Source organism: Dermochelys coriacea, chromosome 9, assembly GCF_009764565.3.
Source record: "Dermochelys coriacea isolate rDerCor1 chromosome 9, rDerCor1.pri.v4, whole genome shotgun sequence".
In the NCBI taxonomy this organism is placed as follows: Eukaryota; Metazoa; Chordata; order Testudines; family Dermochelyidae; genus Dermochelys; species Dermochelys coriacea.
The window spans coordinates 8,800,802-8,871,781 of NC_050076.1; the positions used below are offsets into that span (position 1 = coordinate 8,800,802).

Sequence of the window (70,980 nt, forward strand, 5' to 3'; positions counted from 1 at the left end):
CCAGGCCTCATTCTGGGACGCCGATAAGCAGGCGCCAGCCGGGAGGGGAGGCTGCACCCACACCAGGGACATCTTGCAGCTCCTTCTCTCCCCTGCAAGTGCAGGTGGAAGCCCCTCCTGCTGGTGGGGTGCAGGGCAGGAGGCTTTGGGGCCCCTCCCTCTGGTTTGTTTGGAGACATAGGCACTGCTCCCGCTCCTGCCTGAACTTTCCAGCAGCTCCAGGCTTTCTCCAGCCCCAGGAACAATTGGATCCTTTGTCTCCCCCTTAATCTCCTGGTTAGGAATTAAAAGGGGGAGAACAGCAGCAGCACAAAAGGCTCCTTTGCATGGGCTGTGAGGAGAGCAGGCCAGGAGCAGAACGGGGAGGGGGTGTTCTGCTGCCCAGGAGCCTGCATGTGGCCACCTCCCCAGGAGACATGAGACCAACACACATGACCAGCCCCCCCCCACATCTGTCCTTGTGTCCTCCTCTGCACAGCTGCCGCCATCCCATCCCTGACACGCCCACTGCATGGGGCGCCCTGGGCCTGGCCCCTCCGCCTTCCCTGGGGAGCAAGCGAAGGAATCTCCCTTCGGGCAGGAGCGGAGGGGCCAGGGATGAGTGAATTAACCAGGCTGAGACGGCAGAACATGGAACCAAGATTTGAAGCCGACGAGGGGGGGTGGGGGGTACGCATCAGCAAACCACTCTCCCATGCTGCCCTGCCCAGGCAGAGGGAGGGGCCAAGGGGTCCGTCTCAATGCAGCTACTTCTGGAGATGGGCCTAGCAGCCCTGGGCCGCCTCAAGAGGAACCAGCACCACACCAGCTCCTGGGCCTGTATATTAGCAACAGCCCCTAAGAAGCCTTTTCTTGGAGAGTTGGGGGAAGTGGCAGGGTAGGTTCTGGTGTCCCCTACCCCTTTATCTCATTGGAAGGTATCCAGGTGATGGAGCACTGGGGCAGATGGGGCCAGTGCTGGGGGACCTCCCAGCCTCTTGGGATGAGCTGGCGGTACAGTGCCAGCTAACACCACAGCCCCTGGGGGTGGCAAGCTGGAGAAGGGCTAGGGCTGAAAGCTCAGCTTTGCCGCTTTATACCTCGGTTTCCACCCCCCCCAGGTCACTCTGGGGGGTCCAGCTCATCGGTTACTATGGCAGCACAGCACAGCCTGGATTTTACTTCCCCAGTCTCCTGTTCTTACTGTCCCTCATTTACAAAGCATGCCCCTGCGAGGAGCAAGCCCCAGCAGGGGTTGTACTTAAATCGCTGCAGGTTACCGAATGCAACTGACGCAGCACCGTGGGGCTGGAGCTCAGGACTAAACCCCCTAGCAGCTCCTCTTAGCATCAGAACAAGGTGCTCTGGGAACCAAATCCTTGCAGTATCGAGAAATTGCTTCTCCGCAGCCCCTGCCAAGGGCATGCATAACACAAAGCTGGGGAGTGCACAGAAGGGGGACCTGGCACCCGGCTTATCAGCCAGACTCTGGGCCTGATCACCCCTGCACACAGGACTGGGAGCCACATCTAAGACTAGGGGACTTCCCAGCTTTAAAACTTTCCCTAATTAAACAGAGCTTCTCTGTTGCTATATGGATGCAGCTCCCAGCTATTGCTAAGGCATTTATGTGGAGCACCACAGGCCGCCCCTCGGCCTGCAGCAAGCCCCCTGCGTAGGTGATTAGGTTGTGCATGAGTAGAGAGGATTGGAGCTGGGAGATGGGACAGATGGTGTTCTGACAAGGGATGGCCCAGTGCGTAGAGAGCCATTGAGAGTACAGGGACACCTGCTAAAAAGTAGCAGGTCTCTCTCCTAGCACCTCCTTTTGCTGGGAAGTAAGAATCCAGCAGACACTGGCTGAAATGGGGGCAGCGCACCGGGGACAGTGAATAGCAAATAGCAAGCAAGGAAGGACGCTAGAGCAGGACCACAGCTCCCTGGGGAGCAGCCTTATGTGGAGCCCCCTCCACTAGCTGGTCTCCCCTAAGAGCAGCCATGCCAATAAACACACAGGAACCAAGGAGCTCCATAGATTTCTTAAATAATTTAATTGAAAAAAGTATTTCTTTAAAAAATATTTCTACAAATGCATGATTGCATCTTTTCTTTTTTTTTTTCCTCTCCTTTTTCACCATTAAATACATCTCAATATATAAAAACGGTGGCAGGTACAGTACAGGAGAACCAATTGGGGGGTGGGGGGACACACTGACTGGAGAGAGACCCTCCCCTCCCCCCGAGCGTCACCAGGTGCAAACCAAGCTGTGCTGAAACAGGACTGGCCGGGGGTGGGCTGGGATACGAAGCTCGGGTTCAGGAATGCTGCAGTTGTACAGGTGCGAGTCTGACTCCTCAAGGACTGCCGCCAATCAAACTTCAGGTAGGGAGTCACAGTTGTTGTCCCACTAGCTAGGGCTCCCACCCCATCAAAGCGTGAGAGCAGGAGTGATGCTAACAGCCGGGGTGCTCAGCAGAGGAACATGGGCAGCTCAAGACAGCAAAGAGGATTACGGCATTGGTCACTTTGTTTTAGAGCCAGTGGGAAGTAATTTCTCTCTAGTTTAACAGGAGCAAGCGTAGCTAGTGTGAAGCTCAGAATCGGAGAGGACCAAGAAGGGGTGGGCACCGGGGATGCACCGTGTTTGTTCTATAAATGGATCTGAGTGCCAGGTGAACCATGGCCCGGACCAAGCTGGCAGAACTCATTGCCAGAGGGAGGATGAGGCAGAGATGCAGATCTCAAAAGGTACAATGTGCAGTGGCAGAAGGAGAAGGGGCGACCAGAGTACGGGACTGGGGGCGGGGGTCTGGGCAGACTTGGTGCAAGAGGAGACTATTGTATAAGAGAAGGGGCTGATGGACAGAGCAGAGTGAGGAGTAGAGATAGTACCGAGTTCTGACGGATCACTGTAGCAGTCAGGGCTGCGGAGCGAGCATTTGCTCTGCAGGGAACAGGGCAGCCCACAGCCCCCCCAGAAAAGAAAGCTCAAGAGGTGAGGCAGGGTCTAGAGAAGACCAGAGGTGGCCAGAATGAGCCCACTACTCATGACAGGGAGCAGCTGACTGGGAAGAGCAGTGGGGCTGCCGAGAATTGGGCTAAAGTGCCAGGAGCTGCAGCTGGAGATTGAGCCAAGTGCACAGAGAACCACAGCAGCGGGCGCAGGGGAACAAGGTGGTGGGAGGATGCCGTGTGTGGGTCGGTGCCAGCGATGGCCTCTTTGTGGAAAGGGCCAGGCATTAGTCTTGTATTAGTTAGCTGGGGCACAAGGTGAAGACAGGACCCAGGGCAGCAAGCAGGCTGAGCACCAGGGAGACCGTGTAGGGCACCCACACGGGAAGGGAGAGCCATTCAAGGTGGAGTAAGAGACACCATGAAACAGAGGAAGATCTCTTCTGAGGCCCGTCTCCCTCCCCTCCCTACTACTGTGTCTCTGCTGACTTGAGGGCTCAGTGCTTGGGGAGGGACCAGGCCAGGGGGAGGCACAGCTGTGCAGCAGGCATTCACCCCCTCAAGTCTGCCCCGCTCTGCCCTTCAGGAGGGCTGCATGATCCCAGGCCCCCCACCTCCAGAAAGGCACAGCACGGTGTGCCTGGAGAACGGAGCTCGCTTTGTCACATCACGCTTGGAGTGCAGGCTCCGAGGCGGTTCGCCATTCGAGATACCAGGCTCCCGGCTGCTCAGATACCGTGTGTATCTGGGCTGTTAGCGTCTATCTCCGGGGGTGCGACTTCACGTGGATCAACGGTTTCCATCTCAATTCACCCTTGCCTGGAAGGGCGGCCCCAGGCAACGTGGTCCCCAAGCCACTGGCAGCTGTTTCTGGGAACTCCAAGGACAGGCACATTCGCAGGAGTGGGACACGGCAAACAGCCCCTGCTCTGAGGAAGGTGCAGGGAAAGAGACCAATCAACTGCTTAACGGCGGGAGGAGTCGGTGCCGAGCACCCAGAGGAAAGGGACAAAGAGGCAAGATGCCTTTGTCAGAAACAAACCAGGCCACAAAGGAGCCTGGTTCCTTCCCTGGGCAGGCGAAGACGCTGATTGGACAGACAGGGATGGTGCCGTGGGAGAGCCCAACACACATGGCGCATTTCACGCCATTTTGGAAAGGATCCACTTGCCCCGCTCCACACCATGTGCTGACAGCTGCTGCGGGGAAGCCTGTTGCTAGGCAACTCTGGGCCCCCCAGCGCTGGGCGGCATTAAGCCAGGGACGTATCTACTCGTCAGCAGACCCATCTCGCCCCGACAAGCCCTGCTCTGGGCCAGGCTGTGAAACGGGGAGGGATCGCGTTTCAAAGCTGGGCCCCAGCTTTGGTGCCTTCCCCCCGGCAATGGTGGTCGCAGTTGCAGAGCTCAGCTTCAGAGCACAAATGGGCTTTAGAAGGAGTTTTAAAAAAAAAAAAAAGCAAACCAAAATTAAATGGATGTTCGTTTCATGCCACACGGCATATCCGGACTCAAGTCAGCTGCCTGATGCAGAGCAAATGGCATTGGACCAGAGAAAGGAAGTGGAACCAGTACAAAAATGGAACAGAACTACCTTTCCCACCCCTCACGCCCTCCCAAGGAGCAATCCAGGACTCCCCCTGAGCTGAGACCTAAGCTATGCAATATTTCCATCAGTGAGCGGGAGGGTTAAGAGGCAAGGTCTCTAATGAAATTCAGCTGATGACGACGGGAAGGATCCCAAATACTCAGAAGGACTGAATTAAAATATAGCCTGAGCTTGATAGAGTGAAGGAACAGGATAAAAAACAAAACCCGGAACAAAATGCCATGCAACAGAAGTCAGATAAAGCAGAACAGGCCACGATCCTGGCATGAGAGCTGGTCCCGCCGTGGAAGAACTGCCAATATGGAACTGCCTAGTTGAGCTGTAGGACAGAATGTCACACACAAGAGAAGGGAGGGGATCATCCAGCCCAACGGGATGGACTGAGGGTGCTATTCAATCTCACATTTGGTTCTGGACAAACTGGGGAGAGTTCAGAGCACAGCGACACCTGATTAAGGTTTGAGGAGTGCTAGGGTGATTCCCTGGCATTATTTGGGCTGGACAAGATGATACTGGCCTGTTCCTCCAGGAAGCTAGGATCTGAGGAAGAGCTGAGAGAAAAGGCAGGAGATTCAGACTGGTAGGAGGAGAACCATCCACAGATGCATCAAGGGATGTCAGAGAGGAGCAAGCCCAGTTGTACTCACTAGGCTCCAGAGACCCACCAGGCAGAAATGGGCTTGAACTGCAGCAAGGAAAACCCAGGTTTCCATCAAACCATCGGCACGTGTTGATGCCATCCCCAGAGCTTTCGAAGGCTATGGGGGGGACATTCCTCTCCCAAGGATGGCCCAGGGATCGTCAAGTCAGTGGCGCCACAGTGCAGCGAGGCAGCTAATAGAGAGGCCAAGGTTACGATGCGACAGACATCCCCGCCCGAGAACAAATGGCCACCCAGGCAGTCCCAGTAAGAGGCATGGGCAAGCAGCCAGGAGCACCCGACGCAGGACAAAATGAGCTTTGGGTTCTCCAAGTTCTGGCTGCTAGGAGAGCAGAGTGGAGGGGTCTAGAGACGGGACTCCCCATGAAGGGCAGGGAAAACCCCTGAAGAGATACCCAACTCCAAGCCTTCTATGGTGTTTGGGCAGAGGTAGCTGGCTCCAGCTCAGCCTGCTGGGGAGCACTCAGGGAAGGGCGTTTGCCTTGAACGACTTCATCTCCCGCTGTTTGAAGTCACTGTGTTTCTCTAGAAGCCATCTTGGCAGCTGTCCCATGTGGGAGGTGGCCAGGCTGGGCAGATTTTGATTTGTATTTGGTTGTCACTTGGACCGATAATATCCAGGTTTCTTTTGAAGCTTTTTTTCTGACTTATCAATTTAAATTTTCACAGGTGGGTGAAATTATGGAGGGAGGAGGGGGTCACATCACATGTCAAAATACAGGCCATCAATACCCTTAAATCAAACTCCAATGAGTTCTCAAGCACCATTTATCTGTAAATTGCCATGATCACCTATGGACATATTTCTTCCACTAGTCTGCGTGTGTGCGGTGAAATCGACATTCACTGACATTTGCCGATAAACATCGAATCCTTCCAAGCCTAGAGGTGGTGGAGGATCAGGCATGAATTTTATAGCTGAGTCATGGGTGTGGCTAGTTGCTGCGCTCCACCCAAGTTGTCCCGTCCTTACACCGGGCTAAGCAGTCCCAAGGGAATGCTGGAGGACTGAAATTCTCCAGCGAAGAGCAAAGGTGGGCAGAAGAGGGAAGACGGTCTCTAACAGCTCTCTCCATTTCTGTCTGTCTAGAAGAGCTATCAGCAAGAGTGGCCAATAGACAGGATAGAACGGGTCCTAGCTCAGCAGCCAGGAAAGTCAGACAAGCCCAGCCAGCCTGGGCGGTTTCTCCAAATTTGGGGTTGGGCCCAGGCAGAGCTCCTGGCACCGGCAACAGAGGCTCTGCTCCCAGCCCACTGGCCTTACCCACTCGGCTGGTCATGCCTGGCTTTGACTCTAGGTTTGTTCTGCACAGTTCGGTTCAGGCTAAGAGGGTTAGAAACCAGCACCATATAGTGCCCTACATGTAGCTCTTCATGGCCAAGCCTGTGTGACCCCTAAACCCAAGCCCCACTTCCTGCTAGCCCTCAGGCAGGGTCACCCCACTCCCTATGTAGCCAGGGGACAGTACCCTTCTCCTTGCCCTTAGGGACTCCTACAGGGCAAGGCTCCCTAGTAAGCATTGCAGGGGGAAGGGCGGGGGAAGGGGGGGGGAGAAGCTGGTGGGTTTGTGGACACAGCTGAGGAAGTGGCTAAGACCCTGTATGACCATCATGGCATCAGGTGGCAGGACAGCTACGCCTGATTGGCAGGGAAGGGGGTTATACTAGTGAAGCCAGCTCTTCTGCCAGCTCCCTGTGATACGTACAGCCAGGGGCCAGAGCACAGGGCTGGGGGCACGGAAGGACCATGCCCTGTGCTCCAGAAGTGGGGAAGAGCACTACGCCTGTACAAAGGAAGGAATGGGTTTGTGCTCAGTGTCTCTTGGGTTCTGTACAGCGGCAGAGACTAAGCGAGCGAAGGAAACTCAAGTAAAATTCTTATTGCCTTTATTCTGCCCATGCCCTCACCCAGCCGGTCAGCACACACGCACACACACGCACGCATGCTCGCGCTGGGACTCTCTCCCCTTGCTCGGGACAAGCCGAGCGGCCAGGAAGAGTCGAAGAAGCAGAAGTGAGTCTTTTGGCAGCAATCACAGCATGTGTCAGGAGATAGCCGTGCTGTGACAAGACCCGCTCCTTCTGCATAAAACATGAGACCTGGGAGAAGCCGGGCTCCGCAGCCAGCTCAGCCTGGCCTCCCTGACGCCTCTTCGAACTCTGGCTGAGCAGGAGCAAGGCTGCCTTTGCTCCCCTGGTCCCTGTGCAAACTCGCGCTGATGGCCTTTCTCCGCAGTCCAGATTCGGCCATAAAACAAAGAGGGACGAGAGATCTGGAGTTGGTGTGTCCAACTCACTGCATAGTAATCTCACTGGGGTCAGGTTCTGGCGTCCAGAGGAAAACAGACCGATACCCTCCCTTCCGACACATTCCAGTGCAGATCCCTGTATGGGGGGCAGCAGGGGGACATGATTGTCTGGGGCTGCACAGGAGAAGGCCAGGCTGGACCCTGCTCCATGCCCTTCACGGTTGGGCAGCTGCTGTGTATGCTTGTATCCCCACAACTCCCTCGCTAGGCCACGAGCTCGGGCAAGTGCCCGCAAGCGCCCGCAGCGTCTCCAAAAGGCGTGTAGCGAGAGGAGAACGTTTGTGACTTTGGGGTTAAGGAAATCCAAGAAGCGGAACAACTCCAGAACCCACGGCGCTGTGTGCAGCGGAGATGGGGCAGGAAGAGGGGGTGAAGTCTTCATCCAATAATCTGTCTTCAATATGAAGACTGCATCGCCGGCTCTGTTCCAAACACAAACACAAGGCTGGTCTCCCTCTCGGCCCAAGTGCCTTGGATTCACAGAGGCGCGTCCCATCCCGTGTGACTGTCAGAGGCCGAGAAGCTCCACGCAAAGGGGAAAACAGGAAGCCGGGCCGCACTGCAAACTAGAATCTTATTGACGGATTCCCTCAGTCCATTCCAGCCCCAGAATTTCCTGTGGTCAAACCTGAACCGGGAGGGTCTGGTTCATTTGCAGCCTCATGTCCTGAATACTGCTCAGGATCTTCTTTTGATGTCCTGCGAGTGTCACTCCTATCCTGAGCAGGTCTCTGAAAGGACAAGAGGAAGCAAAGCTCGTAACAAGTCTACACACTCCTCGGAGAGCCCTGTGCAGGGGCATTTCCGCTGCAGCATTAACCACTGGCTGATGGAGCAGACAGATATTCCCCAGCTGTGTTTAGAGGGGCCCAGAACATGGCAGCAGAAATCCTTTAATGCCACTTGGCCTCCTGGCCAGACACAACAACAATCTAGTCAGGGTCTGCACTCGCCCTGGCCTCATATAAATCCCCTACAGCCCCAGCCATGCACTGATCTGCGTCTACTTCTCATGGCCACATCTACACTGCAACGAGTCTCAGAGCCTAGGTCGATTGATTCTGGCTCGTGGGCCTCAACCGAGCCACATACACATTTGGTCTAGGGCTGGAGCGTGGGCTCTGAGACCTGGCCTAAGAAGCTACTTAATTCTAAGAGCAGAGGTGCTGGACACTGATCACAGAGCTTTCCCAGCCCAAGAGGGAAAACTCGCGCACACTTCATTGTTCTTAGGCAGGAGGCATCTGCCCTCAGAGCTGCTGAGTGCTCTTCCTCCCAACAGTGCCCTATGACCAGACCCAGCTCCCAGCCCCTTCAGCCCCACTCACTCCGCTGTCATCTGCGCCACCAGGTCGAAGGATGCAAATCCAGCGTTGACAAAGCTCTCCTTGTACCGTCCCATTTTGATGGCGTCGAGCCAGTCGCCCACGGTGGTGAAGGTGGTGTAATCCGGCACGGTGCGGTCCAGGAGTGGCTGAGACACGCTGCGGGGATAAGAGCGAGCCCAGAGTGAATGCAGGGAGGACACAGGGTGCTGTTGGGCTGGGGTAGGTACAGACCTCTGCCTGGCACTGGTGGATCATGGGGTTCCCCCCGGCGCTGTCTCCACCTGGATCCCCACCTCCAGCCCCCTAGGTTCTAGCTCAGCCAATGCCTGGCTCCAGCCTATGCAAAGCAGATTCCCCAGCATTCCCTGCACTGCAAAGGGACGAGCGGCATGGCGGGGTCGCTACCGGAGTGGCGAGGGGAGGGCACTGACCCGGATTGGACACTGGCGATGACCTTCAGGCTGGCTGCGTTCCGGATGAGCTTGTCCAGCGTATTCACTATCTGTGCAAACTTGGGCCGTAGGTTGCGGTCACGCACCCAGCAGTCCAGCATGAGCTGGTGCAGTGCCGTGGGGCAGTCCATGGGCGGCGGCAAGCGGTAATCCTGCTCCACAGCGTTAATCACCTGCCAAGACACAAAGGCATGCACGCGCTCAGAGCGGCTGTGAGGCAGCCAGGCGGCCAGCCTCCCTGGTGCCACCACAGCCTGGCTCCCACCCATGGTCGCACTTACATCCTGGTTGGACATGTCCCAGTAGGGCCGCTCCCCATAGGACATCACCTCCCACATGACGATCCCGTAACTCCACACGTCGCTGGCCGAGGTGAACTTGCGGTAGGCGATGGCTTCTGGAGCTGTCCACCGGATCGGGATCTTACCACCCTGTGGGGAGAGACGCTTAATTCCATTATTTAGTGTCTACCTCAGGGCGTCCCCACAGCCCTGCCCTCTGCGGCCGGGCAGAGAGTGCCGACAAGAATCTCACATACCAGCGAGCTGGTGTAGGTGGGGTCGGCGGGGTCGTCCTCCAAGAAGCGCGAGAGCCCGAAGTCTGACACCTTGCACACCAGATTGCTGTTGACGAGGATGTTGCGAGCGGCCAGGTCGCGGTGCACGTAGTTCATCTCCGCCAGGTACTTCATTCCGGCCGCGATGCCGCGCAGCATCCCCACCAGCTGGATCACCGTGAACTGCCCGTCATTCAACTGCCGGCAGACATTGGGGAGAGGTCAGAGGGGTCCCAAAGGTGAGCCCTTTGTTCCCTGCTTCCATGGGGGGCTTGGGGAGGGGTTCTGATCTCCCCCTAGAATGGGCCAATGAACCTGCTTAGAGGTTCTGGCTGGCTGAGCCTCTAACACCCCCACCGCAGAGAAGGGAAGTGTATATATGGGGGGGACCCTAACACACTATTACTCTCTTCATAAGGTGGCACCTACCTCCCGCCCACCATGCTCCTCCAATAGGGCCCCTCCTCCCCATCCCAACGTTCGAACCCTGGGGGGCATCAGCGTGAAATGCAGGGAAGCAAAGGCATGTGAGAGCCGAACGTGATGGGAGCAGCGAGTGCAGAGCAGAGGGCTGCCCAGCCAGAGAGCGAGAGGAAGGGGAGCGATTCCATCCCAGCCTCCTGTCCTCCCACACCCCTGTGGCACAGCCTGCCCCGCTGCGCGGCAGGCCTCACCCGGAGGAAGGAGTCCAGGGCGCAGTTCTCCATGAACTCCGTGACGATCATGACTGGCCGGCTCTTGGTCACCACGCCCTCCAGGTGGATGATGTTGGGATGGTCAAATTGCCCCATGATGCTGGCCTCGCTCAGGAAGTCCCGCCGCTGCCGCTCTGTGTAACCCACTTTCAGGGTCTTGATAGCCACAAAGATCTCCCGCCGGCCCGGCAGCTTCAGGCGGCCCCGGCAGACCTCCCCGAACTCCCCTACGGGGGAAGAACAGCAGAACGGTTACAGACAGCGAGAACTCACTGGCAGCCCTGCCGCAGGAGCCGCGCCCGGTCAGGTGACTTGCCTGCTCCAATCACCTCCTCGATCTTGACGCAGGAGATGTCGATCTCTTTGGCAAACTCCCGGACCGCCTCGTTGGGGTCCTCGTAGGTGAAGGGGTCGATGTAAACCTTCATCCCGGGAGTGACTGCGAGAGCAGAGTAAGTCAGGCCTAGTGTGAGGGCATGGTACCAGCAACACCCCTCCCCCCGACCTACAGCGTCATAGGACATCCTGGGGTCTAGGCCAGGAACTCTAGCACCAGACACAAAGCCTCCACAACTAAGGAAATCATCCCAGTCTCACTGCCCTGCAGACGTGGGGGGTGCAAGGGCCAGGTCACACTCCTGTACTGTTGCAGCATGCAGGGCTCGGGGGCAGGAGCATGCATTAGGGCCTGGGGTCACACTCACTGTATTGCTGCAGCTTCTCCGTGTACTCGGAGTCCGTACCGCTCCGCTGCTTCCTGCCCAAAGGAGACAAGAGCCATTTCAGGACAGTTCATGCCTGCTGAGTGCTGAGGGGGCCACAGCTAAGTCCGCAAGCCAGCAGCAGAGCAGATGCACCGCTCCAGCACTACACAGTGTCAAGGTCAGCACCTTTCTTCCCCTTCTCCCTGTATCGTCACCCTCAGCCTAGAAGCAGGGACATGGGCATGAACTGCTGGAGGGGACATTTGCTCTGGGCTCGGCTGCCCTGATTCACACTGGGGCTCAGAGACCTTGCACGGTTTGCAGCGGGCAGGGCGAGGTCTCATAGGGGCACAGGGCGTGTCATGAAGCCGGCTCCACCTGAAGGCCCAATGAGGTAGAGGTAGGCTGAAGGCTGGCTCAGATTGGGGGCGGGTTGCTAGTTGCGTACAACCCAGTTTGCATCCGATGGCCTCAAACTGCTGAAGAACAAAGCCGTGGGGAGGAACACTCACTGCCACGCTCCATGGGCGCAGACCTGCTGCCCAGGGAGGCCAGGTGGGAGCAATGAGGTTTAGGAGGGGCACCTGCTCGGCTGACGTTCCTCGACAGAACATCCTCCCCTGCCAGCTTAACACCCATCTAGCACCACACGCAGAGGACAATGGAGTCTGACGGGCCTGGAGCGATGGTTATTCTAGTGCAGCGGGAAGGGTTCTGCTAGAAGCCCATGCGGACACTGCGCTCCGCGGTGGAGTGGCCCCAGGTCTGGAAGGCCCAGCCCCCTCACTCCAGAACCTGGCATGCAGATGGGTATTTGCCTTAAAACACAGACAGTCTGAGGGATACCCCAAAACACTGCAATGGGGACAAGGCCCTGTGGGACTCCTAGCCTGGGGCTCACACCCTTTCCCCCCCAGAGCTGGTACCTGAAGCAGACAATAGCAATCACCACCACAGCGATGACAAAGACCAGGCCTGCGGTGGCCGAACCCACAATCAGGGGCAACTCCTGGAAGCTCTTCCCGCTGGAGCCTGTGGGAGACACGGGAGGCCGATCAGAACAAGGGGCTGAGCCGGGGCGTGGGATGGGAGCGGGAAGGGGCCCCAGTCCCAGCACATACCGTCTTCTGCAGGTGTCTGGAACTCCACGGGGAGGCTGTATCGGCCATAGCCGGCCACAGTGCGGGCCCGAACCTGCACTACATACAGGGAATTGGCCATCAGCCCATCCAGACGCACAGTGTTCTGCTGGCTGGTGACGGTGTTCGCGATGCCGTCACTCTGGCCCTGCTGTGGGGCAGGAAGATCGGGGTCACTTACAGCAGTTGTCACAATCCCAAGTGCCACCCTACCCCCTGCCCCAGGGTTACCTCTATCACCGTTACCCGCCCCCTCACGTCCTGCGGGCAGCAGGGCTGGGGAGCGGGTGGCCAGGGCTCTGCTTTACCTTCTCATAGTACTTGATTTCATAGTCCAGGATGATCCCATTGGGTCTCTCTGGGGGCGTCCACGACAGCATCATGCTGCTGCCAGTACTGCCATGCAGCTGAATTCTGGGAACGGCCGAGGGGGCTGCAAAACAGAGGGAAGGGATGGGCCAGGTTAAGCCGCAGCATTCGCAGCCCGTGCCAGCAGAAACACGTCGCCAGTCACTGAATTCATCCCCTGGGACCTCCCACAACGTCCCCCAACCCACATTTATCTTCTATGGCTGAGACTAAACCTATGGGGCAAAGATCCCACCAACTGCTGATGAGACCAAGATCACACTCCTCCTGCTCTCCATGGTACCCTCCTCTGCCTCAGGGATGATGCCCATGAATTCTGCTCAGTGAGTGGCAGCAGTATGTTTCCAGTGCATTGGAGCGGAGCCCGATGCAGGGGAAGGTGGAGAGGGAAAGCAGAGAGCGCACCGCATGCTCTGAAGGTTTGGGAGGGTCCTGACCTTAGCCAGGCCCACAAGGGAGAAAGCCCATCTGCCCCTGCAAGCCGGGAGTCTCTGGAGCCAGGATTAGAGAGCTAGGAGCACCCACTAGCTCAGCCCCCCATCTTTGTTTGCAGGAGTTCTGATCTCATTCCTTCCAGGGACATTGATTTAAAAACAGAGAGAAATAGTCACCCAGGAGATTAGATGCAGGAGCTTAGAGCCAGCAACGCTGCACAAAGGGCATGAACAAAGGACAATGGCCTTAGAGAGACTTTCAGCAGGAAACCCTGCTCTGGTTACTGGGGATATTACAGGAGCAGAGCAGAGATGCACCCTCTCCCCGGGCAGCAGTGGCTCCAGCCTGCAGCTGTCTGTACTGACCTGCCTGGTTGGTGGTGATGTTGACGGAGGCGAACTGGGGGGAGTGGGGGCTCTTGTTGGACACGCCGTTCACAGCCTGGATCTCGAAGGTGTACTGGGTGTGCGCCATCAGATTGCTGATGTAGATGTGCCGGTCTGTCAGGCCGAGCTGGCGGGGCACGAACTCCACGTTGTCGTCACAGCGTGTGCACACCCGGCGCTCCACGCTGCACTTCTTGCAGATGATGTTGTACAGCAGATCGTCCCGGCCCCCCGAGTCCCGGGGCTCGCTCCACTCCAGCGCCAGCGACGTCTCGTTCACGTTGGAGATGACGTTGAGAGGAGACGATGGGACGCCTGTAGACGAGACACTCACATCAGAGCGGAGAGTGCCCAGAGGAGCCCCCAAACCCAGCCCACACCCAGATTTGTGGGGAGGTGGCCCAATGGGCCTGCAGCCCTCAGGACTGGATTCACTGCCTCTCAATTGGGCTGTTCATCCTTTACAGCGAGACAGTTATCCAGGACACCCCACTCCCCAAGCAGAGGGGAACTCAAACCACACTGCTGCAGACTGGGACCCCGATCCGGTCCCCCAAGGTCAGGGTCTGAGTGATCCAAAACATCCGCTACGCAGGGACAGACTTACTGGTGCAAGCACTGTCTGCGGAGTCTGCATCTGCCCGGAAGTAGCCGTTCCGACAGGTGCAAAGTGTCGCTGCCCCAGAGCTCGTCCGGCTATTGGGGGGGCAGGGTGAGCAGAGACCTTCCCCTTGCTTCGACTTGAAGGTCCCGGGACCACAAGCTGCACGGAGGGGAGAGAAGGGAAAAATGAACTTTGTAACTCTCCAGACAGAACCCCCGGCCTGGGTCATTAGCCCCGCACGGAGAGTGCAGGAAAAGCTGCGGAAACCCGGAAGCTCCCAGCCCACCTGCCCTGACAGGACAATACGAAGATGCCCCCTCAGCCTGGGAGGCTCCCTCGGAGCAGCAGTGGGATTCAGAGTTACAGCAATCGAGGCTGTAAATCTTTCCCAGTGATGTTCTCCAGACCCCAAAAGGCCAGGTGTCCGCCTCAGCAGGAGGCACTGGAGAAAGAGCAATTCACCCCAGATTCCTTCTGAACAGAGCGCTGACCCAAGGGACCGGACTGACTGCTGTGAAGGAGACCAGAACTTTCCTCCTCAGCCCTCCAGCCCCTGACGTTCACTGCAGAAACCAATCCAAGCCCTAATACGGAGCTACCAACAGATCCCGCCCCAACATCGCCCTCCCTCTTGGCGACTCCAGCCCAAACCTGGTGACTCTGCCCGTCGCTGCGCTCTGGGCCCGGGGATTCAAAGCAGAGTCTTCTAATCCAGCGCTCAGCACGGCCAGCTCTCTAGGAACAGGTTTGTGATGGGAAACATGCCAAGCGCACCTGAGCTGGACGCAAGGGGCTTGCTGGTTGGCGCAGACGAGTGATTGTCACTAGCCCAGCTCAGCTGAACTCTTCTGGGCTTAGAGTAGCACCCTGGGCTGAAGATGCCTCCAGGCATTGACAGAGGGCACCTTCCTACAAACATCGACACCTTTGAAACACCAAGGAGGAAGACCACCTAACCAGGAGTTACTGGCCTTCCAGGGAAGTGGAGTAAATCTCAACTGGACAGAGACCCCAAGAAGGGTATAGGGGAACAATCCTACACTGGAAGTCAAAGATGGCAGAGATATCTAGCGTCCCCTCTAGATCATCTCCTGGGTCAGGGTCAGACTGGCTCCTAGAGCATGTCTGCCATTACTTTCTCCTGTCCCTTGGGAATCCATGTTGCAGATGGATAAATCTCACTGACAGTCAGCCAAAGCTTCCCCTCTCATTCTCTTCCCATTAGCCCTAGTTCTAGCCCCTTGTACTGAACTGGACAGCCTCTCCCTCCTTGGCACTTAGCCCCTTCAAACACACAGGCATTTGGCGGCACTTTGCCCAGCTGTGTTTTCAATCTTTCCTTCCAGCTCTTCGCTCTGTTCTGCTGACTGTCCCCGAATCCCTGCAGGGCATGACGGTGCCCAGAAGCGATCACAGTTCTAGGCAAAGTCTTACCTCACCGGGACAGAAGAGGACCCTTGCCCTCCCTTGCACTGTGTCCCGAAGCCACTGCATGCGCAGCCCCAATGCCAGGCACCTCCCTTGCACCTGTCCCGTCCCCCACCCCGGGGCTGCCCTCTCAGCCTTTGCTGCTTTCCAAATGCCTCCTTCCCCGGTCAGTCTGCATCTCAAAACTGTGTCACCCCATTCGTGCCAGCTGTTCCATTTGCCCAGTGTGACCCCCTAGTCTTTCCCCAGGACAGTCCCAGGTACTTCAGTTGCCAGGTCATTAGTTCTCTGTTCCCGCTGGTTTTCCTCACCCCGTCGAAGTTCAGTGCCCGCTGCATATTTGACATGCTGTTCACCCCTCTTCTAGAGGAACGGAGCTGTTTGGACAGGACTCTGCATCGACTCCAGTGGCCCATCCCCAGCCCTGCCAGTTTTCAGTCCCCGTGACAGTGTCATTCCCTAGCCAGTTAAAAGTCATTTGTCAAGTAAGGTTAAGCCGTTCTCCTAGAAGCTTTGCTAAAGAGCTGCCTCTGCCGGGCTGCCCACGTCTGAAAACCCTCCCGATTCTCATCACAGCCCCTCTCTGAGCAAAAGGCCTGGATCCCAGGCCTGGTTTGAACAATGGAGCGTTTAGCCCTAACAAGGGCTCTGTGAAAAGATGAACCCAGCACTTGAACCCGAAGGAGCCCAGCGGTGGCAAAGTGCCATGAAACTAACTAAGCCAGGTCTCGCGCCGCCTCATTCACCCCTGCAGTGTGGCTGATCCTGTCCCACGAGAAGGCAGGTCTCTCTCCAGGACCCTTCCTAAGCTACCAAGTATCAAAGGCACTAACAAGGCCACAAAATAAGTTAGACCTCAGCCCACTGAAATGCTGGAAATTCATAGTTACAGCTGAAAACCTCTGCAGACAGCCCCCTGCTATGCACTGGCATCATAGCTCATGGAGCATGTCAGTCACCCATCACTGAGCCACAAATGTGTCCCTCAGTAGCCATGGGCTTCCCAGGAGCTCAGAGATCCCCTCCCCTCCTGCCCCCTCTAACCAGAGCGCCCTCCCCACTCCACAGAAGACACGCTCAGGACCGTACTCTCTTCCCATCTACCCACTCACCCCGAGGTGTCAAATTGCCTTCAGTTATCACTGTTCATCTCCATCTCAGCAGAGGAGCCTCCTGCTCTAGGCCTGCTACAACTCATCACCCAGAAGATGAGAAGACTGAACTGCTCCATCTCTGGGGAGGCAAAAGCAGTTTCCGTTTACGAGGCATTTCCTACCACCCACAGTGGGAAGTTTTACAGCTGGGAACTGCAGCCTTGCACACAGGGTGTGGGGCATTTCGTAATCACACAATGGTTTGTTTTTATAAACTTGCCCATCCAATCCTCCAGATTTACTACAGACACTAATTTCTTTCAGCAGCCATCAGCACAAAGCAGACACCTGGGAACCAATACCAACGTCTTTCCTAAGTTCACGCCATATTGCACCTTCATCCTCATTGCTGCTGCCAAAGAAAGAGGGCCCAGCACCACAACCATTGACCTTTGATGCTGTAGTAGGGTCTCATGAGCGCAGAGATTCAGATCCAGAGCCACTGTCTTCCTCTCTTGTTCTTCAAATCACCCCACTTTGTGCCTCACAAATGCTGCAGAGTCTTGTAGACCTACAGGTGCAACAATCACAGGCTCGCAGACAAAATGGAGTTTTTCATTGAGAACTCCCTACACTAACCAATACTCCACATGATATCAGGGCCTGCACCACTCCACACCAGGGACAGTCAGGACAACCCCAGCTTCACCTACAGCAACTGTGGCTCTTGCAAGTCAATGCATGTGTAGCCACAATGCACTGAAATGGACATGAATGTTCCTTCCCTTTGTTAAGCTCTGAAATAAACTAATGGAACAGAAGAGTGTTTGTTGTACTGTTTTTTAATTGCATATTGGCTCATCCCCCACTGTTTTTGGTATCCAATAAAAACATCTATTTTTGGTAAACAATTCATCTTTGTTACTTCACAATATATGCTGCCGAATTCATAGCGCTACTGAAAGTGCCCACTACTTGTTATTGTACAAGGCGACAGAACTCAAAGGATCAGAGCCTAACCAGGGTAATAATTGTAAATGTACAGCAAGCACCACAAGACTCAGAGCTACATTAACAGCCAGTGCGATATTCGCAGATGCACATGTCCAATTCCTAACAGCCCCCAAAGCTCCAGAGCCAGATACAGCACAGTCCATCACATCCCATTACTGCGGCTGACTGTTAAAGTGCTCTTTCAAGGCCTCCCTCAACCACAAAACTCCTTGTTGAGCTCTTCCAATAGCCCTTGTGTCTGGCTGTTCCCACTCAGCACAGAGCTGCTCCACCTCCGCCCTCCACCCCAGAGCCAACTTTTCTCCCTTTGCTTCACAGATATTATCCAGCACACAGCAGGCAGCTATAACCACTGGGATATTTTGGAGTCCAATCTTGCGAGTAAACAGCGCCCGCATCCCTTCAATCTTCCAAAAGCACATTCAACCGTCACTCTGTGCTGGCTGAGCTGGCAGTTGCCTCTTTCTTTGGTGCTGACAAGGTGGCATTTCAACATCGTCAACATTGATATCTGGGAAGCATCCCCCGTGATCTACTAACCAGAGAAAAGTAGCCTTTTCTGTTGGATGTACTCTGTGGCAAGGTGGGTTGGTGCTAACATAGTATTGATTTAAACTTACAGCACTTAGGACTCTCCAATTGAAGCAATATTTAGGGTATGTCTACACTATGAAATTAAGTCGATTTTATAGAAGTTGATTTTTAGAAACTGATTTTATACAGTCGATTGCGTATGTCCACACTAAGCGCATTAAGTCAGCGAAGTGCGTCCTCATTACCGTGGCTAGCATTGACTTACGGAGCGGTGCACTGTGAGTAGCTAGCCCACAGTTCCCACAGTCTCTGCTGCCCACTGGAATTCTGGGTTAAGCTTCAATGCCTGATGGGGCAAAAACATTGTCACCGGTGGTTTTGGGAACATGTCGTCAGGCCCCCCCTCCCTCCCTCCGTGAAAGCAATGGCAGACAATCGTTTCATGCCTTTTTTCCTGGGTTACCCATGCAGACACCATACCATAGGGAGATGTGTGTCATCTATCACTCCACTGCAGTTTGGCAACCACACTGCTGCAAATCCATCCACTGTGTCCTGCACGTTGCCAGGAATCACAGTTCTGCATAGCCAGACCATCCCTGACAGGTGTTTGTCTGACCTGTTCTTAAAAATTTCCAATGATGGAGATTTCATAACCTCTCTTAGCAATTTATTCCAGTGCTTAACCACCCTGACAGTTAGGAAGTTTTTCCTAATGTCCAACCTAAACCTCCCTTTCTGCAATTTACGTCCATTGCTTCTTGTCCTATCCTCAGAAGTTAACAACAATTCTTTCCCCTCCTCTTTGTAACAACCTTTTACGTACTTGAAAACTATTATGTCCCCTCTCAGTCTTCTCTTCTCCAGACTAAACAAACCCAATTTTTTTCAATCTTCCCTGAAAAGTCACGTTTTCTAGACATTTAATCATTTGTGTTGCTGTTCTCTGCACTTTCTCTAGTTTGTCCACATCCTTCCTGAAATGTGGCACCCAGAACCGGACAAAATACGCTAGTTGAGGCCTAATCAGCACAGAGTGGAAGAATTACTTCTCATGTCTTGCTTACAACATTCCTGCTAATATGTCCCAGAATGATGTTCCCTTTTTTTGCAACAGTGTTACACTGTTGACTCATATTTAGCTTGTGGTCCACTATGACCCCCAGCAGTCTGTCCTCCACAAAATCATCTTGTCCCCCGCTGCTGTGGTTCTTCGTGCAGCTCTGCAAATACCGGAGGATCGTGCACCCTGTGTTTGCAATGTTCACGAAAGCAATGCAGAGCTGTGCAGACTTCATGCTTCTGTCAGAAGCAGCGGACAGCAAAGAGCACCGTGCGGCTTTGTGGAATTTTAATAAAAGGCACAAAAATTATGGGATATGGGTGATGTTACTGGATGGAGAAAATTACATGATGGGACCTTAACCTTGACCCTTTGCTCCCAGTCGTGCCTCTGGGACTCATTTCTGCCCCTCTAGGCATTGCCAAATTTTCCCAAAAGACAGTGCACTGGACAATGGCAAGTTGCATGCTGCGATACCTCCTTGTGGTGCACTGCATGGTGCACTAACACAAGCATTCCTGATGAGTACATGCAAGGAGTCGAGCATGCACACGCACAAGCGATATATTAAGTGCAGTAGTTTTATGCTGATGTAACATGCGTTGACCAAAGCTTGTAGCGTAGACATGGCCTCAACCAGTAGTTACGTCACTGGAAGGAAAGCTACTTACTGCAATAGTTCTCCAAGTGTATTGCCTCTAGAGACCCACCCTGGAGGGACTGCAAGCTCTGCCACACACACCACCAGGCAAAGCAGAAAAGCTGTTAGGGGCTAGAACACCAGGGTATGGGAGACCAACACCTAGCCACTGCTTAGCTCCTCTCCCTCCCATGAAAACACCACTGAAAACTCTAATGCAGAGGGAAAGAGGGCAGGTCAGTGCGGATCTACAAAAGCAATACTTACTAGTGAGTGCGCAACCTTTCTTTCTCCTTCACTGCACCGTCTTTGCAGTTCCTCACCCTAAGAGATAATTAAGCAGCAGAAACCCTCAGGAAAAAGCCTAGTGCTACTGATTAAGAGCCTTATGCATTACTCTGATTTGGAAATCCAATCTAGACTCAGCAAAGCAAATGCTTTTAAGTCTACCAGGAGGCTGGTTCACACTCTTACAGAGACATTATGCAGGCAGGCTGCAGAAGCTGCTATCCCTCCATCTGACTGGGCTCCAAGTCCTTTAGACATGGAGGTTCCGGCTAAGTCAGGGGTGGGCAAACTTTTTGGCCCGAGGGCCACATCTGGATATGGAAATTGTATGATGGGCCATGAATGCTCAAGAAATTTGAGGCTGGGGTGTGGAGGGGTGAGGGCTTCGGCTGGGGGTGCAGGAGGGTGCTCTGGGCTGGGACCGAGGGGTTTGGAGGGCGGGAGGGGGATCAGGGCTGGGGCAGGGGCAGGGGCTTGGGGTGCAGGAGGGGGTCAGGGGTACAAGCTCCGGGTGGCGCTTACCTCAAGCAGCTCCCAGAAGCAGCAGCATGTCCTCCTTCCGGCTCCTATGTGAAGGCGCGGCCAGATGACTCTCCATGCTGCCCCGTCCGCAGGCACTGCCTGTGCAGCTCCCACTGGCCGTGGTAGCTGGCCAGTGGGAGCTGCGGGGGCAATGTGCGGAGCCCCCTGGCTACCCCTATGTGTAAGAGGTTAAGGGGGGACATGCTGCTGCTTTCGGGAGCCATGCGGAGCCCCGGACCCCATTCCCTGGCTGGAGCTCGAGGGACAGATTAAAATGTCCGAGGGGCTGGATGCGGCTGCTGGGCCGTAGTTTGCCCACCCCTGAGCTAGGTCATACCACACCGATTACAGCACTCAATCCATTGTGTTACTGTCTGAGCTGAAGTCACTAGATCTTTGGGTCTCCTAAGAGCCTGGTAGATTAAGAGTTTTACCATTTAGACTCTTTACCCTGGCTTTGCCCTACAAATCAGAATACACTGGTAGGTGGACGGGCTCAGATGAAAATCCAGGACCACCACTAGCCACAAATGGGGATGGTGTCTCCCATGTACACTCTCTCTTGATGGAAAGTCCAGAGGGAGGGTCTGCAGCTCGCACTCACCTCACCAATTCCACAGCCACTACCAAACCACACTTAAGTGAAAAATGGAGACCGCAGACACCCAAAGAAGCCGGTGTGTGTTAGATAGCCAGGCTGACGTCCCGTATGGTTACAAACCGGTGGATACAAGTTCAGATTTAAGGAACCATACTATGAAGGGATGAGGAATGACTGAAGTCCCTTGGACACGTCAGGCTGAAATAGCTGCCATGTACACTTGACCTATGGCAAGAGAAGCCCGAGTCCACAAGCGGGACAGAAAATCCCAAACTGAGACAACAGGAGAAACTCCCTTAGTTTTCACAAGGCAGGAAACCCTGATGCTGCAAGTACAGCTTTACTGAGGCGATGAAGCTGAGGAGTTCTGGCTAGATCCCAAGTTGGAGAGTACCCCGCCTCCCGACAGCCTCCTGCATGCTTGAGGGGACATGGCATTCTTTGCTTCCTGTTCTAAATGGTGTGCAGCATTGCTGTGGGCCCACAAGCAGCTGCATTTTAGCCAAGAGAAAAGTGATTTTTGTATCTGGTTTGTACCAGCACACACTGTCCTGGGTCTGAACTGGTTAGCCTGGGTCTGTACTTATGGTGGAAGAACGTACTTCCTTCCAAGCCCCATTCCCTCTTTTATTAATGTCCAATGCATAAGAACAGCCATATTGGGTCAGACCAAAGGTCCATCTAGCCCAGTATCCTGTTTGCTGACAGTGGCCAATGCCAGGTGCCCCAGAGAGAATGGACAGAACAGGTCATCATCAAGTGATCCATCCCGTCGCCCATTCCTAGCTTCTGGCAAATAGAGGCTAGGGACACCATCCCTGCCCATCCTGGCTAAGAGCCATTGATGGACCTACCCTCCATGAATTTATCTAGTTCTTTTTTGAACCTTGTGATAGTCTTGGCCTTGACAACATCCTCTGGCAAAGAGTTACACAGGTTCACTGTGCATACTTCCTTTTGGTGGTTTTAAACCCGCTGCCTATTAATTTCATTGGGAGCCCCCTAGCTCTTGTGTTATGAGGAGGAGTAAATAACACTTCCTTGTTTACTTTCTCCACACCAGTCATGATTTTATAGACCTCAATCATATCTCCCCTTAGTCGCATTTTCAGCTTGGAAAAGAGACAGTAGCCCAGCCCCTGGTTAGACAGCAGTAAATGCACTGTCATCACTTATTTATTTTGCTTATTAAGTACTTTGGGATGAAAGGCACTTGAGTGTGAGACAATTAGTAACCGATTTGACTCATAGCATCACCTCCTCAACAGGTTTCAAGCCAACAGGCCTGGGGAGGAGCAGAGAAGTATGGGCTCTAGCAGAGTCACGCTCCCATCCAGATACAATATCCCACGTCTCTACACCCTAATACAGGAGTGCAACAGGTTTGCTTTACTCTATGGCCTCCAGAGTCTGGAAAAGAGCTGGCAGTGAGAGAAGCAGACTCATCCTTCTGGGGTTCTTGCTTCCCCTATTCAAGCTACTTATTACATGGCTCCGTCACTATAGGATCCATTCTCCCCATTGTATTTATCCTGTTAGCACCCATGAGGCAGGGCATGGCTACCATCCCCACTGTACAAATGGGGGAAACGGAGGCACAGTGAGGCTACGTGAACTTGCATGAGAAAAATACAAAATCTGTGGCAGAGCAGGGACATGAACCCAGGTCTCCCATGTCCCCAGTTAGCGCCCTAACCACTGAATTGTCCTTTCTCTGTGAGAAACTGCATGTGACAACCACAGTCTGGGCCAGTGCCCCAGGGATTGAACCAGAGCTCTCCAAGGATGGAAGCATGAGTCTTTACAGCTTGGGCTAAAGAGCCAGCATCCCCTGACCCTCCCGACAGGAGCTGACATTTCTGTAAGTGCTTTTCAGGCTGAAGAATCCCCAGAAGACTCCTGACACACAGATCACGTCTGTCAGAACCGAGATGCAGCCACCTCTAGGGGGAACGTGGCAGCCATTTAACAGTCACAGCACAACTGGAAGCAGGAGAGGAAGTGAAGCAGAATCCCTGTCTAAAAATAATAATAATAAAAAAATCAAGCTACTAGGACTCAGGGAGGGGGATAGGCTGGCAGAAAGTAGTTCCTCACTCTGGACTTTCGCCAGGACTCCAGGGATGATGCTGCCACAGGATGACACCATAAGAAGTTAGGATTTCTGTTTCGCATCTGGCCGGCAAGTCAACAACTCCTCCAGCGACACAGCACCTATTGCATCATGGGGAGCACCAACTCAGAGGGCCACCTGCCAAAACACCACTTCCTGCAGCACCCGGGGTTTTCGGTAGAGATCTCTGCCACCCAAGTATTGACTCAGCCCAACCTTGCTTAGCCTCTAGAGTCAGACAGAATGACAATACCAGGTGGTCTGGTTGCAGAAAGCTTCTCTTTCAAAAACAAAGCCCCACCCCTGTGAATAAGGGCCATGGGAGGGAGCTAACACACACTGAAATAAATCATCCCAACATCACACACCATGACTCACCATGTACAGGGCCTGTGATTACTGCATTGGATGTGGGCAAGGAGAAGGGAAGCCCCCCCGATACACATTGAACTCGATATTCTGAGGTCCCCTCCCTCTGCAGGAATAAGGGAGGGTTGTCCCGACAGCATGAAAATTCAAAACTGCACGGTACAATGTACTTTACCGTCCAGATCATTAGACCAGCTGTTACCCTGCACCCCAGCACCAACTCCTGTAGGACTCTGCTGCATTGTAGCTTCTTCTTAGGGGTGGATAATAGCCTCGAATTATACTGTTTAAGGGCCGAGACAGTTTTCTATCCACACTACAGTATTCTAACCCAGACAGCGTCTTTCCAATTTCTCTATTCCTTTCCCTGCAGGACTAAAGCAAAAGCCTCACGAGTCTAGATAAATTAAACCCATCACATCCCTTTGTCCGGCAACCCTGTCATTTTGTTAAAGGCAGCAATCAAGTTTGCCTAGGACAATCTGTGCTTCATGAACCTGCACTGTTCACTCACATTACTCTTCCATAAGTGCCTACAGATGGATTAGCGTCACGGCAGCACGGTTCCAGCTGCGATTCAGGTGACAACGCTCATTCTAAACCTCTATTTTCAAGGCACTTCATTTCAAGAAAAATGACCCTTTGGGCTGAACTCTCTCATGCCGGTTCAGTCCAAAAGTGGTGCGTTGCAGGGGGTACGGGTTGGAGAAAACTAGAAAAAGCCTTTGGGTGTTTGAATGATGCCCAAATAAAGTGTAAAGCCAAATCTAAAAAAGGAGAATTTAATTTTTTTTTACTCAAATCACAAGAATATGAATTTAAAGGGCACTGATGGGTCAGAAATAATATTTAAGAGTCAGATTTCCTTAACTATGTTGCAAGTAACAGATTTTTAAAATTCTAGCTTACTTCTCTTGCCGCCTTGGAATCTGTCACCTCATCTTTTATCTATCTAAATAATTAGTTTCACTTCCTGGTTTTCATGCAGTAACTCAGTGTTGCAACGTGGGGCTGAAAACAATTAGCAAATGCTATGATTAGTTGGCAGTTTTTTAAAAAGTCATGGTAATATATCTATTAGTCATTGGTTGCAAAAAGTTTGCTTCTACGAAGTCCAGACTTTGGCCCCAATTTGACCCAACGGCACCCCTTGAAAAAGCTTAAATTTAGTACACAGGCTTTGAAGGAACACGTGCTTTGCTGAGTTTGGAAGAGAGCTGGTTGAGGAATAAATTCAGGACAGAGAAAAGCATAGCACACATGCTCTGGGCATGCTCTCTCTCTGCATTTAACTGCTTAGACATTCACATATTATTGAACTATGCAATCATTTCTCTAGTCTAACAAAAAAGAGAAGGAAATGTACACAAAGCCCATTGTTCCTGTAACACGATGACTCTGATTTTATGTGCACAGAAATCAGGGAAGCTGGGCTGCTTTCTAGGCAGTGGATTACTTTGAATATGCAGGAACATTGAAAGTCACGGGGAAGGGGTGTGTGGGCAATGAGACTTCAAACAGACATCTCTAGAGATCCCATCAGTCTGATGTGATGGACACCAGGCATGAAGGAATCTGGATAAACTGTCCCCTACAAGAGGGGTTTTTTTTGGGGAGGGGAGGGCGGGGGGGAAACATCAGAAGCAAAGATACCATGCATTCTGTGTCGATCCCTCAAAGACAAGCGCCTGACACAGTGCCAGTGCTAGCCCATGGGGGGGCCCTAAGCAGGAATATTTGCCCCCCATACTAATAATTAATAGGAGCCCCCTTTGAGCTGCCCAGGGCCCTAAGCAATTGTTTAAGTCTACTTATGCCTAGCACTGGCTCTGGTCTGACATGACTTGCATCTGGAAGAAAAAACTCCAGTGGGCGATTTCACCCTAACATTGTCCCATCCAAAGTAGGAATGGTCTATTTTTAAAGAAAGAGACACAGTAAAACAAACGAAAGGTGGCGTAGCAGTTTGCTCAGGCAATGCAATGAGGGCACGTGTACACTGCAAAAAAAAAAATAATCACCTGGAGCAGCAAGTTTCAGAGCCCGGGTCAAGCCAGCTTGGGCTAAAAATAGCAGCGTAGACGTTTGGCCTTGGGCTAGCTGGAGCCTGGGCTCTGACACGGTGGCGAGGGGGGTGGGTTTCAGAGCCCAGGCACCAGCTCACACATCCACACTGCTAGGTTTAGCCCGGCAGCGTGAGCCCGAGTCAACGGACTCATTGCCACTGGGTGGGTTGGGGGTTTTTGTTTTTTTGTTTTTTTTTTTTTTTTGCAGTGCAGATGATGCACATGAAGTAACACAAAGTAGATGTGGAGTACACATGCTCACAATGCAGCTGGCCTGGGACCCTATGGAAATTAGCAACCATTTGGGGGTGAGGGAGAAGATGGCCGCATCCCTTTGGAGGAACTCAGCATTTGAGCCCAAAGCATAGAAAAGACAGCAAATCCTCCCCTACCCCCACAACATGCCTCCTCATTCAGTGATCCAAAGGAGTCCAGAGAAGCTGGGTGGGGTTGGTGGAGCTGCAGAGTCAATGTAATCCAAAAACCACAGCCAAGGATCAGCAACCTTTCTCCCTCCCGAGAGAGCTGCCTCTGGAAATCCCCATTCCGGGAGAGCAGCGAGCGGTGCAACCTCCCCCCCCCCGCATTCCCCCGAAAGACCTGTGTGCTAATGACACAAGGACAACACGCCCGAGAACGAGACGGCAAATCAATGCTGTGGAAACGTATCGTTCAAAGCATGCCAAAGACGCTGCCTTCCGCCTGGTGGAATGAGCCCTCGACCCCTGAGGGAGCAGGATGCTAGCTTTGTCTAACCGGTCTGAATGCAAAAATCTAATCCCGCCGCTGCTTGGAGATAACGGAGAGGAGGATCTCTTCAAAAGCCATAGAAAGTCTGCACTGGGGTGGATTTACAGCAGGTTTTCCCCATCTCAGCAGTAACTCAGGATTTGCGCTTTTTTTTTTTTTTTCAATTAAAGTGATTCCTGGCCCTTATAGGCACTTTTCACCCAGAGATCACGAAGCGTTTTACAAAGGACAGTAAGTAATATTGACCTTAAAACTCTCTGGGGCAAGTGTCATTTCTACCTCTGTCTGAATAGTGCTCGGCACAATGGGGGCCACAAATGTGATTAGAACCCCTGGGTGCTATGCAATAAACAACATCCCCATTTTATGACTAGGAAAGGGAAGCAGAGAGGAGTGGAATGAGCTGACAAGTTCCCCGTCTCTATAACCTCCATCTTAGACAGGTTAGGTTTGCATGCGAATGGGCACACACATTCACCAAACCTTGTACTATTTTCAAAGGATGACAGAAGACCCCTCCCTTGCACAAGGGCATGGAAGGCAGCGATAACAGCCACTTACTTTTTGGTTGTATCCCAGGACAATCCATAACTCACTAACAACAGAAGAACTCTAAAATGACTGGTAAAGGGATAAGAAAATGGAGCGACTTCTCTAGGTTCTCCAAATCCTTAAGCTGCTTTTGTTTATGGACACGTGACCATTTAGCGAAATCTCCTATTCCACAAGCAAAACATGATTTTCCCAGAGAAATGCAAAGATTCCCCTTTTAATAACCCAGCAACTAGTGCATCACATGGAGATTTTTAGGTCTAAGGAGGCTTCCTTACTGATGAGGAAAGAGGTCTGGGCAAGAAGAAAGGGGTTGCCATGGACAAGGCTAATAGAACTGAGGTCACTTCTTGATCAACTTCTGTTGAAAGGAGATGATGGGGAACGAAAGATGCATCCTCTTTCCCAATGTAACCATCATTTAACACAAAGTTGGAACCCCTGAAGCACTGGAGTGGACAGATACTATTTTGACTCATTTGGCAAAAAAAGGAGTTTTCTTCAGTCTCCATGAAAACTACTCATGTTGATCCGACTTATCTGCTGGTGAGTTTTTCCCTCCTACCTCAGAAGGCAAGCCGAAAGTGTTACCAGAAGCCCCATCCCTCACTATGACTCCAGGATCTCCCTGGCTGTTCAAATAAGTCACTGCTGCAGAGCACTGCTCCTTCGAACCTCTATTGCCTTTTCTCTGATCAGAGAAACAAAGGCACAGACGCAAGTTGGGTAAAGTCTTAGCCCCAGCAGCTTCCTGTGCAACATGAATTGTCTGAGTATTGCTGGGCAGGGCCTTTGTCTCACAATCTAGTCTCTGAGACCACCTACTAGAAGCCCCGCCATCTCCTGGAAGAATCCAGGAGAGACCCTATCAACATTCGAATCTGAGCAACACCACAGCCAGCTTCCCCATGCTCACTCTTGACCTTAGGGTTAAGAAGAGAGAACCAAATGAATCACACCCTTATAAGTACAGGCTCTTAAGAAGTCAGTTCTCTAAATATGGATACCCCTGCAGGCTCTGATGATGACAGTTGGCTGCCACCACTGCCAGACACTCTCCCAACACCCTCACTCCTGCAGTTTGCCCTATGGGAAATACTCTGTACAAACCAAGGTAGCCTTCCCAGTTGAACCCATGTTATTTCCTGCCTTACTGACACATGGAAGCGAGTGTCCTAAATGGCTGTGGGTCCTGAATAATCTTGAGAATTTAACGTAAGGATTATACTGCCCAGAGATGCAGTCTGGCGCAGACACCAGCCCCACTTCTCTAGCCTCCCACTCCAAGAGATTCAGGACCTCACCCCATAGCTGCCTCGTGCAAGGAAGACTTGAAGTGGAATAGGGTGGGGACTGGGTGCTGGCATGACCTCATACTGCGTATCCCATTCAGTAAGCGGCGGGATCCACTGATCCCAAGGTTCCCTGTTAGGTCTGTAAATAGGGACATCAGAAGCTGAAATCAGAAGGGGTTCTAGTTCCTCCAGCAAAACTGGAACCCCTCAATGGCATGTGGTGCTTGCCATGATGCCAGGGAAAGAACCAGGAGGTGGCAGGCCTGGGCCATAGCTCCCAGCTATGCAGTGGAAGGCACTGAGTGCTAGTGAGTGCACTACAGCTGATGTTAACTAGGTAACATCGGCGTGAGCTTTGAGGTTTCAAACACCATCAGGCACCCAGGTGGAGACCCAGAAGTACAGATGGTCATTAAACAATCACAGAAGATCAAACTCCAATGTCCAGGACAGAGCAGGAGCCACTGCAAGTGCCAGGCCTCAGGCCACAGAAACCACTGAACTCGCAACTGGTCCAGCAGAGAAGTGCCCACATCCTCTGCTTAGACACATACCTTACTACAGAGGAAGAGAACACGTTACAGGCCATCTAGCCACGTGCTTACCTTGGCACTGGGTATCTTTCATGGCAGGCTCATATCCAGCAGCGCATGTGCAGGCTCCAACTGGTACCATCCATTCCCCATCTCCATTACAGTACAGCTTCAGGGGCACAGACACTTCCACTGCATTGGGGATGCAGGTCCCAGGGGCAATGACCAGAGAAGTGGGCTCTGCCCCAGTTAAAGTCTCCGGAAAAACAGCAAAGCTAGCAATGGTGTTGGAGCATTTCTTATAGAAAGCACGGACAGAGATGAGCGACATACAGGCACCCAGGTCCTGGAAGGCCAGGTAAAAACCATTCTTGGAGAGAGGCCCAAAGCTGCGCACCTTGGTGTTCACACGGCCAGACTCCAGCTTGGAGAAACTCTCATCGGGGGCAATTGTATCCACTTTGATGTAGGGGTTTTCCATCCAGAAGGGGCTAGAGGCAGAGGCAGAATCTGTATCCGACTCATAATAGAAGAGATTGAAGGTCTCTTTGCAGGAGCCCGGGATGTTGGGGATGCTGTTACAGTCCCGTACAGTGAATTTCAGCTCCACGTAGACTCGCTGGACGTCCTGGCGCTGGATGAACTGAGTACGAAGCCAGTTGTTCTGATTGGCCTCCTGCACATTGCACACCTGGTACGTTCGGATGGGGTTCATGGCCTCATCGTAACCACTGACTTCCTCCCACTGCAATGGAGAAAGATTGGCAGGTTAGCCACTGGGATGGGCAGACTGGAATGCTTCAAAACACAGCCCCACCCCCACAACAAACTAACCCAAACCACATTGCATAAACCAGACACGTGATTACCCCCAAAAGCACCAACACACGCACACAGTCAGTATGAACCGAGGTACCCCTATGGTCCATCCCTGCCCTGCTCTCTCCTGGCCCTACTCCCCTCGTCACGCTGAAGCCTGTGAGAACTTGACTCTTCTCTGTGCAATGCCATGCACTTGCAACTCCCATAGTAATGAAGCAGAGAGCAATGAGCTGGTCTGGGGAACAGGGGTGATTTCACAAGGCACACAGAGGGCACAGGAGGGAACCCAAAGGGTGCCCTTGTCTCGTGAAGCGTCCCAGTTCAGAATGGATCAAGACCTGCAGCTCAACCTGGAATCCGGAGCCCTGCGCAGGCCCTGAGAGGACCCCCCAGTCTTACCCCGGTCTCTGGATGAGCCGTCCATGCCAACTCGGATGTCACCCACTTCGTATCCATCAGGGTTTCTGAAGGAAAAATGGAATTGAGAGACAAGGTCAGGGTTTGGGAAAGAAATAGGAGGGAAATCTTTCAAAACATTTGCAGAGCAACGCAGCTTGGGGGGCGGGAGGGAGGGGGCAGAGTCAGACGGACTCCGGATTGCCTCCAGTCAAGGGGAGAGGAAAGATCCCATCAGGAGAATTGCTAAGGGAGCAGAGCCACCAACGAAATAGCAGGGAGGGGAATGTGGACAGCAAGCAAGAGCAGCCATCTTCCTTTCAGCAACCTATCACTGAGCCCCGCTAGTTGGGCATCCACACAACCTCCTCCCCCCAAACACCTCCCTTGCTGTGAGGGTCTGCCAGCAGGGAAACAGCCCCCCCACCCCCACCCAGCACTGGTGTCTTTGCTGCGGCTCAGGCTGAAAACGCCCGTTCCCATGACAGGGCGGTGCAGGCCAGGCAGGTTTCTCCAGCAGGCAAAGGACGGCGGGCTGCTCTCCCAAGCTGCCCCACATCACTCATTTCACAAGAGGCGAGAAGAATTTGACCGTCTGGCCGACATTCCAGGAGCGGATTACAAACCAAACCTCCCCGTCAGCATTCCCCCGAGAGCCCCAGCCCCAGCCCCAGCCGTGGGGGGAGCGAGAAGCCAGTCTGAGGAGAGCTGGAATTGCAGCCAGCTGGGGCTAATCCCAGGCTGGGCTGGGCAGCCCTGCCGAACCTGAGCAAACTACAGTGGAAGAGTCTTGGCTAGCAGCAAACTGTCTCAATCCTGGTCTTAAAGAATTGCTAGGGGTCACGGCTGGGGTTGAGGGGGGGTGTCAGAGGCCTGGAGGCACATGACACCCCCCCATCTCCTCCACCACAACCAGCAGACGACCTCAATCCCACGCCGAGCGCCAGCACTGCCTAGCAAAACGGGTCTTTGCTCGTGACCAACACAGCCTAGCTCCCGCCCCCAGTTACCCAGCACAAGTTCCCCAAACCCAGGGCCTTTCCCGAAGGCGCAAACACAGACTCAGGTCAAAATGCCACTGCAGGGCAAAGAAATGCCCCCTTCTGAATCGCACATGGGTCTGTGCCCCCGCCAAATCTGCCCCACAGGCAACCTCCACCTCAGACTGCCCCTGCTCTTGGCACACCACTCACTGCACTCTGCCACTCTCAGGGAGCCTCTCTTCAGGACACAGCCTTGGCCAACAGGGAGAGAGAAGAGTCTTTCCTCCATCCAGTTCACATGTCCCCATTCCCTTCAACCTCCCTTCTCCCCCCACCCCACTTTGTGCCCTTTATCCAGGATGCCCTATAGGCCAACCCCCCACCTCCAATTCACGTCTAACACCCACTTCCCAGTCCCCCAGTGCAACTCCCTCAAACATGGCGACACTCAGCAGCTGGGAGCCCAGCACCACCGCTCAGTCCCCGGGCCATCCCATTCCCTTGCACGTGGTCTAATCTGCAAGCTCTGGAGCAGGAGCTCCCTTGCTCAGCACGGGCGGCGCTATCCAAACACCCTTTGTACGCAGGGAGTCAGAGCTCGTCGACCCAGCCTGCGAACAGGCATCTGGCATCTCTTGGGGTATCACTCTAGTGAGGACATTTCTCCCTCCCTGGCTGTGGGAAGTGCAGTGGCCCAGGGCCAAGGCATGAAACTCTCTCATCCTTCTGGCTCTCCCAACTGCCACGGAGCCTTCCCCATCCATGAGCCATCTGCCTCTTACAGGAGATATACTCCAAAGCGGCTTTCCCTGCTGTAGCATAGTCTGGATGCAGAGGCCACTGGGTCACTCTCAGGGTGTGGGCAAGTAGCTCCCCATCTCAAGCATTCACTAGCGCATCCCCATAACCCCCTCCATGGTTCACATCCCTGTATCCCAGCAGCTCCCCAGGGCACAGTCAGTGATGCTGGAACACTCCTCACTATTCTTCCAATAGGATACAAGGAATCTACCCCTGGCCAGCAGAAATTGCCCCAACTGGGGACCCTTTAGAAGAGGAAGTGAGAGGACTATCAGATGCCCCAGTGCTGGCCAGCAGGGACAGGAAGGTTACTGAGCAGTAACTCCAGGTTTCAGAGTAGCAGCCGTGTTAGTCTGTATTTGCAAAAAGAAAAGGAGGACTTGTGGCACCTTAGAGACTAACGAACTTATTTGAGCATAAGCTTTCGTGAGCTACAGCTCACTTCATCGGATGCGTTCAGTGGAAAATGCATCCGATGAAGTGAGCTGTAGCTCACGAAAGCTTATGCTCAAATAAATTTGTTAGTCTCTAAGGTGCCACAAGTCCTCCTTTTCTTTTTGAGCAGTAACTGGAATTCTTCCCTCAGGGGTTTCTCTGGCTTGTAAGCCCAGAGCCTAAGAGATCCACCTGCAAGAGAACCTCAAAAGACCAGTACAACAAATGAGGAAGGCAGGAGGCGGCTCTGCTAATGCACATCCTCAGGGGAAACTCCATTCGCAGGTCAATCACCTTCCTCTTCATGACTTGCCTCAGCAGAATCCCAATCTTGGAGACTAAACAGGGGGAGGATGGGGATTACAGGAGATGCTATTAATCCCACAGCCCTGGTCGAGCCAGTGAGCTCTGGTACCAGGATCCCAGACTGGTCTCAAGAACTCTGACAGCCCTCTCCATTAGAACAGTCTGGGCTGGGCTGGGCTTCCCCATAGATTTTGCCACAGGTAGACAGAGGAATCAGTCTGTCTAGGGATCCTCAGCAGGGCCGGACCTGCTTGCTTTTGTGCCAGACACAGGCATTTGGCATTCTCTGGAAAGGTAATTCCATTTCAAGACAGACTATGTGACTGATCCTTCATACTCATCCTGGTGCTTGCAACTCCAGCTGTTTGCCAGGGAGTTTCTTTTTCCCAGCCAAGTGAATGACGGAAAGGAGGACACAGCGCATGTTCTTCTGCAGCAAGATAATTCTGTGGGACAGATGCATTGAGACACACGCTGCCCTGCACAGGAGGGTAAGGAACAACGCAGCTTTGCTTCTGACCAGCACAGAGGGAATCGCATTGCTCAAAGCTCAGGGCTACATGTGAAGCCTCTTGGGCTTCTGAGGGATGCAACACCCCCAACATGAATTGGAACAACTGGCCCCATTTTTAATTCTCTAACAGCTCCTGTAGGTCCCCTTCACTGAAGCAGCGTGCGTGCGCATGCCCACCCACCCACCGCAGGGAGTCCTGAACCTAAATTGACCTGGTGTGTAGAGGAAATTTAACCATGAAACAAGAGGCCACATTTCAGCCTTGGGGATGCAACACACAAGGATCAGCGAGGCCTAGACACCAGATGAAGCACTGTGAACAAATTGCATTTATACTACCCTTGCTATTAGGCCAAGTGAGTCTGGATCCAGATGTAGACCCTGACCCTGTTGTTGAAACATCAAGGGAAAGAGTGGAGGCTCCGCTGCCAGGGACGTAAGAGCCATGCTCCAGATCTGACCAGCCCAGGCAATGGCTATTAGACCCTGGGCTCTGCCCAGCTTCGCTCTCCTGAGGTAGGAGTCTCTCTGCAGGAAATGGCAGCGAGGTCTTGAGCATGGCACAGGACAAAGCATCAGAAATCTCCAGTGGCTCTTAAATAAAGTACATTTGGCAGAGTCTAGAGAAGTGAGCTGTGCCCCAACCCCATAAAACTAATTCTCATGGTTTCCCTTAGAGACCACCAGTGCTAGTCTGGATTCTGGTAATGCCCATTCTCTACCTGAGAGTTGTCCTACCGAAGATTGCTGCTCCCACAGACACATGGCCTCAAGACAACAGCGCTTCTCCCCCCATACCCTAGTCACTCCAGGCTGCAGAGTCAAATTGCCTTAAATTCCAGTGCATTTGTAACATCCTGGATTCGCCAGGTTTCCTGCAGAACTCCGGATGGGAGAACTGCCTGAATATGAGCCATCCACAGCTAGGGGGCTAGGAGAGAGAGATCAAGGTAATTGGATCGCGCTGCCAACCAAAGCAGAGCATCCCAAACTATTTAGGGCAGGGGTAGTCAACAGGCAGATCGCAGGCCAAATCCAGACTGACCGATGCTTTTGAACAGACCCCAAAATAACTAACTTTTACTCATCATTGTTGTGGGTTTTTTTTTTTTTTTAATTATTTTCTCTGGTGTCTGGACCTTGATTATACCTTGACAAAAAATAGTTGACTACCCCTGATTTAGGGCATCATTAGTCACATGTGCAGGCTGCATTCCTAGAGGGTAACCAGTGGTCAGCCTGGACTGTAGCTGCAGTCTGGCAAAAGGTGTCATGTGCCAAAGCCATGAGACAAGCCAGCTTCAGGGAGACCTGTCTGTTCCTTGGGGATGCAGCATCATTACAGAGATTTGCATTCTGCATTTCTAGGAGCCTTTCCTTCAGCAGAAAGGCTGCAGCCACAGGAGTCCAGGGTGCCTCCTATAAAAGTCAGCCTGAGCCAGTTTGTTTGGAGTCACAGAGCTCTGCAGGGGGAACAAGTTGCACGCAGGGATATACACCCTTTGAAAGGACAGAGCCCTGACGAGCCAGTTGTCCAAATATGGGCACAGTTGTGTTCCATGATGCCTGAGATATGCAGCCACTGCCGTTAAACGTTTCATGGAGACCCAAGTGGCTGTACGGAAAGCCAAACAAGTACTCTGCATTGACAGGGATTGGTCTTTGCCAAGTCTGAACGTTACATCTTCCTGCGCGAGTTCAAATGGCGACAGGGAAGTACAGCATGCATCACTAAGGCGGAGAGCTCCGAGACAGGCCCGAGGGCTCAGAGAGAAGGAATTATCGCTTCCAGTGGAATCATATAAGACTTGAACTTCTGCGTAGAACCCTAGCTCTCTAGTGTGATGGGGCATGAGCCTCCTTTGGGATTAGAAAATACTCGGAATAAAATCCATACTCCCCCCAGAGCAGACTGGGTATTTCTATGGTTCATCGGAAAGCCCTTCCCTGAGCAGTTTCTCGTGCAAGGGGTCTGAGAAGGGAGGAGGAAATGGCCTGAAGCGGGAATGAATTTCCTAGCTGTGCTCTTCCACCTCCAGGTCCCAGTGATCTGAAGCAACTCCACCGTGTGTCAAAAGGAATAAGAAAGTGGCTCACCCCAGAGGGGGAAGAGGAAAGGGCTGTAATGGCGGCTGGCTCAGGAAGGCTGTTGAGAAGGGCCAGAGGGGCCGATGCAGAGAACCTCCAGGCACCAGTACTAGGTGCACCAGGAGAGGGAAAGAGATAAAGGTTAGGGAGCCCAGTGGCTGAAAGCGACAGATTTGAGAGAGAACTTGGATTTGAGGAGCCCAGAATCAGCCAGCCATTCCACCAAGAAGGAGCCAGAGGAAACCTGAAGGTGAACAGACCTGAGTCTCCGAGCAACGCAGATATTCATACGAGTGGATGAGGGATGCCCAGGACCGCTCAGCACAGAAAGCTACTGGGCGTTGCCCCACTCCAGAGACTGCAGCTAAAGCAGAGTCTATAGATTCTTAGTACGGGACATAGTGCCCCGATGGCATCTTCTGAAGGCAACGGAAATGCACACAGACAACAGGATCTGCGAGGCCCAGACCCTTAGCCCCCGTGCCATGCATCCCACAGAGCCAAAGACTCCCTTGCTACAGTCCTCACTTGTGCCAATGATGCCTAAGGAAATTCCACCCATGGCACTTGGAATATTCCCTTCCCTCCATCTCCATCCCCTGATCCCTAGTAGCTGGTGTGCTGGCCTTTGGGAGGACCCTCCCTCCCAAACATCATGTTCCTGCAGTTTCCACACTAAGGGCAGTGGAGTTCTGTGCCTTGCTGAGATACGTGGTGGGAAGCAATATCGTAGACCCTGACTCAGGCTATGAAGCATTCAAACCCTCCTGTGGACAGCCTGCTTTGCCAGGCAATACAGGCCCCCGTGGGACAAAGCTGGCACACCCAGGAAATGCCCTTCTCCAAGGTAGCGCAGGCAATGCACGTGCAGATCTACAACAGACATGTCACTCTGACAGGAGACAGGCCACCCGCATCCTCACTACTCCGGATCCACCATCTTAGCCGAGTAACTGCCGGGCAACAGCGCAAGCCTACAGCCAAGGCCAACACCACACAGGAAAATGAGAGACAGTTAGTTAACAGTGAGCTCCGAACCAAGGAAAGGGCTGCAAACAGAGGGCAGAAGGCAGCTCCCAGGCCTGAGGCGGTGGGGCCACTGTAACCTTGTCTCAGAGATGGGTTGTATGTGAGGGCCATGCTTGAAACGGTTCTGGGACTCGCTGTACCTGCCGCCTGAACCATGGAGCTGCAGAGACAGCTCGCAAGCAGGACGCTGCCCTGAATGCTACCGTGCCACCTTGTTTTCTTCATCAACTCAAGTCTTTACAAATCCAAAATTGGATACAAACCGCCCGCTCCTTTCCCTTTCTGATGGAAAGAATTATGATCGCACGCGCAAAGTGCCAGCTGCTGCCACATCATCGTCTGCCCTGCCCAAGTTCACAACTGAAGCCAAGCAATACGGAAGAGGCAGCAGGTAGACAATAAGCAATTAGACTCGCCCCCCCTTTGCTTATTCATGGTCAGCTGAAGTCTCTGTGGGCATTGTGGCAGAGGGGAATTTTGAGGAAGGATCTGAAGGAGCAGCGGGTGGCAGCTTTGCAGAGCACCCCGCATGGAAAGTCATCCGCGAGTGGAAGATAGCATGAAGAGTGCCATGGGAGAAGAGGAAGAATAGGTGGTTGAGGCCGATATTGATGGCAGAGCACTATGAAGAAGAAGCAGAAGTAAAAACCTTTCAGTACTTAAGGCTTTGATGTGCCATTACAGTCTGAGTTTTGCTATTGACCAGGATTTCCTCTCAGTACCTGCTCCAGCACTCATATGCAAACCTGGGGAGACCACTTCTCACAGCAATTCTGGGCACTTATTGAACCAAAGGGGAGCAAAAGAGAATTGGATAAGTTCAGAGGACAGGTCCATCAACAGCTATTAGCCAAGATGGTCAGGGATGCAATCCCATGCTCTCGGTGTCCCTAAACCTCTGAGTGCCAGAAGGTGGGACAAGCAACAGGGGATGGATCACGCAAATTGCTCTGTTCTGTTCAATCCCTCAGAAGCATCTGGCACTGGCCACCATTGGAAGACCGAATACTGGGCTAGATGGACCATTGGTCTAACCCAGTATGGCCATCCTTAGGTTCTTATGCATTCTTTTCAGTCAGCTCCTCAGAAAGAGTCCAAGAATCTGATCCAGTGGGTACAAAACCTTACGCTTTCTTGGCTTTGAACTTGCGACACTGCCAGCTATCATGATGCTCTGGCAAGGTAGGACTTTGGCCTCTCAGCTATACCTACCCCACTGGGAAAAAGAAGGGCTCAGATTCAAGCAAAGAGCTCCATAGAAATATCCAAGAGAAAAGTTCATGGGTTACTCAGGCCAGAGCATCAAACAGAAGGGCTGGGCTCATTCTGCAACCCACTGAGAGAGAATGCAGAAGCCAGGGATCTTTGACGCACGCCCTTGAACATTTGGGTCCATACCAGAGGTGAGCCTCACTCCCGGACAGCAGGAATGGAGCCATGGCCAACACATGCCAATGCTAGACAATGAGTGGGTGGGGCTATTCATGAGTCATCGTCCTATTCACAGCTCCTTTGCACACCGCAGTGTTTGCTGGGAGGGGGTGCCTGGCTCTGGGGCTTGGTCACCTCCCCTTCCCCACAGCCACATAGAGAGGTCTCTGAAAAGAAGGGAGAGAACCTTTGGGCCTGTGGATGGCAGAAGCTTGCTAATATTTGGTTGGGGCTTACCGGCAGCATAGAGAAGCAGAACAGGCAATGACCTGCGGGTGGTGCTGCCACCAAAGGGGGCATCTTCCACACATTTTAGTTCCCTCCCCAGCTTTGAGATAATTATAGCAGGAACGAGCGGCCTTGTGTGCTTCCCATTCAGGCACCTATTGGTACAATTAATCCCAACCCCGTTCTAAACTGCAGCACAAAGGACTTTGGAGGGAGGCCCTTTCTCTGGAAACAAAGGGCTGCCTGTGGGAGAGAACCTGAGGTTGCACTTTTCCCGCTGACATGCATTTCACATACACAAAAGCAAAGCCACACAGAGTGCTGTGTATCAGGGCAGACCCTGCAGGGAGACCCTTCCATGCACTTCCCAGACCCCAATGCCCAACCCATTCCTAGATCCCCCCCACCCCACCCCAATCCTCTGGGAGGAGCCTTCAACCAAGGCAGAGAAATGCCCAGTCAGATGTGCTGACCAGCTGCTAGGGACTATCCCAGGGCAAGCTTCTGCTAGGGAATTCGCAACACCCTGAATCCCATCCAGAGAGAAGTGCCCACATCCCATTCAGCCCTAGTCACTGGCAAGGGGACACCTGTGATGAACCGGGGTGATATGTGCACAACTTGTACATTCTGGCTAATAGCGTGAAGCTGTGTTATGAAAAGCTGCTGTACTGAGGACCCAGCACTGCCAACAGGTCGTGAAGAAGGTAACACCAGATAGGAGCAATGAGAAATACTTCAGGGTAACTATGTTACTTAGCCCTCACAAAAGTTATGCTAGAAAGCAGCTCCAGCCTTGGAAATCCTGTCTAGCTCTACCCTTCTGAAGGAGAGGGGAAGGCAGGAGAAGTGGAAATTTACCAGGAGTAAAACAGGAGAGACCAAGTGACCGAGAGTGGTTTAAATAAAGAAACACAAAGGAACAGGGGTGAGATAGGAGAAAGAAGCATGGGGCAAGACGCAGTAAGGTCACAGAAGCTGGGTAAAGGACTGGTAGGAGGGAGAGGTCCTGCAGCACGTAGCAGCCCAGGAGGTAGGGGCCCTGCCTGCTTTCCTGAGCCCAGATGGCCCAGGGACTCTGGACAAACCAAGGGACTCGGACCCCAGCCCAAAGAATGCCCTGGAGTGGGGAAGAAACTGAGGCAGGGACATGCATTTAATGTTTATTTTGCATAATCCATAGTCTCCTGTGCTTTATATGATTAAGTATAAAAGAGCATAAAGGGGCTAGTCTCTGCGCAAAGCGTACGAGTGTGGTGCCGATTGCTTTACAACTACTGCGGGCCCCCGAGAGTTCAACTGTAACCAGAAGCTTCACACCTCGAGGGTGGGGGGGAGTTCTGGAGAGGGGTGTGTTTAAGTAACAGGGGTATCTGGGGGCACAGGGAGCCAAGGAGCCCCATTTCTCAGGAGTAGCAGACTGAGCAACCATGCCCAGGAAGCTTGCCAGACAGCCCCTCGGAGGCTGCAGCGCTGGTCCCTCCCGTGGGCTAGCAGCTTTCACACGCCCCCAGGAGCCGGAGCACAGACTCCCCAAAGCTGTCCTAGTGGGTGACCAGCAGGGAGCACTCGCTAGGACCTGTGACAGTGCCAGACCCTCCAAACGAGGCAGATCCCATCAGCTCCCCTCCCCCTTCCCTGTTACAGAGTCGGGCACCCCCACTGCACACTGCAGGAAATCCCCATGCCTCCCCAGGCTGCAAAGAGCTCTGCTTGCTCCCCTCCCTGCTGCACGCTCCAGAGCTGGGAACTCTCATCCCTTCACATTGACTTTCCCGGCAAGGGTTCGGTGGCGAGCCACAGGGGTTTCCATGTGAGGGAAGGGGCAGGAAGGGAGAGGCTGACAGGCTGGGGGACAGGAGAGCAGAGGGAGGCAGCAGCTGGGGCGTGTGTGCAGTGAGTGGGGAGGGGAGACAGCGAGTGTGGTTTGGTGCTAGTCTCCCAGGCTGGAATTGGCAATGCCGGGGCACTGGCAGTAGCCACAGAGGGGCTGCTCACCCCCCAACTATTTTTAACAGGGGAGGCCCTCTCCGCTCCTTCCCCACATGCCCCAGGAGATGGGAACGGTCAGCGCAAAGCTATTCCAGGCCCAGGAGGGGCTGTGACCCCTGAGCACAGGACACAGCCCTCGGCAGGATGGCAAAGGCCGGAAACATTCGCTGGCTGCCTTTGATCTAGACAGATGCTGTGTGGCAGCTCCCCCTGCAGGAGCCGGGAATCATTGCAGCGGCAGACACACACCAGCACTAGGGAGCCCTGAACTCCCAGCAAGTGCGCAATACCTCCCCCCACCCCGACCTTGGATCGCTCAGCCGTCTAGGTCCTGGCCACGAGACCCCCTTGGGGAATCTGCCCGGCCAGGATTATTCCTTCAGCTCCTAGCTCCTTCGGTTATTGCGTCTCATCGGACACAGAGACCAGCTTTCCCGCCTCCCCTTTCTCACCCTACAACTTTGCCCCCGCAGGCTCCAGTCTTGCCCCTTCACCTCCGTGTCTATACGCTCCACTTCACCCTGAGCCAGAGCAAAGTGCTCCACCACAACAACGCACTTCGCCACCCTCGCCGCAGTGGGCAGGCGGGGTCCCAACCCGAGCGTATCATGCAAACAGATTCACTCCGCCCTGCCGTGCCCCCTCACCTCCTGCAGAAACGGTACAGCCTCAACATAGGGGCAGACACAGCTCCCTCTCTTCTCTCACCAGCGTACATGACAAGTGCCTGTTGCTGACACTTTCCAACCCACAGGTATCTGGGTTTCGCCTCCAGAGATGGGCGTGGAGGGAAAGAAGGAACACCATGGCCCAAAGAGCTTCTCTCCCTGGCTGGGTTGACACTTGCACACATGGCTGCAGAGGTAAGGGGCACACCACCCCTCAGTTCAAAGCCAGCTATCCACTGGGAGCAAAAGGAAACCAGGGCTGGTGTCACAGCTGTGGCCCTTTGTGCCAAGGACATTTGGAACGCCATCAAAGAAAATCAGATCTGCTGAGCCAGACACTGGCACATGCAATCCAGTGTCTTGCCTCTGGCAGTGGGCAGAGCCTGCCCCACTTAGAGTTGAGAGCACTTAATAACAGACTCATTATTTTTGTATTACGGTAGGGCCTAGAGGCCCCAATGAGATCGGGGCCCCATTGTACAGACACAAAGGCAGTCTCTGCCCTGAAGAGCTTACAACATAAACAGCCTAGCCAAAGGAAGTGGCTTCGTTTCCTGATGGGGAACTGAGGCACTAGGAGATTCAGTGTCCCGACTCCAGGCCACACAGAGAGTCTGTAACAGAGCCGGGAACTGAGCCCAGATCTTGCGTCCCGGGTTGGTTCATTTACTGCAAGGCCATCTTCCCTCTCTGAAGCCTGCTGCTTTAGGGAAAGGTGCAGTGCTCCCCCCCCCCCCCCGCATCCTGTGCCTGGAAAACTAGCCCAACCTTCAGGGTGCAATCAACAAAACCTGGGGCGGGGAGCAGGAGTTGTGCGAGTGAGCAGCCAGCAACTGCATCTCCTCTCCCTCCCCTGTGTTTGCCCACCCCCCAGCAAAAACACCTCACTGCTCAGGACTCCCCCCAGCCTCACCCCCTTGCTGATTTGCAAATATAAACCCCAGACAAAAATCACTGAACGACAGGCCAAAAGGAAGGAGGCCAGAGGTAGCTTCTCTGAGCTGGAGCATTTTCTTCAGTCCCCGGTGTCTCACCCGCCTACCGCTAAACCCCTGAAGGGAGGTTTCTAACTGGATTCTCCCCAGGAGCCGCTCTCGGATAGTAACAAGACAGACTAGAAGCATGCCCCGCTTACCACCCTGCCCTCCCGCCGGGGGTCTAACTTCCTCACATCACAACAGACTGACACTTACTAACAATTCGTGGGCCTCATCATTTCATTGCCAGGCAGAGCTGCCTGCAAGTGCTGGACACACAGCCCCTGGGCACCAAGCTTCAAGCAAGAACAAGAAGTTTCTTGCTGAGCAGCAGACGGTGCCTGGGAGGAGGGGAAATCCCACAGGGGGCTCAGCCTTCCCCCCAGGGTCTGACATATGATGGGGATTCACTCCCTTCCGCAGTTGCTCTGAGCTGGAGCTTTTGGTGCCATCTCCCAAGCGGGCAGCCCCTCCAGAGCTCTGCCAGGCCTCGGCACCTTCTCGGGCAGCAGCAGCCACGTTTGAAGGCACCAAGGAGGAAGAGAACCCAGAGCTGTTTAGAGCCAGCTGCTCAGAGCCCATCTCAACACTGCAATTACCGTTCTATTAATACCCTGGGGATTTCGGGAGCGCAACGCACCACGTGCAACTCCAGGGTCTGCAGAGGGAGGCGGCTTCAGGTGGAAGAACAGATATTCCCTGGCTCCAGCTCCCTTTCCCAAGGCGTGAGACCCAGAGCCACCCCCGACTGCTCTCCTCTGCAGGAGCCCTTTAACATCCCCAGATAAGGGACATTTCTCATTCTCACAGGGCTGCTTATGGATTCATTTGCAACAGCCCCGTCCCCCCCGCAAATCTCTGATCATTGGCTCGCTGACAGGTTTCAAAGTGGTCTCAGCCAAGCCTCCGGCTGCCATTTCTTGCCCCCAGGGCCTCTCCTCAGCCCTAAAGCCTCCAACACACCACAGGCATCTCCTTGCCCCATTGCAAGGGGCTGCTCTCCTTACCACTTCCCTACTCTGGGGTCCAATCTGGGCTCTGGGAGAACGTGAGTGACCCCAGGTAGCAGAGATCTCCCAGGTCAGCAGGCAAGAAAGCGATTTATAAGTCACGCTCCTGGCAGAAACATTCACTCTGGCCACTCTCCGGCTGTGGAAATAACTCAGCCTCGCGAATGCCATTAACCGGGACATGCAGGCAGCAAACTGCTCCACAGACCCATCTCCATTTCCAGACTTTGTCAAAACAAAAACCTCTCCACACCCTCTAGCGCTGTGGCGACCAGGAGAATACAGCCTGCCGGCCTGCCTCATTCACCAGTCCCCGACAGCCGGGGGAGAGGGCCAGAGCACTGACTCTGCATGGGGCCGGGCACAGCAGAAACAAGCGGCTCCCTGCTTTTCGATGCTGCACATCTGGTTTCATGGAGTTCCCGCAGGGGCAGAGCCCGTGCTGGGAGGCTCAGGTGTCTGTGGCCGGGGCTCTGGGCTGCACATGATTCAGGGCCACCAAACAAGCTCCCGTCCACTAAGTGACCGGAGGGGAGGCAGACGACACAGTCTCCGGGTTTGCACTGGCTCCCGGAGGTGGCAGCCGTTTCCGGGCTGGGATACCTCCCCCAAGTGCCGTTTGCAGGTTATTCTTCTGGAAGCATTCCAGGAGAGGAGGGGGAAAATGGCAAGAAGTTACTTAGCGCAGATCCAGAGCCACTCAGCCCACAGACACAGCGGCTTGGAGAGGCAGTGCTCAGTTGCCAAGCTGTATCCCATCCAGTCAGCCCGGAGATGGAGCCTCTGCCAAGACTTCCCTCCCCACTCCCGCCTGGGGCAGTTACCCGAATCTCCATGCTGCTCTCTGCTCACTTCCTCCAACTCTCAAGCACCAAACCCATCTGGAACTGTTTAAACCCAAATATCCTTCCCCCCCCTTCCAAAGTCAGATTCTTCCGAAGTTAAAACAAGCACAGAATCAGGAGGGGGGGTGGGGGGTGCCAGGCCTGGCCGACTCTCTCCTCTTCATTTCAGTTTAATTTCTGGGGAACTAGAATAAATCTGTTCCTGGCAATTGTTCAAGCCCTGCACATTTTTCTCATTAATAAAAAAGGCCGTGGACTGCACGCCGTTTGTGCAGGCATGTAGGACAGCCCCCCCCCCCCCCCCAAGTGATCCCTACGGTGGGGTCTTGCTCAGGCCTCGGCTCTCACTGGGCAATTGGCTGAATTTGCCAAGTGACAAGTGGGGCTGGTTGGAGAAGTGGGCAAGCCTCCCCCCACCCCCCGGACGGATTTCAGCCGCTCCGCTGAGGGTACATGGCCCCACCTCCCAGGGAAACCGGTCAGAGCAAATGCTGCTGCAGCAGCTGCCACCAGGAGGCTGCACGGCGAGGTCCTAGGACATCCACTCTCTCCTACCATCCACCCCCTGAGCTAACTGCCTCCCCAGCTCCATCTGGGGCAGGAAAAGCTGGGGAGAAGGGGGCCTTTGGGTGAGTGCCTCAACTCGACTCTCTCCGAAGCAGCTCTTCCAGACTGAGTCAGGCCCGATGTCTGCAGCCCCCCATGGCTAGGAAGGTCCAGCGACTGCTGGCATTCCAGGGGAGGGGGCTGGGAAACAGGTGTTGGTCAGCGGCTCCCAGTGCATGGGTGGGACGTGCCAGCCTGTGGCGGAGAGCTTGCCACTACATACAACGACCAGCGAGGCCGGAAGCTTACGCACGCACACAGAAACCCACGGGGAAGGTTTCCGCAGCCAAGTCACGCGACTTCGGGTAGCTGTTTGTGCTGCTGAATTCCTGCCGTCAGGTGCCCCTAGTAACCATGCTGGGGGAAGCTGCATCCCGAATCTTCCGACCTGGGAGCACTCAGCATCACTTGGCATTCCTCTTCATGTAAAAGCACCCCCTAACCTAACCAGCATCTCTTGCCCACCGGCACTATGCGCCAGTACTGCCCCACTGCCCTCCCACAGCAGAGGAACACCTCAGTACAGCATCTGCAAGTGTGGACACTTCAGCAATTGTGCATTAGGGTGCCTGACCTTGATGGGAAGTGGAGATAGAGTCTGATGCGCTTAACGGCAGGAGGAGGGATGGAGGAGTTGTTGGAGGGGTGGCCAGTCAATCGCGCTTTGCTATGACAACCCCATCGAAGTGCAAGCAGCACGAAGCAGAGAGCGGTACTGCCCAGCAGAAAGGCTACCACCATGATGAACCCAAGGCTGCGGGGAGGCAGGGTGTTGAAAAGGCCCCCACCCAAAGGAGTTGCCAGCGCTGCTGGTCCCTGGGCTATCTGCAGAGCAGAGAGCACTGGGGGGAAATAGGGCGCTTGAGGTGCTTGGCAGAGGCTCGGCGTCATGGCTGCCAGATCACCACCCCTTCCAATGCCATCTTCCCAAGCAGGACGTGCCGGGGCAATCCAGGCATTAGCAAGGGCAGGAAACCGTCAGCTAAGCACGAAGTGGAACGCCACCGATGCACATTCCTAGGTATGTTTGTTTTTAAAGGCACCCTTAATCAGAAAGGAGAGTCACAAGGCAACCCTGTGTAGGTGGCCTGTTTTGCTTATAAAATGGTTCCTGGTTTCCTTCGTGGCTAAGCCACCACCCTTCCCCGCCTGTCAGCAACACTCCTGGTCTGCCCTATCTATCCGAGTTATCCCAGCGCCAGGCAGGGCTTGGCCATCACTGTACGTCTCCGTTCGCCTGACTGGAGAATGATCCATTTTTAAAGAAGTTCCTTTTGAGCTTCATTCAACGCGATCTTGCTGAGTGACAAAGGGTTCAGAGCGGCTCTTCAGCTCGCCTGCCTGTGCCGACACAGCGGGGAGGGAAGCCGAGACCGGGGATCCCGATCCGTTTTTTTGGCCACTGAAATTCGATTTTTGCTGACAAGCCAAATAAGGCCGATGTGGCCGAAACACGATAGCTCCGTGACCCATCTGGGCCCAGAGCTCAACATGAGACTGAGGAAGGGAAGATGACCGGGTGAAAGATTTTTCCCCTCCCTCCAATATGGCGGCTTCAGCTCAGAAATCCCACTACGAGACTGGGCTGCCCCACCCCACCGGTGCCCCGTGGCTGGGGGCAGAGGGAACTAGGAGAGGACAAATTCAAGGCTGAGAATGGGTTTTCCATTCTGTGCCTGTTTATTTCCTAGTGACGTTCAGGGAGCTGCGAGCACACTTCACCCAGCTGCGAGCAGGAGCGCGCGCGTCCAGCTCCCCGTCCCTCAACCACTGACTCTCTCCCTCCCAGACATGTTTCAGAGTAGCAGCCGTGTTAGTCTGTATTCGCAAAAAGAAAAGGAGTACCCGTGGCACCTTAGAGACTAACAAATTTATTAGAGCATAAGCTTTCGTGAGCTACAGCTCACTTCATCGGATGCATTTCTCCCAGACATGCGGCCAGTCTCAGAGGGGAGCAGCAGACCCTCTCCGTGAGAGGGCACTTCTCCTTCCACTGTTACCACGCATCGCTGAACCAAACGGCCGAGGAAGCAAAGGGCAGGACAGACCCCCACCAATGTCAAGACTGAGATGCTAGCAGCCCCGAGCCGCCCCGCGGAGTACTCAGCGCACTCGCTGTCAGCTCAGGGCTCTGCCTGACCCTCCTGGGGAGGCTTAGTGACTCTTTCAGTTGCTACCTTGGCTCTTAGGGCAGAGCCAGGCCAAGAGCCCGGCAGAGAAACCGGGCCTCCATCCTGCCAGCTTCTCCGGCCCAGGGGTGAGAATCCCAAACTAGTGAAGCAGGGCACCCAAATCCAATCTCAACTGGGCCAAGGACATTTTTTTGCCGTGCACTGGAGGGCACTCGGCTGTGTACACACACACCCGCCTGCGCGCCAACCCTCCCCCTGCGTTCGGCACCAAGGAGGAGACGCTTAATCCCGACAAACCAGTTTGACTCGGCACAACAACAACAGGCACAACTACAATTTTCAAAACATGCAAGTCTGTGATTCAGAGTCTTCTGGCCAGCTCATTAAACGCCGAGCTCCGATTTTCCAGTCTCAGCAGCAGCAACTTATCATGGAAAGAAAATGCAACAAACTGGTTTCCCCGAATATTTGGTGCAGTAAGTCATCACAACAGTGGGGAGTTTGGGGACGTTTCTTAAAACCAGAGGCCAATATTCCTATGACCACACACATACACACAGGCAGACCCAGAGTTTCTACCCCTCAGGCAGCTGGACGTTTTAGCCTCTAACTAGGAGCAAAGTGTTATTACACGCGCGCGCGCACACACACACACACACACACACAGAGAACAATGGAAGTGCAAAGCCACAAACATACAGACTGCCACCGAAATCCCACTACATGCAACTCTGCTGCAAGTTCTTCCCTCTTCTTAACTAGCTGCTTGCTCCACTTGACACAAAGGAAAGCCCCTCTGTTCCTCGGGTCAGGAAACACAGCCGAAGCAGCTTGCAGGCTGCAGGGCATTTTGCGAGGAACAGGAGATTTAAGGAGTGTAGCCAACACTACGAAGCCCCGCGACCAGCATTCTCTCCCCACCTACCCCTCAGCATCAATAAAACAGCCGAGCTAACATCCATTAGTCACCCCCGTCGAGAAATGAGGCATTTCGGTGAAATGTAATTAAACAAAAAGCAAACATCTCCGCCAAGAAAATACCTGACAGTCCCAGAACTTGGGGGGTGGTTTTGGTACAGGAATGAACTTGGTGCAATATTTGGGGGTCAGCCTTCATAAAGCTAAACCGTGGCTGTAGACTGGCAATCGGGGAAAACCCAAGCCAAGGACTGACTCCCAAATATTTCTCATTCCCAAACATTTAGGGAAAGGGCATACGTTCAGTTATTTACATTAGGAGAGCCTATAAACCATGCAACACAGGAAGGCGCAATGCCCGCTTTGGGATTGCTTCAGAAATGGCGCACAAAAGTCGCCTCCCGCTCCCAGCTGCAGATGAGTTCAGGAAGCTCCCGAGCATGCAGCTCATGGGTAGTGGCACAGGAGACGATGTGAAAAAAAAAAAAAAACACTGGAGAGGCCGAATTTCGGCCCTGAGCGAAACGGCGAGAGAACGCAGCCGTCTTGTCTGCCCGCCCATCCCACACAGTGGTAAGGGAGACTGGCAGAGCGCCGTAAGCAGGTATCCACTATCCCTTTTTCCACCACCAATTCTAACCCCCAGCCGCACAGTGCCAGGGACCTCGTTTGGACAGCTAGCAAACACATCAGACATGCTGAGGCATTAAACACAGTTAGAAAAAATGTGATTTAAGGGAAATAAATTAATCCCATAGCATTTTGCTCGGGTCCTGCATTTGGGCCTTGGCAGGCTGAAACTAGGAGTCTTGGACACAATTCTTTTTGCGAATACAGACTAACACGGCTGCTACTCTGAAACTTGGACATAATGGATGTTCTTGGTGCTCTGAGCTTTTTCCACAGCCCAGATGCTAAGTGACAACAGCTGGGTAGAGAGCAGGCTACAGAGGCCCAAAGGAGGCCACTGCACTCATGTCAGCCCTGCGTGGAGAGCTCGTTCTGGACCACAGGAGCCTCAGCTCCCAACCAAACCAGGGCAAACCCGTCTCCTTCTTGCATTCAAATGCTTCGCCAGAGAAAGCCACTGCTGTTGCTTCTGGACAGAGCATTCCTTCTCCAGCAGGCTGAGGCTCTGCTGAACTGGAGAAGAAAAACACATTGTGACTTCAAACAAACGCAGCGCGCTTACAGGATCTGGAGAGAAACCATTTTCTTCTCAGCAGCACAAAGCCCTCACTGAGCTGCTGCGGAGAACAGCTTCCTCCCCCCTCATGGTGCCTTGCTAAAAAACAGAACTCCAAGCGATTCTGCCACAGGAAAGGGCAAGAGGGAGGCCCAACACAACGCCAGACGAGAGGGGTGACACACACACACACACACACACCCCGCCCAAGTGACCACGATCTACAGCAGTTACTGTGAGCTACAACCCAGCAAGCCAGCTGGGGAGCTACACATTCCCAGCACAGAACCTGACAAGTGAGGTGGCAGAATCCCGGGCCACTAGCAGCCGTGGTTACAGAGTATGTGCCTACAGATTTATCGCCACGGTGGATTTATGATTAGCACTAAAATATCTGAAAAGCCATACACACCAGATTTACAGTAATGACTCGAATGCTCCAGCCCAGGTCAGGAAACAGCTTTGCGAGCGGCTAAAAAAGCCAAACACAGCAAAAGTGCAGGAGCAAAATCCCCGGCCACGGGGTCAGTGATCTCAGCTCCCAGAGCCAGGAAAGACTGGAGTCACCGAAACCCTCTCCGGGCCCAGCCAGCCAGCTCAATTTATATGAAGTCCAGCTAGAAGAGAAGCTGAAACAGGCTGCGGGCTGGAAGTGCCCTCTATTCCCAGACACAGCTCAGCGCCTGGCATCACCCAGCCTTGCTCCACACACAGACAGCCTCCTAACCCAGCACTGAAGCAAGGCTGTTCAGGGAGGCCTGGCAAACAGCTGGAAGGTGACCTCTTCAGGAGAAGCATTTGGCCCTCTGATCTTCCACACTCAGGAAGCTGAGAAAACTAAGTGAAAGCTGTTTATTCTCCCTGTCCTGCTCTTCACCCCAGTTCACGGGGGTTAAACAGCCGAGCCCACCAAGCTCCTCCTGAGGAAAGGCAACCTAACCTCTCCCAACCCGCTGCATCTCCAGACGCTGTGTAGATTCCGGCCGTTGCCTCCACAACCTACTGAATGCTGCAAGACCCACAGTCACATTAGGGCTGGAAATGCAGGCACACAGGATAGGCCCTTCCAGAAACGCTACAGAGAGACAATGGAACAGCCTTGGAGCAGAGAACTGAACCAGGAGCACGCAACGAGACAAGAAACTGAAGCCGAGATGCTGGCCTGTAACACACAATCAATCCCCTATCACACACACAGAGTTATAATCCTCTGCGTTTGTGCTGGGCCCTAAGATTGGCTTGCTTCTCAATTCCTGAAGGATTTATAGGAAAACTAATTGTTATTAGAAGCAGTATAAGGGCAGCACCCAGACACCCCAATCAACATCAGAGCTCGGCTGTGCATCAGAAACCAGTCCCTGCCCAGAAGAACTAAATTCTGCAGTATCTATTTAATACATAAAGGTCCACAGCCACCATTTCGGGCTGGATCTTTAGGGGTCCACAGGTGACTCAAGGCTCATCCCAAAAGAGCAGCGTGCATGCAGAGCAGTCACTGCTTCTCAGACTGCTACAGCCCAAGGAGGGGATCACAGTCTCTAGAAGCTCAAAGACTGAGCAGGCCCAGAGATCCTAGTTTGGCCCTCACAGGAAACGACTCAGGGTGACTGTTGCCCTGAATTTTAAGTTTTTTTGAGGGGAAAAAAAAAAAAAAAAGATATTATTTGTAACACTTCCCCCCCCTTTTCCAATGCCTAAAGGCCAAGAGAAATGTCGCTTTTTCTACACTCCAGCAGAGGAAGTCCCCAGTCCTCTCAGCCCCTCCAAAAACAAGCAGCAACCCAAACTTTGCAGCATGGGGCTATGCATGGGAAATAGAAAGCAAAATGACTCCAAACAAGCACTAAGGCTCTCTTTGATTTTTATTGTCCCAGCACAGCCATGCAAAATAGAATAAAAACTTTTTCAGTGAACAGCTGATATGTTTAACAACAAGGCAGAAAATTCCCTTAATCTGTTATGGGGTTTTGTTTGTTTATTTTTGAAGTGGTCAGCAACCCTTCCCACCCACCCACCCACCCCTTTTTATCCTCTGGCAAGCAAGAGTGTTTAGTTACAGAACCCAGGGGGAGAATGAACAATCTACAACGATCCCAGAAGGGGTAAGAGACTTTTGTCACAAGACCAAAATTAGCTTTTGCAAGACGTTTAGTGCAAAAATGAAATGTCTATCATCTGCAACTAGCCTCCATCCCAAACTGCCCACCCACAAGACACACAAATCCCAGCGTCTCCCCCCTGTGATCTTTATCCAGTTGGACTATAAAGCTGCTTTCCTCTCACAAATATGAAGGATCACCCGGCTGCCCAGAAGATTGTGACTTCACCCTGTTAGTGGAAGAAAATTAATTGCCTTTTTATCTTCAACTGAACTAGAAGAGAGTTTCTTTTCCAGATCAAGAGGGGGAGGAAGAAATCTGCCCACAGCACGTCTACTCTTGGAAGGATACACACTAATACACTTACCAGCTACTTCCCTTTGGGGGAAGCACAGTTAGGAAAAGGCTCCATATGGAGGGCTTTCCTTCATATTTGGGGTTAAATCATTCAGTGCTTTGTGACCACCATTTGGTCTCAGCCAGGGAGCCAGGATGCAGCAGTCCAACCCCCAGGTACTTCTCTGATGGCCTTCATCAGTTTCTGCAGCATCCAACCTTTCACTTAAAAAGTTTCAATTTCTAGCCTTTTTGATTGTGGAGAAAAACCCCTGACTATGAACTGAGTAACCACTGAAGCACTTTTTCCTGTATTTGCAAACAGACAGCCTGAAACAGTCCATAGAAAGAGCAGCTGCCCCCACTCAGCTCAACAAAATGTTAACTCTGAAGGCTAAGGTCAGGGAATCCAATGCCAACATTTTGAAACGTTTCACCACGGATCAGGCTACTTGAAGAATCCAGGTAGAGTCCAAGGTTGTGAGTACTCTCCCTCTCCCACACCCCACTCTGCCCCTGGAATTTCAGCAGGAAATCCTGACTTTCAGACAGGATTGTTCATTGGGAAAAAAAAAACAAAAAATTGAGGGAACCCCCCCTCCCCTCCCACAAGAGTTTCTGACAACCAGCTTCCACGTGTGCCCTTGCAAATCTCCATCTCAGCACGCCATGGATGCTCTTCTGTTCATACCACGGACACCAAGCCCTCTTGAACCCCTTCCCACAATCCGCATCTCTCTGGGCCCAGCGACGCCCCACCACTTCAAGGGCAGATGCTCCTCATATCCACGGGGACGCCTTCGCCACCCCAGCCCGCTCCACGCAGACCGGCTGCGTCGCCCTGCAGGCGACTAGCACCACGGCGCAGAAAGTGGCTGATGGGCAAGGGTGGGCTGGACCGTCTCCCTCTGCAAGGGTCTGGGCAGCCCATTTGGGGGGGGGGGACCCAAAGCCACGCTCCCTAGCCGTGCCCTGACCCCCACAGCCCAGCGGTGCTGGTTTCCGTGGGCCCGGAGCCGTTTGGGGCAGCAACTCTGCATTCCCCGGTCCCACGCATCGGCAACACCCCATTCTTCGCCCCAGTGCCAGCGCCTCCAGATGTGCAACACGCCGGGCACCGGGCTGCCCGCCCGCCGAAAGGGGGTCACCCCAGCCAGGGCCAAGGAGGGAGGGTCTCGGTACCCCAGCCAACGCCCGGGAGGGGGATCCCACTCGCCCCCCCTCCCCCAGCCAGTGCCGGGGACACCACTGGAGGGTGCCCGCTCCAGCAGGGGAACGGGGACTCAGCGGTCGGGGTGTCCCGCGCCCCAGAGAGATCGGGGCAGCCGTCAGTCCGTCCGTCCGTCCGTCCCGGGGGTTCCCCCCACCCCACCCCGGGCCGGGGATCAGCGCCCCCCGGGCGGGAGAGGCGCAGCCCCGGGACGGTCCGGCGGGTCTCACCTTCCAGGGCGCGGCGGCCGCCGGGCAGGAGCAGCAGCAGCAGCACCGGCAGCAGCGGCGGCGCCGCGGCCATGGCGGGGGCGCGGGGCCGGGGCCCCGGCGGGCGGCGCGGCAGTGCCCGGACTCGGGGCGGCCCGGGCGGGCGGGCGGGTCGCCGGTGTCGGGGGGGGCCGGGGGGGCTCCGGTGCGGGGAGGGGGGGGGGGTGGTCCCGGGCTCCGCGAAGCGAATCGGCTCCGGCGCGGCTGCGGCTGCCCTGGGGTCTCGCGGCTCCGCTCGCCGCCGCTCACGCTCCAGCTCTGGGGGCTCCGGCTCCGCCGCCGCGGCTCAGCCACGGGGGGCGGGGCCCCGCCGCCAGTCACCCTCTCGACACGCCCCTGGCAACCAAATGCCGCACTCAGCGGGAGCGCAGCGCGGGGGACACGCCCATAACAACGCCAAGCGCGCAGCCCATTGGGCGTCGGGGGAGGGGGGGGGGTGCTAAACCCCGCCCCTAGCCACGAGGCGGAGCTTAACCGAGGGGCGGAGCGTCAGGGAAAGATGAATTAGATGGGGAGGGCTCTCGGGGCCGACTCGAAGCAGGCCCCGCCCCTGTCCCCGCCCATTGAGCGGCTAGAGGCAGAGCGAGGAGAGCGCCCCACCTAGCGGCCACAAATGGAACTGGCCTCTTAAAGGGCCTGCACCCCCTCCCCAGCCATGGGGGGCCACGAGAATGGCTTAAAATTAAGGATTCGTCGTGGGCTTGGCCCTGTTGGAACCCGCCATCCGCCACGTGCTGGAGCACGACAGCCCCCCCCCCATCCCAGGCTCCTGCCAGATTCCTCCTTGCCCCCCAGCCCCCACCCAGGCACCTCCTACAGTCCCTGATCCCCCCCACCTCCCAGGCTCCCCCCACAACCACCTCCTCCTCTGCCCCCGCTTGCTCCCCCAGTTCTCTCCCTTCACGGCAGCTGGCCCCCCCCTTGCTTTGCCACCTGGTGTTGCCCTGCCCCTTGTCTTCTCCTACCCCCTATATCCCTCTGCATCCCATCAGACTCCCTCCTGCCCCCCACATTCCCATTCCCCCTCAGTCTGCCATCTGCTCTCCATATTCCCCTGCACCCTCCTCCCCTTAGTCTCCCTCCCAGCCCCCACATTCTTCCTCCCCTTCACAGTCTCCTCACCTAGTTCCCAGGTGGTCTCATCTTTCCTGAAGGCAGCCTGGCTTCAGTCCCACTGGAAACAAGGCTGATGCGTGTCCAGTGGCTGCCCCACACCATGAATCCCTTAGTCCCAAGACTCCAGGTTCCTTTAAGATCAAAGGTACAGAGTCTACAGGACCCACACTCACCAACTCCTCCCTGCTCACCCCACCCCTGAGGCTGGCATGCAACTGGAGTGCCTCTGCCCACCTCCCTACCACTCTGCTGTTGCCCTCACCTCACCCCCCTTCTTGCTGCTTCACATTGCCATGCTGGGCCTTGCGACTGGCCCAGTCCTGGAGAACTGCAGCAGCGTAGGGCAAGAAAGCTTATAGTCAGGGCTAGGGCTGAGAGGATGTCTCCTCTGTCCCTCGGCTGCTGAAGGACGCCTGCTGAAGGACATGTAGCTAATGTGTAAAGGGAGTGACCCTGAGCCTCCGAACTCCTGGAGTGAGTCGGTTCCCCACTTTCATGGAGCACTCAGCGGCATTGGGCCTGGTGTGACCCCCGGGAGAAATGTCCAGACTTTGTAGCATTTTACAGGGCAGCTCCTTTGCTCTGCTCTGCTCCCTTGGCACAAAGTGGGAGGAGACGGGCTGTGCCTGTCTAGCTAGGGATTCTCCTGGCATAGGAGAGTTCCCAGATGGCATGCAGCTGGCATAACTGGATCCTGTGTCACCCTCCCTGCAGCCCCTCGTGCAGGGTGAGTGGAGGGAGCACAAGTCACTCTGGTTATCCCTAGCTAGTGGTCCTTAGGGGCCATCACCAGCTGGCATAAGAAAGAGCAGCCTCCAGGTTTCTCTAAAGTGCACTGGGACCAGGAGAGGGGCAGAGAATCAGAGAGCTGTAACCAGCCCCTTGGTACCTCCTGTCCCCCTTGTTCACTGGCTGTAATTGTCCATGGTCAAAGTAATTCATAGTGAAGCCTCCAGTCCCAACGCAATTGGGTTTGATCAGCGTCCCTCTCCAGGAGAAGGGAAAGCTGAGACTGAGAGGGGGGACGTGACTTGCCCAAGGCCAGACAGGGAGTCAGTGTCAGAGCCAAGAACAGAACTAGCAATGCCTCCAGTCAGGCTGCCTCCAGCAAGTTATCCCCCTATAAGGAGAACAATATCCTTCTGCTCTCCTCCGCTACCCCTACCCCAACTGCAACCTAGACTGTGAGTTCTCCAAGGCAGGGACTGCCTATGCCATGACTTTGCATGATGCACAGTGGGGCCCTATCCAGGTGCTCTGGGTGTGGTAATAAACAGATGGTTGGGCTTCCGATCTTTTACAGTCTGCTGTGGCAGTGATCCATCTGCCCCCTGGATGGGAACTGCATCCTACTTGCCCCTCCTCTTCCTCTCCTCATCCTCCGATGGAAGTTGGGGCTCATCTCGCTTCTGTTTGTGCCTGACTGGTTTAACTCAACCTCTCCACTCTGTTAGGAGGCCAGAGGATTGCCCAGCTCGCTGGCCAAGAAGGGCAGGGGGTGAATTTACCCAGTGCTTCCCAGAAATAGAGCCCCAGCCCCAGTGGGGCAGCAGTGAACGGCTGGGTGAGCCTCTCCTCTGCAGCTCCTCACCCACCAGAGCTGCCCTCAGCTGCTTAGAACGCAGGGGCTACAAAACTTTGGGCCTATGCAATGCTGGGCACACCTCAGATCCTTTGCCAGCATCAGTGGAAGGTTAGCCTAAAGCAGAATGTAGCCCCCGGGCAGTAACTGCACCTCCAGCCAGTGCCAGGCTGCTGCAGTCAATGGCACTTGGTTGCAATGGCAATTGCATATGCAAATTAAGCCCCCCTGTTACTGGAAAATCTGGCCCCGGTCATCCTTAGGCTTAAGAGTCAACATCCACTTTTTGGTATGGGGGAGCAATTCCCTTGTCTCTGTGTGTCTCACACAGGGCTACAAGAAGGCATGGATGGAAGACTCTTCGCAACCGTTCGGGTTAGAAACATCCTTGGAAGAAATAGAAAGCTCCCATTCTACACAGCCAGGATCCGCCTCTGCCACCCCACTGGGCAGGTGACTGACACCTGTGCTGCAAAGAGTCTAGCACCCAGACAGAAAACAGATACATGGCACAGCAGTCCCCAGGTGCCACTTTCTCTGCAGGGGCTTGGGTCTTATTGCCTTTCACATCCCTGGAGTGAGGGCCTTGGACTGGGCCACTGTCTAAGCTCTCCAGGCGAGGAGTGTGTCCTGCTGCGTGTGTGGACAGCATCAAGTACAGCAGAGGATGCTGATCAATGTCCAAATCCCTCTCTGTTCTCTACAGGGCATGTTGTCCCCCCGGTTGCAATGGCTCGGTTGCATTTTACAGTCTTATTACCGTGGCACCAGCAGTGAGGGTGGAAGCGAAGATTAAGAAGTATAGTTGATCGAGCAAAGGGAAACAGGAAGAGCTTAGAGAAAAGATATTCATGAATCAGTGCGCCAATTGGCCTGGCTGTTATTCCTGGGGTCTCTTCATTGGTCACCCATGGGGATTCGGACATGAGCTGAGTATCTGCGTGAAATGCTCACACAGCCCCACAGGTTTTGGCATTTTAACACCCCTGATTCATACAGGGAGGTCTGGTATTCAGCATTTCCTGTTTATTACCCAGAGTGCTCCAGGGAGCTGAAACAATGGTGTGACTGTCCCTTTGACATGGCAGATCCCATGTGTTGTGGCTTTCTCTTCTCTCCTCATGGAATGACAAGGAGAACAAACACAACCATCAGGCTGGAATACCCCTTAGCTACAGGACAGCACACGTTTGTCACACTTGCTATGGTGTTCTTGTTCGTTGGGTGGCTGCAGTGCATCATGGGAGATGAAGTCCAGCTGGGGAGTCTGGTACATAGAGGAGAATGGGGGAATGAGGCACCCAAACTACAACCCCCATGAGGCACTGCACTGGCATTTCAGAATCAACATTTTTCGGTTTTCAGGCAGTCAGTTTTTCAATGAAAAATTGATTTTTTTTTTTTTTACACAGTAAAACTTTTCACCAAAAAATGAATTTGGTCAAAACCCCAATTATCCATGGAAAAACAATTTCAATGGAAACAGTTTTGACCACTCCCTCATGGTAGCTCAGGGAGGAAGTGGCTGCCACGTTGTCCATCTATCCTGAACAACTTGACCTGGAAGAAGCAGGTCAGATGGAGGGGACTGAAAGAGGAGAGGGTAGCAGGCTGGCTGAGCATTACATGCAGATGGGGCGGTGTGGAAAGAAGTGCAAAGCTAGCTGGCAGAGAAGCAAACAGGGTCCTGAGGCTGGCATCATTAAGTAATGCACTATGAGAGACGGTCCGATCCATAGGGGGAAGATCAGTGTCATGGAGGGCCTGGGTGATGAGGTCAAAAGATTGACCATGATAGAAAAAAAGGAGAGAAAAATTCTATTGCATGTGTGCGAACTTGCTAACTGTAAATACTCCACTTTTACAATACTGAGCCATGTGGCTTCCCAGACAGCTGGAAATGCACATCTCAAAATGATGCAGAAACCCAGATTACTTTGTAATTTCAGATGTTTGAGTTACCCAAGCACAAAGTTTCTGACTGGAACATATGGGAAAACTGTTTATTCACACTTAAATAACTCAAAAATGGTTGAACTTATTTTAATCAAACTTTCCAAACGAATTCCCTGCGGAGCTGAGACCAAGGCTGGAAAATTTCAACCCAAAAGGAATTTGTTCAAGAAAGTTATGAGCAACTAGAAGGATGGGGGGTTAGAATGGAAGCAGAAATTCAACCTTAACTACAGGATCACACGTTTGCCACACTTGCTATAATGCATCAGCAGAACCTTGAACAAGACCTGATTCAGGAAACACCGATCAAGGGTCCTTCGCTCACTGGGCATAAACTCCTAGGTTACACTAGATGGCCAGGGGCTTCTGTTTTTCAGATGAAACATGCTGACCACTTGTGGTAATTAAAGATCAAGTTCAAGTTCAAGGAGGTTAACTCCAGTGTCCTGACCAAATTCCTGCATCATGCGTGGTCCTTCACAGAGCCAATCATTCAATGTGGAGTACAACCACCCTCTGCTCCTTTCTATTGCTGGAAATCCAGAAGAGGGCTCTTGAAGTAGCATGGTTTGACAGCTACAGCACAGTGCTGGGCATCCAGAGACCTGAGGTTTTGGTCTAGGTGCTCACACATCTTGCAGGGTGACGTCAGGGAATAACCTCTTCCCCGCTCTGCGCTCCATCTTTCTCATCTGTAAATGGGGCTAGGGATACGGACCCAGCTTTGAGAGCTAGGGACGAGAGGTGCTGTAGGAGAGCTAAGTGTTGACATTAGTGGGAAAACGGCAGAGGACAGGCGAGTATAACTGCAAGGGAACGGGCAAACCCCAGCCACTGCTAAGTAGCCTGCCTGCCACTTCAGTAACTGCATCTGCCAGTCCCTGTTCTTGGGAAACGGACCATCAGTAACAACCCTGCTGGTAGGTTCCCTCCACATAGAATAGGGAACTGGGGGGAGGGGAGAAAACCCCAGTGAGATGGGTGGGGAGGTGCTGACAGAATATTTGATCCATGAGCAGCTGTACATGGCTCCTAGCATCAGCAGCCGTGCATTAACCCTTCTCTGTTATAGGCTACATTCTGATAGAAATGAGTCATTCCTGAGGGAGAAGGGTTAATGTGTGGTCAGTCCCAATCAGCTACTCCGGCTTGCATGTGCCCTGGTCCCACTCAATCCAGTTTGTGTGCACAGAGCCCAAACTTTCCCTTATACTGTGAATAATGGCAAAAAGTGATGTAAAATCCCACATTTTTATAAATAAAAACTACCAGTTGAACCAGAGCTAACCAGGATCCCCCTCTCTACCAATTTTTGTCTTTTACGAGATACCTGTCAACACAGAGAAGTAGGACTGCCCATGACAAATTTCAACCAGAGCCCAATTTAAGAGACTTCCTTTGAGCTATGTATGAAGAGAAACCAAACAAAAGTGACACAGAAAATTCAAAGGACAAAAAAAAACCCCTCACCGCTTGTGAAATTTCACATCAATCAACACCTACCTTTAGAGCAAAGCCAGCAATTATGCCCCTTTTTAAGCCCAATTTAGAACGCAGTTCTGAAGTCACTACGAGACGCTTCCGTAACACCCAAGCGGGGTGAATTTTTTCAGATAAAATATTTATTCGCTGAAAAATGCAGCTTCAGTCGACCTGAAATGCTTTGCAAATTTGACAGGAATAGTTTCTGCCATTCACGAAACAGCCAGCAGTGGAGGCAACTCTTAACTCCATGCCTGGGGCCTTAGACTAGGTTGTAGGAGACCTGGGTGTGAATCCTCACTCTGGAACAGGCCCCCAAACAGACATTGCAATTGACTGAAAATTCTGAAAAGTTTCAGATTCGGTTCAACCCAAACTGAATTCCCCCCCCCCCCCACACACACACTTTTTAGACCAGCCACCGAATCAAAAAAATCAGTGATTCACCCAGCTCTACATAATACACATTTACACCAATGCACTGAATGGCTTGTCTACATTTCAGTTGCACATAGCAACTTTTACTGCAGCTTAAAGTTTTTTGTTTGGGAATTTCTTTGGTTTTTAAATAAGCTGAATTACTCTGAAGCCAGGCTTCTGCTGCATCACATGAATAGCTTGGTGCATTATCTCCTGAGAGCTTGAGTTCCAGCCTGATATGCAAAGTTTTTCCCAGAGCAGGTATAATTGTTTTAGCAGCTATTTGGCTCCTGCCAGTTTCTTTTCCCAGGAGCCCACTGTGCTGTACCCCGAGTCGACACCTCCCTCTGCAGGAGGGAGTCCTGCTCCATTGGACTTTAGCAGGTCTGCTAGATACTTGCAATATTGGATCTAGGATGTTATGTGAGCCAGTACGACATGGTGCATCAACTATGGGAAAGGGACTGAGAGACTTTTTCCATATGACCATATGAACTGGAACCATAAACTCACTGAACATTAAATCCCACCACATGAGGGTAAATCCATCCTCATCATCATATCCACTCATTATACTCCACACCTGAACACAGCCATTATATGAACAACATACCCCCATATCTCAATGTCTATACTTTGACCTGTTAAACTTTTACCCCCAATCAGGGAGATTGCAGATTATGTATTCCTTACACCACCTGTTGCTAAACCAAATTTCACACCCCTTGATAATCTGTACCTTATTCCCTGATAATCAGAAACTTTTATGCTTAAATTCTGTACCGTTTTCTTTTTACTTCAACATCATCTTAATAAAATTATTAATTCCCTCTCCATCTTCCCATCCCCCTCCACCTCAATACTCTCTCATGACTCACCCTGCTCTGCCCCACCAGCTCCAGGATGCAGGTAAGCACTTTAACACTTACAACTTCAAGTGCTAATTGCTTAGTAATTAAAACTTTAATCACTGGGCAATTAAAACTTTAAGCAACCATGTCAACAAGGATGTATCCATCCCTTTTTTCCCCAGATGCCCTATTTGCAAGAACCCCACTCCATCCAGTCCTGCGGAGAGCTCTCTATGCATATGCATCCGATGAAGTGAGCTGTAGCTCACGAAAGCTTATGCTCAAATAAATTTGTTAGTCTCTAAGGTGCCACAAGTACTCCTTTTCTTTTTGCGAAAAAAGGGTTTTGTTTCTTTAAATCTCCTGCTTTTCAAGTTCCCGGGATTAAAATTCTCTTAATCACTTATTTTAACCACATATATTTGCAGACAAATTGCTTTGCCTAATTCAAAATCTGAAGGCTTATAATGAAAGTCTGGCTGCAACCTTCATTGTGCAATCACTCCAGTGACTCCTTGATACCGTCTTTGCTCCTAGCTTTACGGTCCAGATTTGTAAGAGCGCTCAGCTCCCATCTAGGCACCGAAATAAGTGGCTTGACCCACAGAAGAGCTCAGCATGTTGGATGCAGTGCTCTTTTGAAAACTCAGCACAGCTGTGAGATTCACAGCGGGAGCTGCGGGGTGCTGAGCACAGTTGAAAACCAGACTCTTACTTTGGGACCTAAATGTGATCTCAGCTCTTTAGGGGGGAAACAAAAACCAAGTGTGGATGCCAAACCCTTGAAAATCCAGACCCTCCTGTCTATTGTATCATACACATACACACGCGCATGAATGCACACACACAAAACTTCCCCATGTAACTTTATTTGCTATTTTTAGGTGACACCCGCCTCTATTCCTACCTCAAATGCTTTTGGTCAGAAGTTGACAAATGTTATGTCAGTTTCCATGTCAAACAATAGATATTATGTCCTGTTTTCCCATGTCAGTTTCAAAGAGCAAAGAGCAGCCTTGAGGGTGGAGCCATGAGAATTCAGGGCAAGAGGAACACCTCACACTTTGCAGGTCTGTCGAGTTGGGGGGTGAGGGGGGCGGAAGGGTAACTCTCAGAAGCTGCAGCCTAGCTCCACTAGCTGGAAGGTGTGGGAAATACATCCACCTCTAGGCAGCAAAAGGCCCCGCTTAGTCCCTCCATCAGAGCAGCATCAGTGCTTCCAGGCTGGGACGTCAGTTCCCCTTTGCCATGTCAGATTGTCCCCTTTCCAGGCTGGTTGTGTTGCTGCCTGTCATTCCCAATATTCTGTGCTGTGCCTGAGGCAATATCATGGCCCTTAGACCTGATTTCTGTGGGCTTAGCAGCCCAGTGAAGCAAATCCAAATTTGCCGAGCAGAGAGGAGGGAGCCTGGGGCTTCACCTAGCGGATCAAGACCAACCAAATCACGTCCAACAGATGTAGCAAATGTGGCCTGGCGAATGATGCTAACATTATCCAGCCAAAACCACCAACAAATCGCAGACCACGCCATCAGCACCGCTCAGCAAACACAGCCAGCGCCGTCTGGCAAACATTCCCGTGCCTCCTGGCACCGCCCAGCCAGTGTGACCAGTGACACTTGGCAAACACGCCTTCTCAGTGAATTTCCTGTCCTCTCTGTTTAAAATCTTATGCTGTGGTTCTCCCACAACTGCCACTCGCCCACCCATATGCCCATGCAGATGCTGTGCTGCTGGCCCCATTTTTAATGAGTCAGGAAGTCCCGAGTTCAGAATTCTCCAGGAATGTTAACTCAGCTATGCGGCACATGCAGCATATTTCCTGTTCAATACCACACCCCAAGGCCCAGCCCTGCAATGCGATGCGCCATGGGCGCACCACAGCACCTACGTCTACCCCACGCAGAGAGGTTTCAGTTCAGGCAGCACAGTTTGAGTGGGAAGAAAAGGTCTAGGCTTTACTTATCCCTTAGTATCCCTTTCCCCTTGTTCCAGCTCTACTGCCAGGTTATATGCCCTGCCCGCTCCCCGGGGAACACGGATGATGCTGATTTGGTATTTGTGCAGTTGAGATCAGTGTCCCATTGTGCAAGGTGCTGTACACACATCTAAAGAAAAGATCGGCCCTGCCCCCCCACAATCCAAGTGTAAGACAAGAGACACAGCAGACGGGTGCAGCACACAGACTGAGGGAGCACAAGGAAGCATGTTAGGATATAGATATTTAGGCCTGTCTGTAAAGGTCTATGCTCTAATTTAGGTGTATTCTTATCACTTAGCTAGTTCTAGAGGTATAAAAGAAAGAATCAAAAATCACTGTCTGCCAGAGTAAGGTCCTTCTCTTACTGTGACAGTCTGAGGCCCTCTGCTTAAGCGAAGGCCTTTGGCTAAACAGCAGGGGCAGCCATAAGCTGGGAAGCGACCGGTCACCTCCTCACATTCTAAACTAGTCACGTTGAAATAAGGTGCTATTGGGCTGTTAGGAATACAATCCTTTCCTGATAGTGCCTATCGCCTCCAGAGAAAGGGAAGTGCCTAGAAAATGTAAAAGGAAACTTAGTTTGATAGCATCCTGTCTGGCAAGAACTCACTTATCAATAGCTGGGATACGAAATCCTCATTTCTGTGTTGTTCTATCATTGTAGTCCCCATTTCCCTATTGTTTGTGTGTATAATCTCTGTCTGGTTCTGTGATTGTTTCTGTCTGCTGTATAATTAATTTTGCTGGGTGTAACCAATTAAGGTGGTGGGATATAATTGGTTAAATAATCATCTTGCAATATGTTTGGATTGGTTAGTTAAATTTCAGGAAAATGATTGGTTAAGGTATAGCTAAGCAGAACTCAAGTTTTACTATATAGTCTGCAGTCAATCAGGAAGTAACGGGGGGGGGGAGAATGGGAATCATGTTTTGCTAAAGGGGGAAATGGGAACAGGGAATGGGGGTGGGGAAATTGGAATCATGTTTTGCTAAGGGGAGGAATGGGAACAGGGACACAGGTAAGGCTCTGTGGTGTCAGAGCTGGGAAGGGGGACACTAAGGAAGAAAACTGGAATCATGCTTGCTTGAAGTTCATCCTAATAAACATCAAATTGTTTGCACCTTTGGACTTCGGGTATTGTTGCTCTCTGTTCATGTGAGAAGGACCAGGGAAGTAAGTGGGTGAAGGAATAAGCCCCCAACAAAGCAGTGAGACAATTATGGTTAGCATAAGGAGCAATGCTTTCAGCACACCAGCTGCCGAGCCATTGTCCAGCGTTTGTTGGCATCACAGGCAGGTTGCAGATGTATGCTGCTGATGAAAGGGGTTTTCTCATTCACAAAAAGCAAAACAGCCTCGATGCCTATTTTCAGACCAAGGAAAAGAACCAAGAAAGAAAGAACGAATATAAAGTCTCCAGGCGAGCGAGTGAGCTCAGTCGCTGCATGCCAATCACGGCTCCCGGAGACTGTATGGCTATGCAAGGAAAAGGATGGAACAAATACCCTTTCCCTCCCATTTATGGTTACCTTCCTGCCTCTTTCCTTTCCGTTCACACCTCAGGCATCTTTGGTTCCTCCTCCCTGCCTGGCTTCAGCCCCTCTCCCAGATCTCTGTGGCAAGGGATCTCCCTCCCACTGTATGCCAAGGACTGGGGCAGGATTGGTACTAACTAGGCTGCTGTCCAGTCTAGTTTTAAATGTGCCAAGGGGATGGGCCCCCTCATTGCCTCCAGAGTCCTTCCCATGTTAAACTATTCCTATCCAACTCTCCCTCATTTCTTGGTTGCCATGGCATCCTCCTCCTCCTTTCTCAGGTTGCCATGGCTCCTCCTGCCTATGGCAGCAGCAGCATCTTCATCAAAGGGAAGGCACTGTTTTTCCTTTTAGTGCTTAGCGCCCCAAGTACCACAGCGAGGTGTGACATGACCTGGTGAAGCAAGTCCTTCCTCCGTCACTTTCAAATATTCACAACTTTGTCCATCTACCTGGAGCTTCCCCACCCTCAGCACAGGTCATCGCACTCCTCACGGGCACAAACTGCCTCAGCTTTGGGCCGAAGTGAGCGTGGAGTCACCAGAGCACCTTCCCCCACCCACGCCCTGCCCAAACATCCGAACTGGCTGCATTTCCCTGCTGCTCAGAGAACATCTGAAAAGAGTTAATTCAACCCCCGCCTCCCAGAAAATGACATACACACGTGCATAATCATACAGCGCCACACACATGATCACATACCCCAAATCTCTCCCCCCACACACACGCACACATGCACCGCCTCACTTGCACAGCCCAACCAGCAGACACTTCCAAGACATCCTGAGCAGAGGAGTGGCTAGAGTGGCCCTGCCATCTCCTTCCCTGGAGCCACCACACCATAACAAACAGGGATAGCTCAGTGGTTTGAACATTAGCCTGCTTAAACCCAGGGTTGTGAGTTCAATCCTTGAGGGGGCCATTTAGGGATCTGGGGCAAAAATTGGGGATTGGTCCTGCTTTGAGCAGGGGATTGGACTAGATGACCTCCTTCCAACCCTGGGATCCTATGAACAGGTGCAATTGCAGGCAACACACCATGCCATGACAAGGCCCCAATTTATCCTCACTTCATTCCTAGGGGAACACACCACTCACTAGATGAGGCTTCTGCATTTGTCACTTTCTTCAGTGCGGTATTTTCTGTTCTCTCTAAGGGACTAAATCTGGCTGGGGGACTCACCCCAGCCGGAGGACACCCACCACTCCAGAGGCTCGCAAGCATTTCCAGGCTTAACGCCGGCACTGCTGCTGCAAATGGCTCCCTTCACTGCGCAGGGGTCGGGACTATTGTTTTCCTCAGACGTGCTGTACAATGGGCTCTTGGTAAGCTGCACTAAATCAATACAACCACCGTGAGACAAGTCAGCCAGGAATAAACAGGCAAACAAAATAATACGTGGGAGGATAAACAACTTCAGGAAGTGCCCTGGGGTGGGGCAAGTTTCCAGCTAGCCCTGCCAGGCTGGGCCATGGCCCAGCCCAGCCCTCCCCAGGGGCTGCAGGCGAGCTGCCCACAGGCAGCACTGAGGTCAAGCGTGGGCCATCTCACCAGCACCCAGCTGCAAGAATTCCCCTTTTTAAAGGGTCAACGCCTTTGATTTCCACACACCTTCCCACACAGTGTATGGTGTTTGTGTCGATGGCTGGGAGGATCACGGGATTAACCCGCGAGATGGGGATAATCCTAAACAAACACCCAGGAATCCACTTGGTTGGGCGAGCAGGCCGGGCACTCGTGGCACAAGCACCTGTCTTGGCATGAACGGGCTCAGGCTTCTGGAAACAGCTGCTTCTCCCTGGGCCTGCTCAGGGTTCAAAACATATATCACATAGTCCTTTCTGGTCATTAGCATAGCCCCTCCCCTTAGTGACAGCATCCTAGCCCCTCCATGGCTCCTTGGAGTGCTGTGACACAAATGCTTTTACAATGGATGCTTTATAGCGCTCTGTAATAAATACGGGTATAAGCCACACCCCTAACACTTTGCAGAGCTCTGTAATAAATATGGGTATAAACCACACCATTTATACCAGTGAGTAGCAGACCCTTCCCTTTCCATTGCTGCCACTCAGTCCTGGTATGCGTCCACTCCAGTAGCCCTGAGCTGGCTGGATTTAATGCTGTGTCTGAAACTGAGGCCAACAAAACATCTGCACAGAACTGCACTGTGAAGAAGAGCTGGTAGAGGGTGACGTGGAGGATAGACAGGAGCTCTCCAAGGCCTGGCTGAGCCCAGAGAAAGAACCTGTTGAAGGGGACTCAGGTCGGTGTAATTTACTGCTCTCATTAATGCACACCTTGTCGTGAACTCTTTTCACAGCCCCTGACACCTCCCCACCTCCCTCCCTTGTCCTCTCAAACTGGTGGCCAATGGCACATAGGCCAGGAACAAAGGGATTCTGTTTTAAAGCAGTTGGTTTATTTTAAGAGCAAGTATAGTACTCATCATGGATGGCCAGGGTTATATCTATCTCTGCCCTGTCCATATAAGACTGTGCCTGAGGGTATAACCTATGCTCTGACAATAACAGGGAAAAAATAACACAATGCTTACAGCAAGGCAGAAGCTTTCCAAAATATACATTGTAACAGAAACCCTTGATAGGTTTTTTTTGCAGGCAAAGAATAATTTTCGTCAAATAAAAGCAAGGTGAGTACAATTCAATGCATTCAGAATGGGAAAAGAAATCCACACACACGAATACCCGAGCCTTCAGATGAAACAGCTCCAAAATACTGAAGAATGCTCACGAGCAACCCCATGACTGGGCAGCCAGACAAAATGAGTTTGCAGAAATGGCATTGTAAATGTATTGGCTGCAGGCTTCCACATCCAAAATAAAGTATTTTGCTTTCCCACTCTGAAAGGCCAAGTCCAAAACAAACGAACTTGCCGGCTGTGCTTATATTCAGGAAAGAAGGAGTAATGTGGCTGGCTCCTGGGGCGTGGCTTGGACTGGCTCACAGGACTAGCCAGCAACCACAACTCTTCTCTGTTCGTGGCACTGGGGGGTTTAGCTTGGCCCTTTTTTCTCTGAAGTTCTCAAGCAAGCATTGGTTGATCTGTGTCTGCACATTTCTAGGCAGAGCTGCCTTGTTCCTCCCACTGTGGTACAACACCCTGCAGTGTGCTCCGGGGATTGCAGTGCTGTGAAGAGCTGGCAGCATATGGGCTTTGGCAATCTCAAGCCAGCGAGAGGAGCAGCCTTGGGACTTTGGCACTCTCATGAGTGCTATAGCCACTAGGATCATGACTACCTGTACGTTTAGCTGTGTTTCCTACGCTATTCCCTGCAACTACCTGGAGCTCCTCTCCCGACCCCCCACCCCTCATAGAGGCTAGAGGGTTTGAAAAGCATCCCCACATAGTGCTGCTGCATGGCCCTGAAGCAAGCTGGAGGCGTGTGTTCCTGCCCGTATTCTCATGCAGAACTACATGGGGGAAATTTTAGGGATTTGTGACACTTCTCTTTTGAAGCCTGCTAACCCCTTCAATCTAACACTAGTTGGGGGGCTGGTTGTTTACTGGTGACCTTGTCAGGGGATCCTAAGGGCTACCCCTCCACACATGCTGAAAGACTGACCAGGATAAGGAAGAAAAGAAACGCACAAGGAAGGACATGTCCTTGGAGCTGCTCCAGAGTCCAGAGCCTGTGGGACCAGGGAATGGACGAATGCATGCTGGAAGGGAAGACAGGAGGGTCGAGGGGTACATTGAGATGTGCAACAAGACATCACGCAGATCCTCAGACAACAAACTCAGATGCTCCAAGCTATTATGGAACAGAACGTCCCAGTCTGTACCCCAGCAGCCTGGATAATTCCTTCTTCCTGGCATCAGGGGCACACACTTTCCGCCCATTCAAGACACCAGAATTCCTTCCACTCAGCCCCAGTGGGCCATAAGGAGAGCTACTAGGAGTACACACACACTGACCCGTGATGCAGCCCAGGGTGACCAGTGCCTTGCACACTCCTATTTAGTCGTGTGTGTTGTTTATTGCTGCACAATAAAGTTGTATTTTTTGAAAAACATACTTTAATTTTCCTTCTATCACCGTGTCAAGATGTGAACCCCTCATCAAAGTCATAAAAGGGTATAACAATTCATAACCTGGCCTGGCCTGCTTATTCCCCCAATGCAACACAAAGCAGCACGCTCCAGTCCTGGCACAGCACCTCAATGGGCTCTGGCAATTGCTCAGAGTCAGCAGGCAGTTTTTCTGCTTCCCCCTCCACCCTGCTGGGAATCTTTCCCCATTGGCCTGACACATACTATGTAAAACACGCCATGCAGCAATAAGAATAGGAATATTTGACTCACTGAGATCCAGACCAGTCAGGAGATATCTCTACCTCTAATCTGCCCAAGGCACATGCTGCGGTCATCCTGCACTTGCTAAGGCGATAGCCAAATCTTTTCTTGCGGTTGTCCAAGAGTCCTGTGTATCATGCGTCCTCTCTACCCATCCACCATTAATGGCAGTAAAATGTCCATGCTGACCTACCAACACCTGCATAACCATGGAGGAGTCCGCCTTTCTGTTTATGTGCTCAGACACAAGTGGGGTTTAGAACCAGGATATGGGGATCCCATCTCTCACCCTACACAATTCGGAATCACCTATTTTGCCGGCACATTGCAGGGAGACACAGTTCTGGGCAGCAAAATGTGCTCACTGGCCGGGCACACTTGAATGATGAGCACCGCCACCGCAAACTTTCCAATGCCATACTGATGGCCCACCCACCAATTGCAAGCTTCCGGAGCGCAATGCCCACTGGTTTCGCTACTGTCAAAGCGGCTCTAATGTTGATGTCTCCGCACTGGAGGGCTTGGGGTGCACCCAGCACCTAGCGCCAGGAATGCGGCCTTCTGCCTCCAAAATCTCTGCAGCCACTGCCAAGCAGCCCAGATCCGATCACTTGGTGCTGGTTTCACGGGCCCAGAAGCACTGCTCCCCTGGGGTCAGCTTGTCCACGGACGCCTGCAGCAGCCGGTGACCGTCATTCCCTATCTGCATCTCCCACGCTTCCTCCATTGGCTCATTTTCACTGCAGACTGACCAGTCGCTGTGGCAGTTGTCATTCTGTGAGCAGAGAAGAATCAGTTGCCCTGTCTTTGTACCAGACAAGACAGCTCTGCTGACCTCTTCAGCATCCACGCTGCTGACAGCAAGATGGGGGAGAGATTGAAAACTAGCACAAGGAGGAGCAGATTCTGGGATGGAACAAAGAAGACGGTGGGAATTGTACAAAATGGCATGAAAAAAGGAAGATTATGGGCTGAAACGGAGGGAATTGTGGATGTTTGGAGTCAAGTTCCCACAATTCCTTGAGAGGAGCGCTATTATCCCACAGTGCACTGCAAAAATTCCCAGGAGGCAGTGCACCAGACGGCGCCACTGGAATGCCCACTCACGTTGCCGCATGTCTTTTGCCAGTGCAGCCTGTTACTGTGAGGACATCGTACACCGGCAAGGGCAGCCTGACGAGAACATGCTCCAGAGCCATAGCAATGTCTGTGGCTGTGTGCCAGCAGAAATGTCCCCAGACAAACTTTCTAGTGCAGACAGGGCCTCAACAGAAGAGGGGATGTGCCAAGGTATGAGCACCCGTCTGGGCAAGGCATCTCCCCTAAAGTTCACTCTGCTGCCAGCCCCAGCCAGCAGAGAAAGAGAAGGGCACCTTGCCCTGAATCCTGCTCTGTGCTGAGACGGCACCTCCACCTGCTCAGCCCCTGACCCTGACCCTAAGGTAAGCTGGGAGCTCCTTGCTGACGCAAGACTTGCACCACCAACTCTCCATGACATGCAGTGCTGGTTAACATGAAGTGCCAGTGCTGAGAGCCACGGTCACTTGCTCGGCTGGAGAAAGAGCTGCCAGGACAATGGAGAGGTACCTGGGGCTGTGTTTTGAGCAGGCGGGGCTGGCTCAGGACCCTCCCCCTGCATGTAGGAACCTGGCCTGGAGGAGTCGGCTTGGTTGTTTTCTTTTTTTTTCCCCCCAAGATGAAGAATTTAATTTTAGTTTTTATGGCTCCTCCTAGATGGATAAATCCCTTCCTGGCAAGTCCAAGCCCTGGAAAATCTTGTGAATCCAGCACTGGCCCTTCTGGCAGCTGCTGCAGCGATTCCTGTTTCTCTCCAGCCGCACTCTGTAAAGTTTTATAGTTTCCTGGTTCTAGCTGGAAGGCCTCAGCGATGCCGATGGGGGTGACAGGGGGAGCGCAAGCAAGCAGGAAACCTGAGGCCAGGGAGGTGGAGTGGGGAATGGCACTGACGTGGGGCGTACCACTGGCTCACTGGCCACCCGGCCCCTGGATCCAAGGAATGGCCAGATGCCATTGTGGATTTCTCCAGCACCATCAGGCCAGGAGTTGCCTGGGGATCCCTTGTCCTGGAATGAAAGCCCAGGGTCACGCCAAGTGCCAGGGGAGCTCATGCACCCCAGCTGAGTGTATCCTGGTGCTGACAGCCAGAGGAGCCTGAAATGCAGCCTTTGCACGCAGAGCGCAGGATGGTGCTACTGAGTGAGAGCCCTGGGTATGAGGTAAATGTGGTAACAGTGTGAGGCGGGGGTCCTCAGACCTGCCTAACCCCACTTTGCTTCATGCTCCTGGGTGTAGGGGGAGGCTAGCCCCCAGCCCCTCCCCTTCTGCCCGAGCCCCTTCCCCTTCTCCTCCTCTTCTGCCCCCCTCCCCCGCAGGAGCCCAAAGCACCCCCACACTGGCCCTGTGCTGGGCAGTGCGGCCGCAGCACCCCCAGCCCCAGAGCACCGGGCGGCGCAGTCCGAGCGCCGAACAGTCAGCGTGGACCCAGCGCCAGCCGCCCTAGCCCCCGCAGCTGGTCGGCCAGCCCCAGCGAGCCTGGGTCAGGGTAGAGCATCCCGGGAACTGCAGGAGGGGACCTGGGGGCTGAGCATGGGTGGGTCTGTTTTGGGAGCCCCTGCTGGCATAACTTAGAGCAGCTTTTGGTTACACCAGGAGCTGTAGTCCTAGCATCGGGGACTAGAAAAGTGGCTTATCTAGTATAGGTGCTTCTATGCCCCTCCCCCCCACACTTATCACAATGTGGACATCCCCACACCCCCCGTCGCTCTACCAGCACTCCCAGCCTTTACCCCCCGCCCCTCAGATTCTCCCACATGGGAAAAACTTCCAGATGAAATCCAAACAGCCACCACTTTGTCCTCCTTGGAATCCTGCCTTACATCCCACCTCAGCCATGAGGCCTCCTGAGCCCAGCCTGCTGATCATTGCTAGGCAGGTGGTGGGCTCTGACTGCCCCTCTTCCCCGTCTTCCTTTTCCTACACCGTCACGCTTACTAGCATCCCATTTCTTCCCATTCCTCACCCTGCCTCTACAGCCAATTAAATAAACCCAGCAAGTGCAGCATTACCTGTAACCCACCAAGCTGGGCCAATTCTTCACTCTACTCATTTGCTTGTGTGTTACAGCCTCATCCCCTCTCTGGGGTCTGTGTTGGGTCTTTTAGATTGTCAACCCTTCAGAAGGGCAGGGATTGTCTCTCTTCTAGGGGTGTACAGTGCCTGGCACCATGGCGCCCCCATACTGGTGACTCTGTGCTCTGCCCCAGTACAAATGTTCACTGCTACTATCACCAATCAGAATCACAAGAGCAACCCCCGTCCAGCTGACACCACTTCCTGCTCCAGCTGGAATTACAACTCCCTGTGGCAGGGCAAGAAGCAAGCAGCACAATGGTCCA

General features: G+C 53.1%; 1 protein-coding gene across 2 annotated transcripts; it reads right to left on the reverse strand.

Annotated features, from left to right (window-relative positions):
- Positions 1-2,081: 2,081 nt before the first annotated feature.
- Positions 2,082-52,365, reverse strand: EPHB3 (EPH receptor B3). 2 transcript variants are annotated; one of them, XM_038416213.2, is made up of 16 exons: positions 52,283-52,365; positions 30,262-30,326; positions 29,113-29,785; positions 14,182-14,337; positions 13,554-13,889; positions 12,693-12,817; positions 12,367-12,535; positions 12,172-12,277; positions 11,246-11,298; positions 10,858-10,980; positions 10,521-10,768; positions 9,829-10,044; positions 9,572-9,721; positions 9,270-9,463; positions 8,839-8,994; positions 2,082-8,241 (listed from the first exon to the last, which is right to left on the reverse strand). In XM_038416213.2, exons 1-16 carry the CDS (start codon positions 52,353-52,355, stop codon positions 8,133-8,135), a joined length of 2,952 nt encoding a protein of 983 aa, XP_038272141.2. In that variant the 5' UTR covers positions 52,356-52,365; the 3' UTR covers positions 2,082-8,132. The 2 variants fall into 2 exon arrangements, with proteins under 2 accessions (XP_038272141.2, XP_038272140.2); XM_038416212.2 differs by having other exon boundaries at positions 9,572-9,736.
- Positions 52,366-70,980: the final 18,615 nt, after the last annotated feature.

Bases quoted from the DNA above. Each gene is read 5' to 3' on its own strand.
- EPHB3 (XM_038416212.2), bottom strand. From the start codon at position 52,355: ATGGCCGCGGCGCCGCCGCTGCTGCCGGTGCTGCTGCTGCTGCTCCTG. The intron at 30,327-52,282 runs GTGAGACCCGCC...TTTTTCCTTCAG, and splicing joins CGGCCGCCGCGCCCTGGAAG to AAACCCTGATGGATACGAAG. The intron at 10,769-10,857 runs GCAAGTCACCTG...CTTCCCCCGTAG, and splicing joins CGAGGAGGTGATTGGAGCAG to GGGAGTTCGGGGAGGTCTGC.